Source organism: Falco peregrinus, chromosome 1 (assembly GCF_023634155.1).
Source record: "Falco peregrinus isolate bFalPer1 chromosome 1, bFalPer1.pri, whole genome shotgun sequence".
Lineage (NCBI taxonomy): Eukaryota > Metazoa > Chordata > Aves > Falconiformes > Falconidae > Falco > Falco peregrinus.
Genome location: NC_073721.1, coordinates 26,048,512 through 26,120,600, shown reverse-complemented (window position 1 = coordinate 26,120,600; position 72,089 = coordinate 26,048,512). Strand labels below are relative to the sequence as shown.

At 40.8% G+C, this 72,089-nt stretch overlaps 2 protein-coding genes across 2 annotated transcripts; one reads left to right on the top strand and one right to left on the bottom strand.

Annotated features, from left to right (window-relative positions):
* The first annotated feature begins 5,812 nt into the window (after positions 1-5,812).
* FGFBP3 (fibroblast growth factor binding protein 3) lies at positions 5,813-7,148 on the top strand. The gene is made up of 2 exons (XM_055790608.1): positions 5,813-6,143; positions 6,452-7,148. Exon 2 carries the CDS (start codon positions 6,540-6,542, stop codon positions 7,041-7,043), a length of 504 nt encoding a protein of 167 aa, XP_055646583.1. The 5' UTR covers positions 5,813-6,143; positions 6,452-6,539; the 3' UTR covers positions 7,044-7,148.
* Positions 7,149-25,017: 17,869 nt separating this feature from the next.
* On the bottom strand, positions 25,018-57,712 carry TNKS2 (tankyrase 2). Its single transcript, XM_055800198.1, has 27 exons — positions 57,359-57,712; positions 51,593-51,817; positions 50,542-50,637; positions 50,207-50,243; positions 49,813-49,888; positions 48,382-48,476; positions 47,161-47,227; positions 45,117-45,303; positions 44,055-44,176; positions 43,442-43,533; positions 43,271-43,349; positions 42,055-42,226; positions 41,268-41,347; positions 40,698-40,843; positions 40,123-40,288; positions 39,599-39,818; positions 39,088-39,197; positions 38,172-38,360; positions 37,183-37,435; positions 36,486-36,568; positions 35,766-35,886; positions 33,192-33,289; positions 32,463-32,537; positions 31,311-31,416; positions 29,268-29,454; positions 27,547-27,703; positions 25,018-27,263 (listed from the first exon to the last, which is right to left on the bottom strand). The coding sequence occupies exons 1-27, from the start codon at positions 57,558-57,560 to the stop codon at positions 27,201-27,203; spliced, it is 3,504 nt and encodes a 1,167-aa protein (XP_055656173.1). The 5' UTR covers positions 57,561-57,712; the 3' UTR covers positions 25,018-27,200.
* Positions 57,713-72,089: the final 14,377 nt, after the last annotated feature.

Sequence of the window (72,089 nt, the reverse complement as noted above, 5' to 3'; positions counted from 1 at the left end):
TCAATTGTACAGTGAAGGATGAAGGTACAAAACAGTAGTCATCTGGGTTCTCTGCAAAAGGAGACAACAACGTCTCTCTGACAAATATTGGAGAAATAGAAATGAAAAGGCTTTGTAAGTTTGCTTATAAAAGTAAAAAATAAGCATGGTAACCTTTAGACGACTGAAAAATAAGCATACTCATGGTGGAAGGCAGATTATAGAAGAAAGCATTTAACAGGTGGAATTTAAAATATGAAAAATTACATGCTTAGAAAAATTAGCATGTAGTTATGTATCTTGAATCAGAAATACAACAATGGGTTGAGACCATACAAGTCAAAGCAAGAAATAAATATACACACGGTGCAAGGAACAAAGGGGTTCCCATGGAGCAAGGGAACCACTACCAAAACCTCAAATCCCCAAGGCTTCCTGAACTCCGGTGTGAAAAACACAGCGTTGGAGGACACAAGGCAAATAACTCAGACCATCTTGTGAAAAAGCCTGCAGGGAATGCAAGACAGAAAAGATGGTGGAAACATATGTGGAACATTTTTTTGTTAAAGCGAATGAATTGAGGAGAAACCATATTCTGGGATGATTCTGAAGCACCCGGCAATGGCCTGGCTTCCAAGACAGCATTCAGCAGCAGCATGATCTGTGCACTGAAGGATGGGCATAGGGATGATTTCAAACAGATTCTGCAGTATAAGAAATTGACTGATAAATCTCCTGATCTCTGATCGGTACACTATGCAGTTCCTTTAACTTTTCTATCATTTTGCAAAAAGCTACGTTTTGACTTACAGTTTGGGTTTAACTTCACCAGAACTTTATTGGCAGGGCAGGAAAGAACCAACACACGGACATGCCAAAAACCCCGACAAAGGCATCAGTCTGACCCTTCAGAAGTGCTTAAATAAGATCTAGGAGACACTTAAAAAGAAAGGAAAATTTGAGCAAGGCAATTCTTGTTTTACTTTGTTCCTTCTGTACTATGGGAAACAGGATACAAACCCCAGAATTTCAGCTATCTGCAGATCAAAGGTGCTAATAACGTTACAAAGCTTTTCAGTTGTCGAGCTTGTTTGCCAGCTTGTGATGGAAGGAGTAAAGAATGAAAAATGCTTCACAACTTCGCCTTGCAATGCTCCACCTCAGAGTGAGGGACCTCACAGCTGCCTGTGCTCAGATCCTCCAGCATAACTGGACATGAAGCATCAGACACCTCTAGCAGTAAAGCCAGTAAATACATGATACCCTCTAGGGACTGAACTTCTGAGGTGCCCAGCAGAGATGAATGAGACTGTCAGGCACCTTCCCTGTGTAAGGTAATATTTTATTCTGCTTAATGACCAAACTGAGAAATCTGTCCCTGCATGGCTCCACAGCCACCAGCCTTTATCTTTGATACCATGCAGAGAGCTTGGCTTGCCCTGAGCAGAACTAGGTAGTTGAGAAGGTCAGTCTATCACCCTGCAGATGCCTATTACCACATTAAATATGTGGTAATAAATCAAGCCACTAACAAGAAATCAAAAAACTGATAGCACAGACAAGTAGGTTAAACACAGCTATGCTCATGTTGTATATTTAAAACAATTTAGGTTTATGAATCATCAACGTTCTTTATACTACCCACTTCTCTGAAAAGGAGCTGGAGACTGTGGCTACTTTCCACTTGTAAAGCAAAACTATTCTTGCAATCATTAAAAGTTGTTGCTCCAATCCCACGGGCTAGAATGAGAAAAATAAGTATTATTCTTCACGGTGACTGGACCTTTCCTAAAAACAAGGGTTAACACAGCTGAATTTTCAAAGCTCAAAACTCTGAAGTCAAAACCTTAACCTGGTTTCCTGTACAGCATCTTCAATACGAACCAAGTGCCCTATGAAACAGAATATAGATTTTTCTGTTCACAGTTAAATTTTAACAAGGTAATTTATTCATTGACCAATGAAGAGTGTGATTAAAGCTATTTTCGGAACTTCTGAAATGGAAAGATGCATGAGGAGGACACAGCTTTAAGCAGTGACTGAATTTTTACTATTGCCATATTTGCTGCTTTATTTCTTCTCATCTTCAGGTTAACGAGCCCATTGCTTGAACTGTTTCATCACAAATCAAGTTCTCTAGGTCTGTGGTATTCTTATTGCTCTTCTGCAGACTCAATCCTGTTGATCTTCATCTTTTCTTGAAGAGTAATGCTTAAACCTGGATACAATGCCCCAGTCAAAGCCTGCCTTTAGTCCATGCCTTACTTCTTGTGTCTTACAGGTGATAACCTTAGTTGTCTGCCTTTTTTGCAGTTGCATGACAAATGTCTCACATTCAGCTTGTGATTCCCTGTAGCCTTGCGTGCATTTCTGCAGACATGCTACTTAGCCATCATCCATCATCTTGGAATTGTGCAGGTGTTTCAGACCTGTATCTTACTCTTTTCGCCATTGAGCTGAATCCCATGGTTTAGACTGTTCTGTCAGTGTTCATGTAACTTTGAATTTGGGTTAGAATCTGGACTGGAGTCCAAACTGCAGCCTAAGATGGTACATCTGTAATTCCTTCCAGTTTAGCCTCCTTGCAGGAGTCGCACAGTAAGCACACTCCATTTCACTTATTAGATGGACAGGCCTATGAACTCCTCAGAGACTTGTTTCAGGTTTTCTGCAGATACAAGGCAAGAATCTCTGCCACAGCGCACATTGATCATGTTTTCAGAGATAACTCCATAACCAGCTGGCTTCTAGAACTATAAAGGTTATAGTCTAAGGCAAGGGGAACAGCAGGGAAAGGAAGTCAACACCCAGCGACAGCAGCAACAGAGACTAACTAGATTATTTGAATTGTAAACAGAACAAAATGACACAGAGATTTTTAGTAATGTAAGAATGATCTTCACACACATACATCCACATCAAAACCAAGAGATAAAATTGTAGCATGTGCAAGAAAATTAATATAGAAGCAACGAGTATCAAAGACTAATACCCGCTTTACTGCAAAAGATGAGTCACAACCATGGAAGAAAATGTGCACGTAAATGCAGGTACCAGGAGAACATGGCAAAGAAGATTAAGGAGGACAAAATTACTGGACAGGGAGGCTACTCAAGCTTTCATTCTGTTCCATTGTGTTTCCTTAGATCCTGAACAGTAATAACTTGTACGAGATTTAAAGTAAACTGTCCAAAAAGTGTAACAGCAAAACATTCATTAAAAGTCACAGTAATATTTCCCTCCAAACCTGATACACTTTGGATAACCTGCTATAAAAGTGATAGCAAACACATAAGACAACTCCATTTCACATCACAAATGATAGCAAGAATGTGGAAAACTGGCAGGGATCTCAGTGTAATAACATAGAGCAACTACAGGTGGTCAGAACTTAATCTGAAAGCAACTCCGAAGTTTGGTGGACTAATAAGCTAAGGCACATGACGTGCCTTATAATCACTGGAGCCACAGAGGGGTTTAAAAGTCACAATACAGTCCTTTATGATGCCTCATGGTACCCACAGCCCTGAGTTAGATGCCAAGATTCCTCCTACAAACCATGAAAAGTCCTCAGCACCCATGAAAGGGATTTACACAATCCAGCATGCCAAGCAAGGAGCACACACAGCTAACCGTCAGCTAAGCCTTGTCCTTCAGAGATAGTTATGTGTGTAACTCCAGGACAGAAGAAGATACCAGCTTCCACTTGAGGTTCTTGGCTGTAAACCCTCTCCTGTGGTTTGTTGCCTAAGCCATTTTGTTTCCTTCTCATGATCCTCTCTCCCAGCTGTTTCCCTACCCCAAACAACCAACTAGGGAGAGCTCCAAGTATGAAATGCAGCTAGGAAATGGGAGATGTATCTGAAAATGCTCCCTCCTCCCCCAAACTGGGGAAAGGACTTTGTTCTCCAGCAGTCATTCTCTCAGTCTCTGCAGAGGTGTTCCTTTTTAGGACTTATTGCACATAAAGATAAATGAGTCCATATCAGCCTCTCTCTCCTCCATTGACCCCCACTGAATACCACAGAATAGTTTGGGTTGGAAGGGACCTCATCATAAACAATTTCTTCCTTATACCTAGTTTAAAACTGTAAGAGGGGGGACTAAAACCATTAGCTCTTGTCCTATCCCAACAGGCCCTGCTAAAAAGTTTGTCCTCTTTCTTATAAGCCCCCTTGAAGTACTGAAAGGCTGCTGGGCTCCAGAGCTGAATGCAGGACTCCAGAGTAGAGGAGCAGAATCACTCTCCTCAACCTGCTGGCCACGCTTCTTGAGATGCGGTCCAGGATGTGGCTGGCTTTCTGGGCTGTGAATGCACATTGCTGGCTCACGTCCAGCTTTTTATCCCCAAGTCCTTCTGGGCAGGGCTGCTCTCAATCCCTTCATCCCCCAGCCTGTATTGATGCCAGGGGTTGCCCCAACCCAGTGTAGGAACCTGCACTTGGCCTTGCGGAACCTTGTGAGGTTCACAGGAGCCCACTTACTGAGCTTGTCCAGGTCCCTCCGGATGGCATCCAGCTCCCTCAGGCGTATCAACCGCACCACCCAGCTCGGCGTCGTCTTGAAACCTGCTGAGGGTGCACTCGATCCTACTATGTCATTAACGAAGATACTAAAGGGTGCTGGTCCCAGCACAGACCTCTGAGGGGCACCACTCACCACTGATCTCCATCTGGACGTTGAGCTGTTGACCGCTACCCTCTGGATGCATCCATCCAACCGATTCCTCATCCACCCAACAGTCCCCCATCAAACCTGTATCTCTCCAATTTGAAGAAAAGGATGTGTGGGGGGCCATGTCAAATATTATTTGTCCAAAGTAACCCCCTGAGGAAAGATTAGGGGGGTACTAGTACCCCCAAATATCCATGTGTAACCGAGGCACTCGGCTTTGCCAGCCTTTACCCTCCTATAAGCACGGGGGATCTTTAACGAAGTCACTGTGAAGGAGAGGTGGCACAAGTGGAAAGTCTAAAGCAGATGTCACATCCCAGTCAGGCTTCATTACAGCAACATGGATCTGGCTGCACAAGGAAGGCCACGTTCCAGCTCCATTCTGCCGAGTGCTGTGCTGCCAAGCACTGGCCCAGGGGGTGGCTGGCACCAGCTGTCCCCGCACACCGGGACAGGCACTGCCCTGCCAGCGTCCGGGGGCCAGAGCCGGAGCTAGCCTCAGCCCAGCCAGCCTTGGGATAGCGGCCGTTCAGCTGCTGCACTGCACCCACCGCACCATGGTCTGGGGAGCTACCTCCACATCAGTGTAAATATACGGTATAAATATACAGGGGGGGATATGAGTGCATCTCTATATACATCCCAGTAATATTTCCAAAAGCTTCTACCAGCTCAGGGGACAGCGTGGACCTGCGCTGCAAGTGCCCAGGGCGAGGAGCATCTCTGTGGCACGGCGCTGGGCTCGGCATGCTGAGCAGGGACACGCTCTCCAGCTGCTGCAGGGACAGCGGGGAGCTGCTGGCAACCCGAGGGCTTGTTGTCTCCGAGCTCAGTAAGAGGGTCAGAGCAACGCGTAGTTTGCAACAGGTCTGCAAAGTACATCACCCCCCATGAAACTGAAGCACATGCAGGGTTTGAGATCCTAATTGCGACGGAAGGTTTCTGAAGCTGGTCTCTGATCTCCCATCCCCAGACGTGCAGTAACATAAAAAGCACGTCTATGTTCTCTTGAAACTTCCGGCGTTTTACTTGATTTTTTTAAAAAAACGCATCTTCCCTATATAGAAGCCTGTCTCCACGTTAACAAAAAATAACCACCCTAGCACAACCCACACCGGTATTTTACTTCCGAAATGAGAATCTCTTCTTGTGATCCAGCTCCATCAGCTGCAAGGGAAAACATCCCGGTCCTCGCCCCCCAGAACGCCCCCGCCGGGGGCTGCCCGCCCGGCACCCGGACCCCGCTCCCCCGCGATGGGTTTGCGGTACCGGCGTGCGGTATCCTGGGAGAAAGCGAGGGCTGTCGGGGGACCTGCCGCAAGCCGGTGCCGCCGGGACACGGAGCTCCCCGCGCCGTCCCCCCGCGGGCCGGGGAGGGGCGTCGGCGGGGGCAGCCCCCGGCATTGATAACCCCCGCGCCCGCCGCCCGAGAGCGCAGGCGGTCGCGCAGCGCGCCGTGAGTGCCTCGGGACGCAGCGGGAAGCAGCAGGGTGCGTTGAGGGGAAATCGGGGCGGGGGGAACCGGCGGGGCTCTGGGGGAAGCGCTTTGCCCGGGGCCGGGTCTGGCCGCTGCTTCGGTGCGGCGGGCTCCCGCCTCCCGCTGCCCTGCCCGGGGATCCACACGGCTTCCCGGCCGGGGCGGCCCCGGGGAGCCAGGGTGGGGGAACAAGCTGAAAGCCCCCGGGGTTGTGACCCTGGAGGGACGAGCCCGCCCTGCGCCCCTCCGCCGAGACGAGCCCCGCCGGCCCAGCCCCGGGGCGGGCAGCGGGCGGCGGCAGCACTGTCCGTGTCTCCGCAGGGCGCGGAGGATGCGGCCGGCCGGCGGGCCCGGCGCCGGGACGCTCCGTCGCTGAGGCACCGGAGGAGGCTCCCGCGGCGCCGAGGAGATGAGGCTGCCCCTGGCGCTGCTGGCCCTGGCCGCACTGGGGGCCGCCGCCGCCGGCGGGACGGGTCGGGAGGCGGCGCAGGCGGGCCGGTTCTCCACGCCGGAGCGGCACCGGTGCCGCTGGGAGCTGCGCTGGGCGGCGGGGGCCAGCGAGCTGCGGCTGAGCTGCTGGCCGCCGGCGGGCGGCGGGGCGGCGCGGAGCTGCGCCTACCGCGGGGAGCCGCGGCGCTGCCCCGCCTACGGCGCCCGCAGCCGCCAGTACTGGCGGCAGGTGCTGGGCAGGCTGCGGCGGCGGCGGCACCCCTGCGCGCCGGGCGGCCCGCTCAGCGCCCGCCTCTGCGGCCCGGGCCGGGCGCCCCCCGAGGCGCAGCTCCGCCTGCTGCCCGGCCCCGGCGCCTCCCCGCCGCCCGCCACCGCGGGGCCCGGCCAGCACCCGGCGGAGACCTACTGCGCCGAGCGGTGGCACTCGCTGTGCAGCTTCTTCGTCGGCTTCTGGGAGGGCTGAGCCTCCGCCGGCCGCCGCGCCCCGGCCCCCCAGCCCTCCCCCGCCCGCCTCGGTCCGCGCCCCTCTGTCCCCCTCCAATAAAGCGGTGACTTTTGTGACTGACAAGGAGCGCACGTACGTCTCTTCTCGTCCAAGCCCCGCCACACCTGCGGCGCCGTCACGCTGCCGGGCGCGACACCCGCCAGCCAGGCGACAGCACCCGGGAATGGTGCACCGCGCACCCAAGGTTCTCCAAGGGTGTAAACACCGGGGTACAGCTACTCCCTCCCAGATCAGGTCCTGTGAGACTTAAGGTTAAAGTGGCACTGACACTGCCCAGCTAGAAAACCAGGTATTTGTACCAAAACAAGGAACAACCAAGACTTCACTAAGCAGTAAGTCCTGGGGAAAACATCTCTCTGGCTTGCAAAGATTTCACCGGCCCAACAAGCCAGCCCAGGCTGTCCCCACAGAGCAGAGGGTCACTGGCTGACCTCAGGCACATACACACAGAGCACTGGGCAAGAAACCAGCTGTGGCAAGATTCAGAGTCTCGGGAGCAGCTGGGTACGCAGCCGGGTTCAGGGGACTTGGTGCTCCACCTAGCTAATGAGCCAAGGCCACAGTCACGCTCAGAGGGACATAGCGTTGAAGCAGGCAAGCTGTTTTGCCAAGGGGGAAGGGGGCTTCGAGATGTTACCTACTTTATCCACTTACCGAAGCACAGTTCTGTGGTGCATTTTGGTACGGAAAGCTCAGGTTTTCCTCAGTCCAGATTTCTGTCCTTCAGACACAACCCACTCAGTTTCTAGGAAGAGGGGCTGCGATTCCTGCAGCCCACAGCTGGCTGCACGTCAGCTCCTCTGCCCCACTGCCTAGCACAGCTGTGCAGAAAGCAGGGGTGCACCAGAGGTGAGTGTGGTTAGGACCTAGCCCCCTTCATTAAAAAAGCTCCTGGAGTCTCACTTGTGCAGAAACTGGAACAACACCTGTCTACAGAGGCATGTTTGATTAAGGCTTACACTGATTTAATCATTCTGCAGAGAGACTTTGAAATTGCCCCTGCAGTCACTCAGAGGGCTGCTGCTCATACGTTGTTCCAGAACCAGAACGCTTCAGTGCATCAGCAGACCAAGCACAGAGGAGCGGCATCCCAGCAGCAGCAGAGCACCCATCGTCCTCATACCAGTGATTAAACATCATTGTTTACACACCTGACGGGTGCAGTAAAAGAACGACATAAGCCACGGATAAAGCAGACAGGGTAACGTCAGAAAGAAAACCCAGTCCCCCTCAAACAGGAGGGTTCAAAGGAGCAGTCACATCAGGAGGCATTAGATGCTTCAAGTTAAAAAGAAAATATATCATTTGGGAAAGCTCCTGGATTAGAAGAGGACACTGGTACTATTTTCACAAGGCTAGCACTCGCTGCCTAACCAGCTCTCTGCCTTGGGAAAACACACCCCTGTCAGAGCTCCAGCATTACAGATGAGTTTAGCCATATATATTCTTACAGCAGCATTATTTACCTTGCTAGATTAGAGCACTTTACAGACCCAATGCAACTGAGCTAAACCAGAGCTTTAACTATTTCAAATTGAACTTAACCCAGAGAAGAGAGAAGAAATAGTTTCTGGCTTACAGTCCTTACAACCTGGATGCTCAAAATCTGGCAAGATAACAAGTAGTGTTCACTTTCCTTTATGTAAGTTCATAACTTCATAATTGATTGGAGTTGTTTGAGACTGATGAAATACCGCCCAGGGACAAATTCAGTATTACTTTAAAAATTATTTTTTAAAAGCTGAACTAAAGAGTGTTCAGAAAGGTTATGCAACAAGCGTTGCTTATTGCTAGTCCTAAATGCGCCCAACCTAGAATGTAACAAGCTTGAAGAAAGGCACAAGAAAAGGGGAAAAGCCAACAAAAGCACCAAACCAGAACTGTGACCTGCCTAGCTCTGTAAGTGCATGTGTACCTTCACAACTTCTCCTTTAGCCCTTCTTTTGCACCATTAACCCCCATGTTTAACAGAGTATTTGACTTGACCCTCTACTTTGCAGTCCCTGGACCTGGTTCGTGTGTCGAGTACGGTCCCAGTGTAGGTGAGAGGGGTGGAGGTCAGCCGTGAGCGTGCCCCACTGTGCAGCCCTCCTCCACTGCCCGGGGCGCGTGTAAGCGCCTCTGGTCCTACACAGCCCCAGACACCTGCCCATGACTGGGGGCACTCACGCTCTAGATGTTTTTAAGGATGGCTATGAGGAGGCCACCAAGAGGCAATAAGGATCTGCCCAGCGTTCTCAAGAGGATCTGGGCTGTTACATGCAACTTTTAGTGCCAAGGTGTATTTTCCTTTACGGCAAGTGGCTTGGGTAATCCTCAGCAGCACTATGCAAAAGCTCGATCATCAATATGTGTGACTTACACACGTGGGAAAAGCTAGCTGTCATTTTAAAAATGAATTTGTGTGTGTCCTACAAACAGCAGTTTTGTGCAGTGCCCTTAGAGCTTGCATTTCACACCATCAGATGCAAAGGTGGAACACCATGGCAACTGATCTGATTACCCACATCATCCTGCATTTAAAAGCCCAACTAGGAACTCTAAACAAATTCATTGTTTCACTCAAAAGGAATAAGAAAGAGAGAATCCCTCGCTCAGTGTTTCACCACATTATTCCCCTGCCTCTTTAAAAAAGCTTAAAGTCTTTCTTATGAGCACCACCAAGTAATGAAACACAACAATCTAAGAACCTGTATTCGTTGCATTTACTGTGGTTAATAACACCAGTGCCTACAGCTGAATAGTAACAAATTTCAGTTTTCATACTTGGGGTACTGCAGACCCCAAAGGCTGGAAAACCACAGTCAGATCATTAGATTTGTCTTTAAGGGTGAAGACCATGGCTTTTTGCTTGCTAACTCAACATTTTTATCCTCTCCCATGGCTAGGTGAGAGCTAACACCACCAGCTAAGCCAACCATGCACAGAAAGGCTTTGTAGCCAAGATCTTCACCTCCAACAGAATCTGTTCCTTTCCAGCCCCTGTGACAGCTCCACCACAACGCATATTTAGTTCAGCCACTCAAACCTGCCCACACACCCACTCTGCAGCCAGCCTTACCTCTGCTCTCCCACTGCAGCCGTAGTGGTCCTTCACCACTTCTCTGCTGGCTTACCTGGCTCCTGCCATCTCATCCTTCCCGTCTCAGCTCCGTCCTGGCCACCCAATGTCCTTAGCAAGAAGAGCCAGCTTAGCCAGCTACCAGGAGCAAACCCTAGGTGCCTGCCCCACCAGCCTGATAAGCTTTCCCAGCGCAGGGGCAGGTGTTCCCAGGCATGATTAGTGAGGAAGCACCTTTGCCAGGTGCAGCTGCAGGCTGGGTTATCATCATGTGTGCTGCCAGCTAAATGTATCCTATACTAGACCTATACTGGGTCTGTCTTGCAAGGAAATGCATGAGCTACCTTAAAAAACAAAAGAATCAATTGACTTTTTAGCGTCTGGGTTTTGAATTCTGGGAGCCCTAACTCCTTGGAAGTTTTCAGGGTTAAAAAAAAAATAAAATCAGCTTTGTGCCATATTACACACACATCATTGTTTTCTTTCCTTTAGCTCAGGGGTCCTCAAACTTTTTTAACCAGGGAGCCGGCGTGCGGATAAAGTGGCAGGCGGTCATCTGCGGCTGCTTGGTTTCCCCCCCAACCCCGGGCAGGGGGGTTCTGTAAATACCGGGGGTCGGACTGAGGACCCTGGGGGGCCGTATCCAGCCCGCGGCCCGCAGTTTGAGGACCCCTGGTGTAGCTGCTCAGTAGAGATGGTAGCCAGTTTGAACTGACATTTCAGCATGTATTTGTGAGACCACACAAACATTATCTCAGTGTCTGGTGGTTCCAACAGAATCTCTAGAGCTGGCAATACCATTTTGTGATTTCCCTTTGGAGAGAGATCAGTGATGCTGAATCTGGATATTTTTTCAGTGCAGCTCACATTAATCACTTTTTTTTTTATACATAGAAAACCCTTGACGTTAATAAATAGCAAATTAATAATCTCTCTTTCACCACGTTCTGATTTTGAAGGGATGATTACAAGATGTCACTAATCTGCAAGGCTAAAGCAGGCAGTAAGCTGTCTTGCTGTTTGCAACAATTCCTTCCTATAAAGTGACATGACAAAATAAATTAAATATTTTTTCACTATCTGAGCAGAGCTGAACTAGGAACAGAAATCTCCAAAGGTGCACCCTAGGAGCGATACAGTGACAGCAGCTTTAGACAGGCATGGCTGTCTTTATTTGAAAACATTTCCATTTCTGTAAGTCAGCTTAATGCCTGTGAGTTATGCTGGACTGAGGTGAGACAAAAGTCCAGCGTCCACAAAAGGCTACTACACTCAGCCCTGTCCGGACAACAGGATTAGCTCTTGTCCTCTGAAGGACCATCCATCCATTTATCCTTGGTTTGTAAAGGGAAACTGGAACTAAAATAAGCCAATGTATGCCAATATACTGCTACATATAGTACACCTATTGCAATTTAAGGTGCCACAGTGTTATTATCATAAACATATTCCAAATACTTACATTTTTGGCTTAGTGGGCACTGGCTGTTGTACATCCTCGGTGGATTAATAATGCAGCAGTGCACACAAGTACTCTGGCACACACCTACGTTACTAATGCTGACCCCACAAATTACTTTCTCTGTCCTGTGTTCGTTTGTTACATGCTCAGGACCTGCAGGCAGAGTCCCCAGTGTTGCTTCTGCTTCTGCTCCTGCTCCCCTCTTCCCAGCCTATTTCAAGACATGCAGTTAGACACAGTGTCAAAAGGCAGCGAGGCTGTGCTGTCTCAGCGCTGACAAGTAAAGGATGATGCTCCTACAAGTGGTACTGGGTCGCTGCTAGCACGAGAATCGCAGTCTGTGGAGGTCTATTTAAAAAAAAACACACCCAAACCACCCTTGAAATGGCTGAGCCACAGAGAATGTCACCCAGAAATATTGGTGGACATGAAACTTAAAACAAAGTGGGGGACTGCCAGAGGAGGATGCCAGGAGAAGTGGCGTGGGGACCGGTGGCACACACATCCCTGGCACAGCTGCCAGCCCTGAGGTGGCTGCTCCTGGGAGGGCTCTGAGGTTGCAGACCCCAAACTTTGAGTGGGTCGGTCTTTTGTCCCAGCACACAACAAGAGTTACTCTTCCTGGGTTCTGCGCTAGGCACTTCCATGTGAGAATGCCCAATATTAGGGAAAAAAGCAGGAGGGTGGAGTAGGAGAGAGACACTTGAGCAAGATGTCATCGTTTAGATGTGCAGCAGTGCAAAAATACACTTAGTACTATATATTGTGACATGTTTGGTCCCAGCCAGACCGCAGACTGCCCCCAGCACCCCAATGCCCTGGCCAAGGGGTAGGTGCCGTGGGGTTCGGCACCGACGTGTCCCCCCATCTCTCTGTGGGAGCCCTTAGCGCTGCCCCCCCAGCACCGGCACTCGAGGCCCTGTGCAACTAGTGAGGATACGTGTGTAAATCTGGCTTATTCCAAAAGCTGGTTAAACTGAGACCTCAGCTAGGCTGGAAAAGTCCTTTATTACATATATTTGTGAGAAATTGTTTTTTGGAGAAGGGCATGTGGTTAGTGTTTCGGGCTACTGGGATTTACACTTATTAGCCTGCCACGCGCACACACACCCCCCCACACCCCCCCGTGAGGCTGAACATCACACAGGCTGTGAGAAAGTTCAGTTTCTTATGAGATAACAAGAGGTAAAGAGAGTCCAGCACAAACTGAGCTTACTTGTCAGGTGTTTGACACAAACTGGGATTTAACCTGCCTTCCTGCACTGCCGAGGGAAGAAGAGAGCTGGATTTCTGCCTCACTCATGCCTTCACATTCCTCGGAACACTTCACAGTTTCAGCAGGTGAGATCTGGCCAGGCAGTCTCAGTTCAGCCATCAGTTCCACTGGCTATACGTGCCTGTGTTGCCATATTTCATGTTTCCACATCTGATGGTTTGACATTGATGTTTTCCCCCTGAGTTTACGACCAGCCTGTTCCAGGGGAGCCTACAAAGGGATGCTATGTTTTTGGAGATTTGTGGTGCATCTTAAAAGCCATCAGGCTATTAACAATTAAGAATAAGGTGGAGGTACACACACAAAAAAAGAGGAAACTATTCAAGTGGGAACTGGTTGGATAACAGAACCTGAAATCTTTGGGAATTTCTCTTTAAGCACCTCTGAAACGTTCTGGGCTCTCTCTTGGGCTGCGAGCCTTGTCTGAGAAGCACTGTAAAGCCAAGCAATGCCAGAGGTAAGTGAATGGCAGGCTTTGTCATTTTGCCAAACACCAAACCCCTTCCTCTGACATAATTTGGATTTTTAAGAATTCCAAGCTCAGTTCATGAATGCAGTTACATGAAAGAGGCTTTTAACTGTACAGTATTACAGAGTTTAGATTAACTCTCCCAGCCCTCATACTCCTTCCTGATGTGGAAGGGTTCCATTAAGTACAAGCACGTATAAAATATCTACGGCTTTAGAAACAATTCAGTGTTTTAGGGCTTAACCTTGTTCAGTATGTGCCATGCTTTGTGCCGTGTGTACAGTCTGCACTGGCCTCTCGGAAGGCAAATATTTTGCCCAATTTATTTCAAGCACTCCAAAGGTTAATGATGCATATTTCTCTGAGGGGGGAGAGGGCGTGAGAGGGGCTGCAAGGTGCAGCCTGAGCTCAGCCCGCATTCCCGCAGGCTGAATAGCAGCATGGCCTGACCGCAGGGCTCTGATTTTACTGTTGGCTCCAGCCTTCCCATGGGAGAGACCCCCTCTGAGCCCTGAGCAGCCCTGGCCTCCCCTGGGCTCCCACGCAGCCCTGGCTGGCAGGGACAAACGCTGGTGGTCGGCCTGGGGGGTCTCAGTGCACCAGGGAAACACATGGATGCTTCACTGATGGGAAAAAAATAATAATCTATTTTAATATAAAAACTATACACATATGCATAATACATATTTATGTATAAAAATTATATATATGTATATATTGGAACTCTGTCCCTGCTGCTGGCCCCTGCACCCTGGATGAGTACGCGCCTTTAGTAACAGCTCACTGTTGGCATGTGCCCTGGGCAGAGGGCTCTGCTGCCTGCTCCGGCAGTGCCACAGACACCCAGCACCATCGCCACGCTGGCACCTGTGTCATGTCATTTACTCACCTGATTTACACCCACTGTAGAGCTGCTGGATCAGCTGGAGAAGTTTTATGTTTATCTGTCAGAGGAAATCTAGGAGTAATTGATCCTTGTAAAATAAGTCTTCTTAGGATTAACTTGTAATTTCAGACCCTAACATGACATTATTTTCTATTTAAACTGTCATAAAATGAGAAAATACTTGATGAAAGTGTCACCGTGAACACAGAATGAAATAATTTCTTATTACACATTCACAAAGTACTGAAGTTAAAGTATCTATTTAACGAAGGAAATACATAGAACAAAACCTGGTCCAATAAAAGAAATCTAAATCCTAAAATGTAAAATGGTATGTAATGTCTACTTTGGCACACATTGATAATTTAATAAGAAAGAACTTAAAGCATTTTATTCTGCAAATTATATCCCGAGCCCCTATTTAGTCCGTCTGCTGGATTCAGCAGACTTTCTTGCATGAGTAAGCAAAGGTCTTAGGTCCCAAAACGTCTATAGGGTTTGAATTCTTAGTTGAAAAAGAGCAAAAAAATCATGAGTAATTTCTTGGTTTTTTCAGACTATCCTTGTTAACTAGAAAATACATGTATCATCCTCAGAGTTAGTTTAGTGAAATGCAAGAGAAGAAAACCTAGTGGCTGACTTGTCAGAGCTGTGCTTCTTTTCAAATAAAAAAAGTACTGCGCACTTCCCGAAGTCGCTGCCCTTAGCAGCAGCATGATTTGTGCTAACAGGAATAAATATAACCTCGGCCCCATGCATTTGCTGCTGCTTTTTTGATTTTAAGAGCAAACTCTTTCAAAATTATGAATAAATTTATCACTAGTATCCTTTTGACAGGAAAAGTGTAACAAGACAGCCACACAAGAGAGTATTATTTCATGTTAGTCGAGACAAGATGTTGGGGATTTAGAACTGATCCTTTGTCTCTGCTCAAAGACAAATGGTATAAAATTTATATGCATGCTTCTGTCCTGACAGCAAAGGGCTTCGGCAGGACTCTTGCTGGGAACTAATGGCTCTTGGGGATGCTGCGCTCTGAAGTCCCTCGGCATGAAATGGTCTCTTGCGATTCATCTCCTGTTAATAGTAGCTCCAAGACTACAGTCTCCCTCTTTTTGTTTTTGTGGGTTTTTTTTTTTTTTTTTTAAGTTCTTTTATCCCGAGCTGAAGCTGCCTCTGTTCTCATTGGAGCAGCGAGGGTGTAGTGTGAAGGTTTTCTCCCCTCAGCTCTATTCTCTCGCAGCCCTCAGCAGACGTCGGGGCAAGCTGGGGGCCCTATGGAGAGCAGGGCCTGATGTCATCCCACCCAGCACGGGGCCAATGAACGTCCCCCGGCCCCACCACACATGTACACATCAACGGCATCTGAATAGCTTCTGGGGGCTTGTAAAGCTTTACTAGTCCACGGTAAATAGCAGTGGTAACATGATGGTTTGTTTCAATGGATGCCTCTGAGCCAGGAACTTTACAGTGCCATAGTCATGTAGGAAAACAGCACTGGGAAGCAAAAAGTAGGTTGAAGAATTTGTTATAGTTCTAAGGGAGAAAAAGGCTCCCATTTTCATCATTAGGAGATGAGACGGCCCTGGGGCAGGGGTCAGCCATGTGCAGGGGGCACCCATGGGGACAAAACATTGCTGGGCCACCAAGAGGCTCTGTTGACCCTTTCTGCCCATGCCGGGATGGTCAGGGGAGCCCACATCACCTGGCGCCGGCTGCCTTCTCCCTTTCAATGTGCCCACGTGGCACATGTGTCTTAGGGATGAAATAACATCACAAAATCAGGACTACGCACCCATGCCACCAGAATATAATCTGTCACAGCTTGCTCTGCCTTTTACGCGGTCCTCACCTGCCATGGTGGCAGAGCTGTTTCATTGCCGCTTTTGCACTCTTTGCTGCCCAAGGAAATTAGACTCAGATGATGGTGTACATCTCTGCCTCTGTAGCTCCTCTGTCCACAAGCTGATGGCATGGTGGGTCTCTCACAGATGCTAAATCCTTTCAAGTTATTTAAACTGATTGCAGAGCAGCGCAGGCTTCTTGTTGGAAATTTTCAGCTAACTCCTAAATGAGGTTAATGAAAATATTTCCATCAGCAGCACTCGCAGCAAAAGTAATGGGCTCTAGAGAGAAGGCACCGCCAACTTTAAATCCGAGTGGAAGTGAATGTAAAAAACTGGAGTAGAGAAAGCAGAAGCTAAGCTGGAAAAGTCATCGTTTCCTGAGGAAGAAAAGCTTATTTATTTTTTAGTATTTCCTAGTCTAGGTAAAGGACAAAGTATATATGTACTCTGTAAATTTTAAAGAGCGATTTGCTGGACATCCTTTCTTTTCTCTGCACCTTGGAAACGCCACTCACCACATGCTTGTGCAGTTAACGCGGTTATCTCATGCTGGCACCCCAAGGCTGGGGAGCATTGCTTACGCCATCAGCTTCAGTCAGCAGGAGCTGGCCTTGCAGCTGGAAGAGGCAGCCTTGTCCTTCTACTTTTTTTTGGTATTGCCCATGTTTTTATGTCAGTGCAAGTGTTTATGCAGCCACACTGCAAATGAAATCAGGGAAGCAGTCTGGGTTGAAGCATTCTGGGGCAGGAGAGGATTCAGCTGGATCAGACTCCCCAGATGGTCATATAGGCATCAGAGAAGGGATGACACAGGAGCTGAAGGGAGTGTCCGAAGCCAGGCAAGCCCAGCTCTTTCGAGGACGGGATGGCCAAAATCTCATTTGAAATGTCTGTAAGTCTGCAGCGTAAGCTGTTTGTTTCTTGCAACTGAATGCAAGTCCACAAAGATTCATTTATTTACGTTTTCCTGTATCTGGTCTGCAGAAATGGTGATTTCAAACTAGCTACCAGCTAGCTAACGTTGTGCACTGTGAATTACACAGCAGAGTTAAGGTGACAGTGCAACTGCCAAACTCCCCCCGCTTATTGGCCAGGGCATTTAGAGCGTGCCAGGCTGTGCCAGCAGCAGCATAGAGAAGCCACGATCTCCGGCTCTAAGGATCACCAAGACCATAAAATCCATGTGGTTACACAGAACTAACTGCAGTTCTGTTTGCCTTCTATCTGTAAATCCTCCAAGTTGTATTTTCTGGGCTTGGGCCAGCCACTTGCAAACTGGAACAACCTCCAGCCCAGTGACAAGTACAGGCTGTAATTTAGCAGCACTGGATGACCAGCACTGAAAACAAAACCAAACCAAACCACCAAAACCCACAGCGTCCAAGTCTTGTGTGGGGAGGGGGTGAAGGGAAAGAAACAGGCATTTAATGCTAACAGGGGTTTTAGTTAAGTTTTTGTTGATGAAATTAAGCTTTCTAAGACCTTCAATAATTGCTTGAGGCTGTAGAAAGGTAGCTTGGGTCAGATCTTATCTTTAACTCCTACAGACAACTTCTGTGCACTCTCACAGAAGTGCATTAATCATTCAACTTTGTGTGTGTGTGAGCTCATCCCTCGTGAAAAGCATCCTTCCCTGAGTGAAAGAGCTTACTACAACCACTGCTGCTCTAGATTTGCATTAAGACTGTAACTGGATCAAGCGCAAGAAGTACGATTTCTGCTAGTAAACCAACACAGCTGTATCACTGCCAAGAGTGACTGAACAATGGCAGGATGTAAAGGCAGAAAGCCCTCCCCTGCCCGCCAAATCTATTAAAATGAGCCACGAACACAATACTAATGTGGTAAGTCAGGGCAATATGCAAATGGCTGCATGTCCCAGAAACCCTAATCCTATCAAGAATGCAGAAGATGTTAATTTGACCATCTTTCACAGCTCATAAATCTATCCGTAGCAAAGCCAGGCTGCCAGATGTCATCAAGCAGCACTTCTTTGAGGCTGCAGTCTCAGCACAGACGCCCGATCATGCCTCAGTAAAGACCAATAAAGAGCATTGTTTGTGTGGCCTGAGAGCAGCTTCTCACATTTTGCTACAATAGAGGAAAACAGTGGGAAATGTGAATGACTGATTGGCAGAACTGGTGGTCTCGCTGGCCCCACTTTCCACATACGCAGATATAGATTTCACATGCATTTTACATCATTAGTACGCAGATTAATCTATCTTGCTCTTAACAATTAGTGGTATATGTTCCTTAACTTAATTTCTTGAATCCTGAACTATAAATACAAGCTGGACATAGTTCCACTTCTCTCAGGCAGATACTCCTTATTTACTTGAAACTACTTAAAAACAGCACAGCTTTTATTATGATGTGATCTTACTGTTACGATTTAACTCTCAGAATAGAAATATCCTACTTCAAAGCAAGCAGAGTTCTCTAAATCAAAGACCTCTAGAAATATATACTCATGTTTTCCTTCTCACATTCAAGGTTTAAAAATACCAGTTGCAATTTAGGTTCTTTAGTACTGACCAGAATGAATCTTAATTTTTACAGTGAGGGCGGTGAAACACTGGAACAGGTTGCCCAGAGGAGCTGTAGATGCCCCATCCCTGCAAACATTCAAGGTCAGGTCAGATGGGACTCTGAGCAACCTGATCTAGTTGAAGATGTCCCTGCTCACTGCAGGGGGGTTGGACTAGGTGACCTTTAAAAGTCCCTTCCCACCCAAACCATTCTATGATAGTTTGCTTTTACCAGGTGTACTTTAAAGCACCACAGCAGATGGTATTTTTGTATGAAGTTACCTGGAGCAAGCTGGATAAACCTCACTTTTATCTAAACTGAAGTGCCTTTCAGCTTCTCAGTGGCCACTGTGACTACCACAGAACTCTGGGTCAAATTCCCTTGTTCAGAGTTGAGCTGAAAAAAGAAACCAGGCAAAATTATAGAAAATGCTTAGAGAAACATCTGTAGAAAAATGGGAACTTTCAGCAATAAAAATTATGTGGGGCTGTCTGCTATCTATCGCTACAGAGATCCCCATGGAAACTGCTGTTCATTTAGGATGTGTGTATTCCTGTCACATGCCATCCACATCGCTCAAACATTTTAGAACATAAAGCTCCAGCCACCCAGAACAGACGTCTAGTGCTTCTCTGACCAGGCCCAGAGCCTCTAGCAGGGCAGACTCCGAATCCGGGAGCTGAGGTCTTTAACGCCAGCAAGTCCCATGCTCTGTAACCAGGGAGAAGGTGCAAAAGGCCACTGATAACAGCCCCAGCCTTTCAGGTGACCGCAGGCTGCCACGCTACTTGTTTAGCGACACCTCTGACAGCAGGGTCTCTGGAGCCACCGGTAGCAGTGGTGATGGAGAACGCAATGGGGACCCCTCAGTGTTGCTCAGGGAAGAGAGGCAGATGGTCTGGCTGCCAGAACCTTCCTGAACGACCTGCAAGCCCCTCCTGATGTAAACAAGCAAAAGCTTAGTTCAGGGAGTTAATTTCAGAGATTTGTATCCACCCTTTTCCCTACAGCATTGCCTGCCAAAAACCATTCTGATCTCAGTATAAGGGAGAACCAGTGCTAATGAAGCGAGGCTTTATTTTAGGTAGCCACAAGTAAATAAGTCAAGTAATTCCACTGGGTCAAAAGAGGCAAAATGCTAAGAAAAAGAAGGAACCAGAATAATGTAAGTTTTAAAACTAAAGGGCATACTTCGTGAATTTGCTTGGGAAATCCTGGTTACGTTTTACCTCCAGAATTAGATTCAACAGGGGAGAATTAATGGTGTCTGAGTTTGAGAAGCCAACTGTTCTGGTTAATAACCTTAAAATACTTGTATTGCTAAATCAGGGTATGTATAAATCTAGTTCTGATTAATTTTTCAGAGAATAACAGAATTCTGAAGCAAATATATGCAATTTCATTGTGTTTACAAATACAAAAAAATTCATTATGCTACAGCTAGTAGGTCAGTGACTCCAAACCCACTATTTCATTTCAAGTAGGTTAAAGATGCTGAACCACAAACTCCCCAAAACGTCTACTGTAAAATCAGTCCAGTGAAAGAGACATATTAAACATTATTTTTTAAAGCTTTTCTTTTTTTTTTAAAAGGAAAATATGTTATTTATTGATATAGCAATAAAACATCTGTAATACATAACAATGCACCTATTACACAATAATATTTACGCTATTAATTGTACATTGCATTATTACTCTATCTTCTTTAAAAAAAAAAACCCCAAAACCAAACCCCCCCCCCCCAACCAAAATTTGATATATGAAATATTTAACTCACACATTTTGTTAAACTCCTTTACTGAAAAGCTGGCATCTTCTGGGAATGGGGAGGGAAGTCTCAGAAGACAGAAAGCAGGTATACCTAAATCCATAACTATTTGTTTACAGACCATTTTGTACAAGTCCTTGGCTATTAAAAGTTGCCATACGTACAAGGTTCTCATCTCTCTTGCCAATTATTGTAATGATTTCAATATTTCTGCTGGACTATTTCCTTACAGCAGACAAACATTACTTATATATGTAAAACAATCCAAACCTGGCTTTAAAGCATGTCCCTGAATAAATAATACCATTTACAGTAAGTGTGAAATATTCCTTTTAATAGGCCCAGGCCTGAAATTACTATTATTTCTTTCTTGCATTTTACAAACATCTGTTCTTTTTATTAGGTTTTCCTGAAATTATAATTGATTAAGTGCACTCTTAATAGCAGGTGATAATTCACAAGAAGTGCCTTGGAATCTAGTCTAATACATAATTACAAAAAAAAGAGCAGGTTTCCATATTATTTTGTCTAACCCTATCCATAACTGGTTATTCCCATTAAAATTCCACCCTGGGACGAGTCTGCCCTGTTGAGGACTGCTTGAAACGTGCTAGCACCATCTCATCATTCTGCCACTCTGCCTCATTTCCAGTATGATTATACAAACGCTCAGAAGCTTTTAAAGATATTTAAACTGTTTAGGTGGCACAGATAAATAGGACATTGGATAGAAGGTTCATTTTAAAAGCTTTTTATTTCAGGAATTCAGCAATCTGACTCCACCACAGGTATGACCAGCGCTTTTCTCTGGTTTTGTCTCCTTATCAAGACACTTGGTGCCTTTCATTCCAATTTTGCGTAGGCGATTTCAGATCTTCTGGTATACCACTGACCAGATTTTCTCTGTTAACGTGTCTGCTACATCTCTGAGATACCCAATCAATCCCTCCCATCCCCTTTTTTTAAGTCCATTTTTTTCTTCAAGTGCTGTCCCTTTAGAAATCCATCTCACTAGCAACATGCTAACCCATTCACCATTTGTAGAGCTCTAGTCCAAACAGCAGAACATTTTCTTCTCTTAAAACCCATGTTTTTGCAGCTTCTAGTGAATTTTCATATTCCTAATCTTTTCAAATAAACTTAGCATTAGTCCCTTTATTTTGAAGTCAAATTTCTTTGTCTGATCACTGGTTTTAGAATCTTTGCATTAAATAGCATTTTCTATACTACCTGCTTCAGGGGCCTCCTTACTACCGGACTATGCTATCTGCAAAACTGCCCTTATTTATATCGTTCTTCAATTATTTATATATCTTTTAGTAACTTACTCTTATGTATGTTCTTTCCCTAAAGTAGTTCTTTCCACAGATCTTGAATTAGACTTTGTTTTATGAAAAGTGGCATTCTAATGATTATTTATTGTTCAAGGTGAAGCCCTTTAATACCAACCCAAAACTAATTTATTTTATTGCATATTTGCAATGCTTCAAAAAAATACTTCCAAATAGAGAACCACTATCTATCAGGCACTGGTCATCATATACAGATTTATTTATTTAAAGATGACATTTTTGGACTGTTTGGTAGTTCAGTCTATTGTTAATTATAACAATACTTAACGTAACGGCTGTCAGCTTCCAATTTGACTACTTCAATAATTAAAAACTATTAGAGACAATATCCCACTCAATTAGGTCACAAATACTATATATGGCTGATTGATTTACTGCTACTCATCTTCACAACAAAATTAACTTTTCTTTTGTTTCTATTTGTTTTACTTACATGGCAATCCTATTTACTCACTTCATTTATTTACCTGCTTGCTTTATTTACCCGCTTATTTATCAGACCAATAAGATCTTCTAGACATGTCTGTTGAGCTGTGACGCCCATTGCCTCAAAAAACTGAATAATTTTCTTGTTGTGAAATAAGCCTCCAAATATATTGCTGGACAATGTCACCTTTTTGAAGAGCACCTAGACAACACAAAACCACACACCAGCAGCCCAGAATCAAGTCCGTTTCTCTGGCTGTTCCTATTAGCTTAACGAATCAGTATTAATCCTTTCACACAGGTACCAACCTAGATCTGTAAAGTGTAGTATCAGCTGACATGAAGCTACTGTTCCAGCTATAAAAAGTGTCAATCCTATGTTCTGAGGCACTAGGGCATTTTCCTCTGCTCCTTAAACAATTTAAATCTATTTTGAATATTAAGTTTTCTAAATACTACTACTATGATCCTTTGAAAACTCTTCATGGTCCTAACTTCAAAACTTGGCACGCAAGCGCTCTCGCAGCCGTGTCACTGCACGCACATTGTGCAATGGCATCGTGCACACTGCGACTGTATCCTGTGAGAAACCACCCCGATTCCCTTCACCATCACCCATTAAGATCCCAGCTGAAACATACTTGAGTTGCAGCTGAATAAACTGTAATCTTGGTAAAACTGCTAAGTTTGAGAGATGGATCTGACCTCTACTTCCTTACTTGAATTTTCTGGCTGCAACAAAACCCCCACAACCACCTCCCCATATACATCCTACCACTAGACGGAATCCAGGTAGATGATTTGATGTGACATACTTTAATTTACCGGTATGCTGTCTACTGTGGTTTTTCAGCTTGTTTCTGCTTCAAAACCAATGCTTTTACGAGCTATTGTACAGGACGTTTGCCTTCAGTTTTTAAATCCCATTTCTTTTTCTTGCACACATCATTTGCCCGGGCTAACATTAATGTTTTGAATTGGCTGCAACTTCCACCTTCCCAACATGTCTGATGTTCTCAAGAGGAGCTATTCTGAAATCCCTGTAACTGGCTACACATCATGCTGTTTTAACTCAAACAGAAGTTGGGAAGTTGATGTATCATGATTATATTGGCCATCCCTAATAATTATATTAGGTATTTGTACCGTAACTTCTCAGTGCTTGTGGAACCTGCCTGCCTTTCTTTACAGGTTGTTATTAGCTCTCTTACCATCTCTCCCCTCCCATGTGTCTTCTCTCAGTTACCAACCTTGCCCATTTTTAGGGCAGAACATGTTAACTTCAAACCAGTCATCTACATGCTTTTTTCTTTTTTTTTTTTTTTTTAAACTTGCATTCTGTTCTGGCTGCCTGCAGCTTTTTCTGATCTAGTGAGCCACAGGCAAAGGGAAGAAACCCTTCTGATACTCTCAGCCATACCACTGCTTATGCTTGCTGGAAAGGGGCAAAAAGAGGCACACGCCTCCCTCTACCTGCTCAGCTGTAGCGCTTCCCTTGCTGACACTACCTCTACCTCCTCCTGCAACTTCAGCGGGCGCAGGAAAAGCACAGCTCCAAGAACCACAGAGGGGCAGACCTCAGACTGATTTGCCAGTTCACTGAAGGTGAGAAAGCAGTCTTTGCTGTGTTGTTGCATTCGACGAGTACAAATCAAGCCTTTATATTTTTTTTACTGGAAGGCAGAACGCAAGCCACCCATGGGATTCTGTTGTTGTTTCTGCCAAAAGAGAAAAACCTGTTTCATTACATTAAGTTCAGGCGGTAGGCAGGAGAAGGGGAAATGGCTCCTAGGCTGCAGCACCCTAACTGACAATGGTGCTCTGCTGGAAAAGTCACTTTAACTTTTCCTCAGCTTCTTGGTAAATGAAGTGAGAGTGAGCAAGTGTGTGTGTAGTCATGTACACACACAGCGGGGTGTTTAACAAGCAAGTTCATGGTAGAAAAGGCAACAACTCCTTTTATACACAAGTTACTTCCATTAAAAATTAGTGCCCAGATACCTCTTGAACATACACTGTACAGATAATCTTAAGTTTTTAAGTTATATATGACAGAAGAGTCTGGTTAAATTACTAATTTCTAAGAACTAAGGTCTAAGTTCTGACTAAAGTTTTTAAGAAGAAACCCTAACATTTTCAATTTGCTTAGTTGCAGCACGCACTTTTATACTAATTGCTTAGTTTAAAAAAAAATAATGCAAATTGAAAGTTAATTTTGATTTTTTACAACCCCAGATAGGTGGAATTTTCAGAAGCAACTTTATGGGAAATTGTAGTCCCAAGATACTTTAATGATTTTCATTATCCTTGATCTTACTAAACATTTGCTTTCCTGCCCTCTAGTGCTCATTTCTATTTAAATCTTGTATACTATACAAGTCTGGTTTTGGAAACCTCCTACCATACACGTGGGTCCTACCGAAATAAAATTATTTCCTTACTGCAATACTACAACTGATCTAAGCAGCACTTCTGTTGTTTCTCATGTATGTATCAAACCTATGCAGTTACCTGAAAGGTAAGACTTTTCAGGTTACTCTTCATTTTACAAAACCAACGTAAGGCAGTTTTCTTTTTCAGTTTTGGACCATATAGTGGAGTTTTAAATACATAAATCAAAGCTTACTTCTGGATTTATTATTAAAATATTTTCAGTGATAGCTAGAGCTGTTTGTTAGCCCTGTACCAAACTACAAGTTTCCACAGTATTTACAGTTTTTAATCCACATTAAAAGCTTTTCTATTTAAAGCAATTAATGTTTCCTCTAATGATGTAGTTTGTTATATTATTGTGCATGCGTGCATTTAAAACAATGGGTTGATGTACTACATCTGCAATTACTCCCATGCTACTAGAAAACCAGTGAATTAAATTTATTTAGTGTTAAATGGATATGGAATGTCATACAGTACATGTAAAGACACTTCAAGATGAGTAAAGCAGAACTAATTGCACAAAAGATTAAAGGTTCATCTCAATAGTCAGTATTATCAAATCATTACAGCTTCCATCTTCAGAGTGCAAGGTATGTCATGCAAAAAAACAGCTCAAAAATCCCCAAACAGACAAAACCAGCGTTGTGGTACCACTTAAAATGCTATCATACCACAATATTTTACAAGACATTAAGTGATCATTCATAGAGAATGAAGCATTTTAGCAATAACAAAAAAGTTTTAAACATACTTAACAGATTTTGCATGAACACCAATTCCAGCATTACTATACCTAAGGAACAGGCAACATGCTGGGAGAAATAGCTAAAAATCAAAGCCTTGTTTATTCGTAGCCAGTATTACTTTCTGCAAGAGTTATGCAATCCTACTCTTCAGATTCCCCACATAACTGGGTAAGGTTCAATACATTTTTACATAGAGCATAATCACATAACCACCACATCAGCAAGACAATTTCATTATCTTGACCAGTTACTACATTTAAAACCATGGTATGATAACATGCCCTGCAAATAAATTGTCTTCTGGGACAGTTTCCTGTATGTAGAAATAGAAAACAACTAAAATATACTCCTAACCACTTTAACCCCAAATGAACTATAATTTGTATTTACATATTTTTAAAATATGTAGGTAAAAACCGCAGATGGAAGAGAAACAAAATACACAAGAGAGGTATGATAGGGCTGACTGAACTGACCGGTGCATTCAGGAACCCTGAATGAGACTCGAATGGAGGGTTGTACCTTTTGTACTCTTCCCCCATCCAAGCAGACTTACCAGGGCTACCAAAGGCAGCTGCTGTTACGGAAGAGCTGCTCATCCCACTTCAACACTCCTTGCCCAGCTGGCTGAGCACAGGGAGCAGAACCTTGCACCCCAACCAGTTCCACTCAGCCAAAAGCACTGCAGATAAGCACACTTCTAGGCACCTGCTTCAACTACTGCTTGAACGTTAACATGGAAGAAACACAGGAGATGATAGGATGATTTTTAACATTTCCACCTTGCAATACTCATATCCTGAGGGCACCAACAGGTAGATTAATTTACCAAAATAAGCATATAAAAAAGGCCAGTTGTTTGCCCCCATATTAGGAATAAACTATTTAACTTCCTGGCTTAAATGTAAGCAAGAGGAACTCAAGAAAGACCTCCTTGAGGTTAATTTTCCAACTACATTCAAAGAAAATAATTTACTAAAACTGTAACTTACAAGGTCTACTAGCCTTGAAGTGAGGATACAGGTTAACTATACCTATAGTTAAATAAAAATTTCAGAAGACATTTTACAGAAATAAAATATGGAACTCTAGAAAGTAGGTGGAAAAACACTTTAGTATTCAGCTGGAATGTTCTATTTTCATAGCCCATCATTCTCAGGAATGTATATTTCATAAATAAAAACACAGAACAAAAATTTGCGTATTCAGTCTGAAGTTGGCTATCTCTAAACCTCTTCAGATAAAATTTGCTTTCTCCCTCACAAAAGAGTGATAAACCCTGAAAGAAATTGGCTTTTCAAATCTGTCGTGCATGAGAAAACACAAATGAACAAACCAACATCTGGAAAAAACATTTTGTACAAGGTTGCAGTTCTAAAACACTTATATTACAAAGCAATGTAAATAAATACCAGGCTAGTACAAAAGCTCTTATTTACAGTTTTACAAATGAAAATGTTTTCAGTGTAAATGCAGTGTTTTAAAGAACACAATATTAGTAAAACGAGTTCCTGTATAGAGATTACAATTTCTGCTAAATTTCAACGCAGTATTGTATAAAACCATAGTTTCAAGTTAATTTTTGTTTATAATTTAGTACAGCCAAACCCCAGTTTATGCCTGGAATGGTATCTGTTAAAGTGCTGAAAAAGAGAACATTTCTGAAATTTTAGAAAAACATACTGTACATTATTAAAGCTTTAATCAAGTCAAATATGGTGTATTTTGTTCACATTTGCTACCACATCACCTGTAGATGAAATTTTTTTATCAACTCATTGTAATTAACAGGATGGCAGCCACTGGTATCTTCCTATCCAAAGTCTGATGGTTTCCCACAAGTAATTTGTCTTAAGCTTCAGTGGTAGCTTCAGGTTTCATGATCTGGTAAGTAATCAAGTATTCTGGATAAGCCTGAAAGAGCAACACACACTTTCTTTATTATGATTTCATTTTCTGGATAGATTCAGAGTGTTTGCTAGAGAGAGGAAAAAAAGCATTTATGCCAAAGAAGAAAAGGCAAAAAAAAGGTAAATGCCTGGAGCATTCAGGAAACATGGATCCTTTCACCTGCAACCACAGCTGGAGTTTGTTTTAAGACAAAAGCAAGTCCTAGCACCTTGAATGTAAAAAAAAACCCCAACACATTACATGCCTTCAAAACAAGTCTGAAAAACTAAACCAAAAAGCTATTTACCTGCTCCCCTCTGTAAATGACATATTCTGCCAATGCCAATCCATTTACACTGGGTCGCCCAGTAACTGAATGATGTCCGGGGGGAGAATGAGCCATTTTCATAGCACTGAACTGCAGGAAAGACTTGCCCAGCGTTACACGACAAAACAGCAATTGCCTGTGTTAAAAGGGAAAAAGGACCATGATTACACAATGCTTGTGAAGTTCCAGAAAGATTATCTTCATAATTTTAAACTTTTACTTGAGGAGAACAGAGAACTTTAAAGCCACTTCAGTCTCTCTTTTGTAGTTCACAAAATTCTAAAGTTCTGTTTTGACCAACAAAAGTTATGCTCCCTTCGGACAAGCTCTTTAGCCTGAGGAAGGGGTTGGAAGTAACATCAAAAAATATTTATTTTAATTACTAAAAACAGCATGCCTAACATACTTAAAGATTGTCACTACCTTTTCATGGTCTATTTATTTATTTATTTTTCTGAGGGTGTCGCCCCCATCACTCATACTAACAATGTAATTCACTGGTGTTCTAACACTAGATTCATATCCAACAGCCAAATCAGCATCAAGGCCAAGTGCAAACTCTAGGTCAACACAAAATACCTCATACTAGCATTTGTCAGTATGTTATGTTGTTTTCATTATAAAAAGACAGAACAAGGATACTTAATTCTTTACATATGTACTACTGCAATAGCAATGGAATCTCAGCATTTTTGTAGACTGATGTTATGTACCATTTTGCTCAGCCAAAACTTTTTCTTTCCTAATTCTTCATACAAGACAAATTTTTCAAAACCTCAGAAAGCATGAAAAGACTGACATCCTCTATAACTCTGGATGATTATTCTCTTTAAGAGTGTCAGAAAAGAGTAAACAATATGAAAAAGGGCAGAGGGTCAAGGAAGGATACTAGAAGAATGACCTTATCTATGTCATAGCAATGCAAAAAAAAAAAAGCACAGAAACACACAAATCATTGTCATATTTGAAATGATGGCCACTACCACAATTAACTCTGTGAAGCAAGAATAACTCTATTCTGAACTGATGGTGTCAGTAAGATAAAAAAGGTGTTCTGCAGGAAAGTGGATTTAAGAACTCAATTAGTGGTGGAGTCTCCACAAATCCACATCTATATTTCAGAGTGTGAAGCAGAAGGGACATGGGGGCTGACTGTTATAAAGTACGTTCTCCTCAAAGAAGTACAGCATCTGAATATCACTGAATTTCTCCTTTCTCTGTAATAGGCAATGGACTAAACCCTCACATTTCACAGAAGCATCTAGTGCCGGGGTCCTCAAACTTTTTAACCAGGCGCTTCGATGAAGTGGCAGGCAGCCATCTGCGGCTGCTTGGTTTCCCCCCGCTGGGGGTGGGGGGGTTCTGTAAATACCGGGGGCCGGATTGAGGACCCCGGGGGGCCGTATCCGGCCCACAGGCCTAGTTTGAGGACCCCTGATCTAGTGGAACCTCTTCACTCTCTGGCTACCCAAGTGACTTCTACAGTAAGTTAAGGGCAAAGGTTTGGTTGAGCACACTGAAGATGGTTAAAGGTTAAGACTTAAATATCAAAGTTTTCTGAAAGTCTCTTAAGCCCAGCATATAGAGTGCTGAGAAGGTTTGGTTACCAAGCAAATATTTCTTTAGAGAGAGGTTCTGCTTACTTGATGGTCTGTAACACAATGTACAAATGTAAAATCAGATTCTTTTGCAGAACTTACCTGTGGCAAACATAACAAGATCTATCTTTGTGAACTGGACATCCAGTGCCACCTCCAATTCCATACACATATTGATTGCTTTTGGAAGAATTTTCAGCAAAATAAATCCCAGCTCCAAACATGCCGCCTATATAGGCATGTCGCTCATCAAAGCCTTTGTGAATGATTGCATTCACAAATGGGGAGCCTAAGAGAAAGGAAGTAAAACAGAAAATACAGTATACAGAAATTTTTGTGTGTGTCACAATTCAATCATCCATTCCCAAATTTTTTTTATACATTTTTCTACACATACAAGGAAATCAATCTCCAGAAATTCTAACCTCAGAATTACACAGCTGATTTGTTAGAGGTATTAAGAAAGAACAGTAGCTGGAAAGTGTACAATTTTAGCAAAGATTTATAAAGGACAGTATCTGAGACAAGTCTTGCTGCAAGAGAAGGCTCTGTGAATCTGCACTCCCTTTGGCAGGGCTTCATTCTAACCAAGATTCACTGAATGCATCACTACGCAAATTCTGTCTTACTCCTAGCACTGAGTAGATTGCATTAAAAAAAGCAATAAATGTAAACCTTTATTTATTTGCACTGGTCATAAAATTTGGCCTTAAAGAATAATCTGTTCACAGGAGTTGCATTCTGCATCTCAAGACACTTGATACCCATTAAATTTCAAAAAAAGCATGGGGTTTTTTAGGAAGGATTTTTATAATAGAACAAGTCCTATGAGGAATGGCTGAGGGAACCGGGGTTGTTTAATTTGGAGAAAAGGAGGCTGGAGGGAGACCTTATCACTCTCTAGAACTACCTGAAAGGCGGCTATAACGAGATGGGTGTTGGTTTCTTTTCCCCAGGTAAAAAGTGATAGGACAAGAGGAAACAGCTTCAAGTTGCACCAGGGGAGGTGTAGATTGGATATGAGGAAAAATTTCTTCACTGAAGGGGTTGTCCAGCATTGTGACAGGCTGCCCAGGGAAGTGGCTGAGACCCCATCCTTTGAGGTATTTAAGAGACATGGTGCTTAGGGACATGGTTTAGTGGTGGACTTGGCAGTGTTAGGTTTACAAGTTGGACTTAATGATCTTAAAGGTCTTTTTCAACCTAAATGATTCTATGAAGCAGAAGATTCCAGATGAGGACAAAAAGATTGCTCTTCACCTTCTGCAAGTGGCGTATGTGGTTAAAGACATATGTTAATTCTTAAAAAAAGCTAGAAAAACTAAAGGTTTAAAAAAATAAATAGAAACGCATAAAGCATTAATTGTTTTGTTGCAGGAATAATTCTGTTATTATCTAACTAATTTAAGATTTTCCTTTAAAGACAGGTTATTCCATTAAGAGCCTGTTTCCTCTTACAGAGGTACAGACCACAGTCAAAACCCCAGGATTTAGGTATCTACAAGTTTGGGCAAGCAGTTAATTACAGTGTTAGGGCTGCTTCCAACAGTAGTGTACTACATTGGGAACTATGTAGCATTCATTGTAAGGATGTACTGTGAATTTGCTTCATTTGCTCATCAGGAAAAAACAAGTACCTGTGCACAGGAGAGCTTTCAATTGGCTATAATTTGCTAGTTATAAGCTATCTTTTCTGGAATGATTAACAAGAACTAACTTACCAAATTATAAAAACAAGAAAACAAAAAAATCCCACCCCAAAACAACCCATAGTAGAATAAAGTTTGACCCTTAATTATTTTGGTCATACAGCTGATAAAACAGAATTAGTAACTTAACAGAACTAGTAACTTAACCAAGGAGGAGGCCCACTCCTTAATCTCCATTCATAATTGCTAAAATGTCTTCACTTAGACCTCCAAAGTCTTCTTTGGGCAGAGACAAGGACATGCAAATTTCAGAAGAAAGATGCAGTGCAATATATATGCCATCGTGACATATACAAACACCTGCTCGTATAAAACTTACACAAAACCTAGAACCTATTTCTGCTGAGAAAATTTACTTTGAGCCAGTAGAAGCCCTCCAGTAAAGGTGAAGTTATGATGGTGAAATGAATTCATAAGGTGTATTTCAGTATCTCACCATGAAACAGCATCCTTTCATTAGCATGGTTATGATTCTCTTCAGAGACCTCTTTCCTCCTGTGAGTGTACCTTTCCCATAGTTTCTTGTTGCACACTTTCTGAATCTGAAACAGTCAATACGTAAGTTCCACCCTGAAACTGAAACCTTCCATTTGCTTTACTTGACAGATGTTTAACCTTAGCAGTTACACCGCAGTACATTTAAACTGCTACTTAAACATGAATATTTTCCTTAGAACTCAATGGAACACAAATTCTCTAATTTATCCTGCAGAAGCTGACTCTTGTAGCATAACTTAAGTAAATCATGATTACATGCTTAATTAAGAATCAATTAATTTTAAACATCTGTTGAGCAATACTCCTTAATTTAAATTTAGCAGGTTTAGTCACAATCCTACTTGAGTATCACTCCAAACATAGCTTGATGCCAAACCACTAGTAAAAAGATCATCTAGTAAATTAAGAAGTGTCTTCCATGAAGACTTTTAGAACACTTCTACAAGAAAGTAAATTACGTACTCTCTTCAGAGGTATGCTGGACATTGACAAAACCTTATGTGTGTAGATATATCAGTTCTACTGGGGAAACCAAAACGTCAATTCACAATAAAACTTCATAGTACTTACTTGCAAATCAAAATCTTTATCATTTTAATGAAAATGACCCATTTCTTCTGGGTGAAAAAAAAAAATGAATACAAACCAAAATTCCACTAAATTATTTAAAGCAAGGTTGTCTACTGCCTGGTGTTTTAAGCTTCTTTAGCATTATATCAAGCCAAAATAGGTACCCTTACTTCCATGCTTCAAGAGCTTTGCTTTTACTTCTTGATGTTTTTTCCTCTGCCATTCCCTCAACAGAAACCTTCTTTTGTTTCCTATAAAACTTTCTGCAGTTTTCTGTGAGGTCCTTCTATGTCAATTTCTCATGAAATTTCTTAACAACTATGAACCCATAAGCAGTTTTTCCATATAATCTTACTCTTTGAATTTCCCTGGAAGATAATCTTTTTCCTCTATGTCACAGAACAGCACATTTTATCACATCATGGAACTCAACAAACAAACGCAGAACATTTTGTGGACATTTTTAGTTTCAACCAAACTCTAAAGCTGTAACCATCGACCATAAAAATGCAACAGTTACCTTTAAGATGTTGTATCTATTGAACACTCCACCAGCATGCCCTCCGTCTCTGTGCTCTCGGACAGTACTCTGCATCTGAAGATTGAGAATTTTAAGAAGGATCACTTTGTTTCAGAACACATTCAAAACACATATCCTTCATTCAGTCAAATAATCAAAAGAACAACTCTTGTCTTAGAAATATAAAAAAAATAATACAAAAATAAACTAAAAAAATCACACAAGAAGTTTTTAGGCAGTGACAGTATATTAAGTAAAGCCAAATTTTGTGGATGCACATGGACAGGTTTAATGATTTTTTTTTTTTTTAAATATCTTGAGTAGTCTATGGTGAAGTTTTCAAATTGAGCAAGATTGTCACTAACCTATTTAGAATATTGTTTCTTCAGAATTTTGTCCTGTGTGATTATGACACTTCGGAAGAAGTGACTTAAAACTGTGTATAACAGACAAGCAACAGGTAGCATAGAATACACATTTTGTTACATTATGTGAAAGAGCTTTTCTATAGAGCAGAGGTTTTAAAAATACTACAAACAGTAATAACCTAAGTGAAAAGTTACGGACATCACCAGCACAGATTGTAAATGGTGCAATTAAAGTTGAAATCCGAAGTACCCTTAATGCAAGTTTTTATTAGGCTTAGTGACGTTTATTGCACTATTAAATTGCCTAGCAATACTACTTCATCTTCTTCAGTAAAAATTACAAAAATACTGAGAGGCATACCTCTTCTTCTACCGATTGAAATTCCTTATCTTCAGTGGAAAGATCTATGAGAATAGTTCCACTACCAGAAGTATTTAGAGTCAGGTATGGGTTAAGTCCTGTGAATATAAAAACACAACAGCTTCAGAAACTGCTTTAAGACTGCAGATTTAGAATGTTAACCAGCAAGAGATTTTTCTTTTTAAAAGGACCATTTTCTGAAAACCTAGTTTACAAGACGAAGAGGTTAGCAGCTAAAGAAGGCAGAGATTACCAATTACTTTATTTGCCTCCCATCAGACACATTTTTGTAGATGTCAAAGTACGTTCCTTCAAATCATTTCATTAGTTTCAAGAATACTTTTTCAGCATCTCTGTTTATAACTCCTACCCATACATTACCATGCATACATGTAATATACATGTAATATAAATGAAAAGCACAGCAGTGGGGTCTGGATATTGATCAATCATTCTCTCAACAAGAATAAACATTCCAGACATAGTAACCTATTTGTCTGTGCTTAGCTCGGTATTTTAATGTACATCAGGGAAAGTTTAAGTAAGCAACTGCTTATCTATGAGTTCATTTCAAGTCTAGACAGTGAAACAGTGAGCAACCTGTCCAGTACAGGGTCCATGACTACTGATGGCAATGGCATCATGAACAAGAGAACTGACTTGGAAGTGCTAATTCAGTAGGAATGTTTTTTCCAATGGTCGTGCAGAAAGAGCTGACAAAAGAACTAAGATCATCCGGCAACCTCAAAGGCCTAGCCTGACACGGATAGAGAAGTTTCCTTTAAGTATTCATTCCAAATATGCAAAAAAAACCCCTTGGAATTTTATCAGAATCCATTGTCAATTTACACAAAGACTTCAATCACAACTGGCAAGAAATGGTAATGTAATTACTGGACATAAGAATACAAAGACTGTCTATCAGGTGTCTTTCTGTCCATGGCCTTCCCAGACAACTAGCAGGTGACCAGTTAGATGCTGGGTCTGTCTTAATTATTCTCTAGAAAGGAATAATGCGGGGAAAAGGGGAACTACATATTCATGCACAGTGAGGAGCCTCATATTAGCAGTGTGCAACTGTAACAGTGTCCAGGAACAGCAAACTCTGGCAAGAACGAACCACAATAAAGCTCCTTCACAAAAGCCTGACTAACCTTGAAATAAATGGCTATACTGTGTTCGGGAAAAGATGTCAAAATACCAACAAAACCATATTTGAGTGTATGAGCCCAAAAGGACATGATATAGAAAGTTGACCTAACAACCAAATGACAACAATCCTCCCCACCCCAAAACCACACCCTCGAAAAAAAAAAAAAAATCAGCTGTTGAAACATTCAGTTTAAGTATTTATGCTTGTGGTTAATGTAACAAATGAAAGTGCCAGACTCTTGCTATCTTGCCATAAAAGGCCTAGAAAGAATGGGGGTGGGAATGGTGAAGGATTTAGATGTTTGACATCCTGTCTATATACAGACTAACTAAAATATGTACAAATATACATATGTTCAAAAATACCTCAGGCCTACTTGGAAGGCAAAACCAGCATATGACTACTGGTTGTGTAAATTCAAGAGCTCAAACAAGACATGAGGCTGAAATGACACCTTGAAGTAACTTTTATTCAAAATACTTAATGAATCTGTCAAAAAAACATCTGACAATTAAGAGAAAACGATAAAGATTTACTTAAACACTTCATTACTAGAAAAAGGATTATCTTAAGGGTTGGTTAATACTGTTTTAAGAAGCAAAAAATAATCTAAATCTTGGGATAGTGATCATCTCATCACTGTGGAGTGCAGATTTGAGTATGAGAATTTGCAGATGGTGTCTCCAAATGGAAAAAAATCCTACCAATTCTAATGAATTTATTACCTTCCTATGAAAAACATCAAAACAATAATAAGTGATGTTTTAACGAGACAAGGAGGAAAAAAAAGTTTGATTTTTTTTTTTTTTTCTCTTATGCAGTCATAGTTAAATGAAGCATACTGTTCCCAGAATTGTGGTGGTATCAACAGTGCTGCACAACTAGAGAGGCTTTAGCTTAAACTTTAAATACAAGTTGAAGCTGTTAAACAAAGCAATTATGTTAATTTGGCTTCACTGGAAGCACACCAACTGTATTTTTAAAGAAAAGCATAAAAAAAGATTTTCAGCTAGCTTCCCGAGAGAGCAAACATAGTATTCTTCTGCAGAACCCAATGGAAGAGGACATCACAGCCCCTAACCCATCAATAGAGAATGTGCCCTGCTCTCCAGAGTACTCCAAAGTAGATAAATCTTCCCTATCACAAAAAGCTTACTATCATTTTGCACTGTACCTAAGTAAACACGGAACAGTGAGCACAAAGAAAAAATTAGAGAACTGAAAGGCAAGATTCACAGTAATTCACAGCACAAATAAAAGCGCTCATGTTTCAAGTCAGAAGACATTCTTACAATTTGAAGTGCCATTTTCTAGGACAAGTTTAATTATCAGTTCTTTCTAATGAGACACCATTTTGAATAATCCAACATTCACAAAAATGGATTCTATAAAGACAGTGTTACGTAATCTCAAATATATACCTTGTTGTCCAGAAATGAGTCTTTCAACTCCTTTAATGATTTTATGCCTATGGCCATAAGCATTAATTCCAATTTCCTTCAATTCTTTATGTCCCATTTCAACCAATACATCCAGCGTTATCTATAATGAAAGCAACACCTTCTTTTTGTACAACACAGTAAACAAACCAGAACAGCTGTCAATGACAGTGAAAATATATCTCACAGTAGCCGAGATAAAAAGTCTGAAAAGAACATGAACACTGGAGACTTTAGCATTATTATTTGTGTACTTTGCTTCTACCCAGTTGTTTTCTTCAACCTTTTGTCTTCAAATGAATACACTACGAACTACAACTGTGTAACTTGTATTGCTTGCAAGGGTCATGTTTCTGATTGAGAAATACAATTTTCTAGATGTATTCAAGCCAACAGAAACAAAACCAGAAATTACCAATCAACAGTGACTACTTATTTACTCCACCCTTTTATACCACTGAAAGAAAACATACCTACACTCTCAAAGCAATATAGACATTATTGCCCCCAGTTTTTTATATATACTTGTATTTGAGCATGTATTTATATTATATATCAATTTTAAAAATCCAGTTACCTTCCTTTCCTTCATTCCACTCACTTTGAATTTGCTCATTTTAAGTCTCATTACATTACTCTAAACATTCAGTATTTATTCCCTTGCTTTCTAGCAGAGTATGTGGAAATAAATGTAGTGCTTACCTGTTCTCTCTCAAATATGTCAATCAGATGTTCAAGGCCAAGGTTCCGTACAAACTGATTTATGCTAAAATCTACACCTGAAACTGTAAGAAAAACTCAAAATGAACATTCATACCTGTATTATAAAGTAAAGCACACACACCTCACACTGTCCGCGGCAACAAGAAGTGACAGAAATTCCTGGCCTTCTGAAGATGGGGAATTACTAACCAGTGGCAACTATTACTTAATGTACCCTAGTATTGTAAGATTTCCACATCCCCAAAAGCAGTCTTTGTGCTTCCACAAAATAACCAACTAGCTACCAGAAATGCATGTTCAAACAGAAGGTATTTTGACAATTAAAACATCATATAGAAGTAACCTTTTCAAGATCTGATCTAAGAATAGCCTCTTAGAAAAAAGTTTGTAGTAAAATACTGTTTGGTATGGAGCTGAATTTCATTTGACTTCTCTTTTAAAAAAAAAATTACCATCTTGGTTCTGTACACCAAAAAAGCAGTATTTTAAAGAATCTGTAAAGGGAAAGTACTAAGATCTTATACAAGACTTCTGTTTCTTGTTACTGCCAGCATAAGGAACAGGGATACTGCATATGTCATAGTAATTGTGTGCATGTGTGGGAAACTTTACATTTATGTATTCTTTTTACCATATGGTAGAAAATATTAGTCGTTCCTAACTGAGAACGTCTCACCTTCTTTTTTCTCCAGAACAGCAGCTCCCTCTGCACTGTTTGTACCAACAACAGAAGGAAGTTCAGAAAAACTACCAGACAAGTTGTCAAGACTACTTGCAGCAGACAGACTGGATGGACTGGATGGAACAGAAGACAGGGAATCAGCTGTAGAACCTGTAGTCTGGGACACACTTATAACCTGAGGTTTGTAGCAAGTTGGTAATGCAGAGGGAGGCATTGCTGCTGTCAATAATGCGCTGACGTCATCTGCCTAAAGAGCAGAAAACAACTTATTAAAACAGAGGAACACTTTTACATGTTCTTTCCTAGAATGCATCATCATTCTTCCAGACTTCTTAAGTATAATGCAAAATAGAATAAATGCATATTGGGAACATATGCATTTTACAATGCAGTTTACAAATGGCCTTTTGTGCCAACAGCATACATGAAACTAAAAAAAGTTTATAAATAAAAACTGTAATAAAAACAAAACCTAAAACCTCTGGGGACAGTTAAACAGAATCCACTTCCTAGAAAAACAAACAAAAGCTTCTACTGGCAACAAGAATTTAGGAAACAGAACAGTTACTCTGAGTGTAGCTTTGAATTTTATTATGATACTTAGAAAAAAAAAAAAACCACCCCAAAACTTTATGCTGCTATGAAGGCTGCTTACATTTTATTGCCACAGTTTTTGTCTTAGTCAAACTCTAAGTACTGAATTAAAAGCATCAAATTACAAGTCTGAATTCCTTTTGTTGGTGTGCGTTTTTTTCCACTCCATCTTGAAACAGGAAGTCTTGAGCAAGAAAATATTTCAAGAAGGTTTATAAAGGTTCTACTGACTTTCTTTACCAGACACATATAAACACCAGAGAAACCACAGTATTTTAATTTTTGCAGAAGTTGCTGTATTACTTTTTGTTTTTAAAGGATAGTTTTTAGATGAGCTGCCACAAATGGTAGGTAAACACACATTTCCCAAGAAGAACCCCAACACTTACAGTGACCAGGTCCAATGGCGTTTGTCCTTCTTGGTTTTTCAGAGTAGGATCAGCCCCATGTGCCAGTAACAAGGCACAAAGCTGTGTCCTTCCTTTCTGGGCTGCTTCATGCAGAGGTGTGAAAGCCCATTTGTCTGTAGCATTCACACACGCATTATACTTTATAAGTAAAGCTGCTACATCAACGTGCTGGAAAATAAAAACACCCATTAAATTCCAAGGCACCACAATGTATTAAACTGAGAACTATTACTGATACTTGTCTGTAATCCCCATTCTGAATTTTCTTAAAACAATTTACTTCTTAATTATGATAAAAAAGTATTAAAACAAGGTGTTTTCTTCCTCACCTATAACATACCAGTAAAAAGTTAAGATTTCTTGTCTTGTGAAAAAAGGACAGACAACAACAGAATCCCAAATCCAGAGGAATCTGAAGGAAAAAAAGCCTGAATTTGAACTTCCAGTTTGGAAAGTACTCCAACTGTTTTGATTAAAGACTTGATCCAAGCACAAAGATCCAGAAAAGTTCACAAAAAAAGTTAGTGTCTCAACACTAGCCAAATCAGTGAAAATGAGATCTCACTGGTTAAATTTGACTGGCACAGGGCTGCTGACTTTTTATGCATTTGTGTTCAGAAAGCTCAATATGTTAAACTCCAACCATGATTTTATAAATTCAAGAGTCTTCGCGTGTATCATGAGCTAACTATGATATCGTGGGGGTTTTTGTTTTGGTTGGTTTTTTTTGTTTGTTTGTTTTGTTTTTTTACATTTTACAAATAACATTACAACTCAATGGCAAAGGCTTTCTAGAGGGTACTGGCTCACAATGCTGTCAATGAAATGTATCACATTTACTTACTTATTTTTTAAATTAATAAACAAAGCCTCAGAGAGTTTGGAAGAGATTTACCCCATAAGATGCCGCATTATGCAAAGGAATCAGCCCTCCTTTATCCTGTGCATTCACATCTGCTCCGTGCTGTAACAGGTACTCTGCAACCTCCAAATTGTTGTAACCAGCTGGAAGGTTGCAAAAGGACAGAATAAATAGAACACATTAAAAAAAAGTCTGTAGAGAAGTAATTCCCTTAAATTACTTGAAAGTTAAGGTGTCAATCCCAGTGAAGACAGTGCATTACCTATTAGTGAGGACAGCTTCAACCTATTTAAGAGTCTTTGGTTTTAAAACCTCTGTCAATAAACAATAAAAGATCATCTTTGGCTAGAGACAGTAGGAAGTTAAATTCAGAGTTAACAGTTTAGAAGATAAGTATGTATAAAATACTGACTATTACTCTTTTTATTAAAAGAGAAAATATGGAATCCTCTAGTTGGGGCTATACTTTAAACTTGCTTAGACATAGAAAGTTCAGCCACAGTGTCTAGAGATTTTGAGCAAACCCGTTAGTTAAAACACCGACCTGCTAAATGCAATGGTGTTGAATGCCGTCCTTGTGTGTCCCGACAGTTGACATTGTCAGGCGAACACAGCTTTTTCACTCGGGCCAAACAGCCTTTCTTTGCAGCATCTAGTAGAGCTGCATCTCCTCTGAGAAGGTCTTGAATATCAGTATCACCATCTTTAACAAGGTCTAGAGGAGTATTTCCATCTCTGTTTTTCTTTGTAGGGTCAGCTCCATGCTGTGCACATAAAAAACAGGTGGTAGAGTATGTAAGTAGAATAAACACACTGCATCTCATGCATCTTATGCCTTATTGAGCAAATATTCTGACACTTATTAGAATCCTTCAGGGAGTGCCTTCCATTTACTGTGTGAGAAAGGACAATACAGTTGCTAGTAGCATCTCTTTTACTGAAAACATACATTTAACCACAATAATTTAAAACCCACAAAACACAAATCAATTTCTCAAAGAAGTCCAATCACATTTCAAACTGAATAAGAAAGAAAAGAAAGTAACCTCTCTCCAGCATATGTAATACCTGTAACAGGAGTTTGCAAATCTCGTATTTTCCTTTTGCTGCAGCTTCATGCAAGGGAGTGAATTTCCACAAGTCAGCAACATTAACAACTGCACCATGTTTAACCAGCAGTTCTGCAACTTCATAGTGACCGTATGAACAAGCATTATGTAAAGGGACCAGTCCTCTGGAAACAATCAAAAAAAAAAAGAAAAATTCTCTTTTAAAAGTTGGGTCTTTTTTTCAAAGTGATATAAACTTAAAACCCAACCACCTTCAATAATCAAACCGTAACAAAGACTTTATATAGTAGGAATATCTACTGCCAAAGTGGTAAAAATGCCATCAGCAGTGGCACTGAAGAGAATTAAAAACACAGGGCCAGAGAAATTCTTGATGCTCTAGTTTCAAATGCTGCAGAATGCTTTTGTGGATATTCTGAACATTTTCGTTCTAACAGAACGTTCCACAAAAATAAAAAAAAAATAAAATTGAATGTCTGAAGAAAGCTGGGATGCTTATCAGCTAGCAATATTCAAGAGCTGACAGATATCAGCAATTGCAATTGCCAAGAAAATACACATTTGAGTATTTACCCCTTATCTTTTGCATGCACATCAGCTCCATGCTGAAGAAGATACTCGACAACAGATACCCTATTATATCCCGCTGCAAAATGAAGAGGTGTAGACTGACGTCCTTCAATATCTCTGCAGTTCACACTTTGAACTGTACATAGTTTCTGTAAAATCACCACAACAAAACATACATCACTATACACAGTGTTGGCACACTTAATTTAGTCATAGAATGTTGTTATACACATCTGATTTTGAAAAACTGCTTTCATTGAAGTTTTATTTCTTTAGTTATTTTCACATAAAATCTTTACTTTTCCCAGATTGTGTCCCAAGAAAAAAAATAATTAAATACACCCCCCCTCCCAAATCCACACCTCTGACTCATTTACACTTTTTGTGTAAGACAAACTTCTGGAGGTGGTGAACATTACATTTTGTCATCTGTAACATCTGTGCAATACAAAGGTTTTACGACAGGGATCACAATTCCAAAGCAGCCAGTGAAGGGCTGTTTGATTGCTTGTTTTGAGAAATTATAATTTGCGATAGAATTCTCTCTTATTTTTAGGACAAGTTTAAGCTTACTTTTACAGTATCCACATCTCCAGCCTTTGCAGCCTCCAGCAACTGTCTATCTGCATCAGAATTACCTAATGGGATACCTTCTGGAAAATAAATGAGGTTACATGACAGGTAAGTGCGTGCAGTTGAAAGAATTTGTCAAGACAGGAAATCATTTGAGTATTTCAAGGATGTCCCTTAAAAAAAGGGTAACCAATTACAGACAAGTTTTGTCTTTTCTTACTGTCTACAACTGTAGCTATTAGCTCCAACAGTGTTTGCAAAGTTGCCTTCAGCAACACGCTTCCTATCTATTTTGAAGTACTGTGGGACCAACTAAACATTCTTATTTCAGTTTCAGAATACATCAAGAAGCTTACCAATCTGTATGATGTCCAAGCCATACTTTTGAAAATCCACATACCGTGTTGTCTCTGCTCACAAATGCAAAGCAGCTATCTTTGCTTTTAAAACTAATTTTCTACTTAAAAGATTCCCCGCCCCTCCACATCAGGATTTTTCCAGAATTAGTCCAGATGGCTAACAGCATGAACGTTCCGAGCATCTCTGACAACCTGTGTAGCTGAACACTAGAAAGTAAATGATACTGTTAACTACACCTAGAGCAGGCACTCTCCTTGTGCATGTGGTTGAAGAGTAAGAATTGCACAACCCAGTACGGCCTTTTGTAGAAAGTACCTTTTTTTTTTTTTTGGACTTGTGTTCACTATTATTTCTTGACACCACTTGAAATAGCAAGTACAATAAAGCACATCACTTAAGAAGTGGATCTTGAATAAATCCGTTTTACCTTGCAGTAGCTGCTGCACACTTTCTGTCCCCATTTGTAAGGCTGTAAAGCCCTGCAGAGACACAATGGAAGGATCACATCCAGAACTCAACAGCAACCGGCAAGTCTGAAGATGACCACAATGTGCTGCTCTATGAAGAGAGGTCTGGCCAAGATTATCCAGCGCGTTAACCTAAAAATAATAACAACACAGACAAGAAACGCTACCATCAAAACTTAATATTAAAGCTGTTTTCATTGCTGACTGGGAGTATTTCACAAGTATTCTTACTTTCATTAAAACAAGATATTCAGCATGTTTCCCAAGGTCATGCCATTTCAAAAGACCAAATTTTAACAAAAGCAGTTCATAAAGTTGTAACTCCATTTACTGAGGAAGAATTGCCCCCTTTTAGAGGCATGTGAATAATCCAGCATAACAAACAAGTTACAGCAATTTTGCCACGTACAGAAGCAGGCCATTACTTTGCTCATGGCAGCACAAACAGTGCCAACACATAGTACAGCTTCTACCTGCATTGACTTTTTGTGGTTTTTTGGATTGAGGAGTTCCTATGCGTTTCAGTCAAGGTGTATTTAATTTGTAACTCTGCACCCAAAGGTTATTTGTATTCCCTACTGCTCCGCTGGTTCTGATCACTGATTTGAAAACTTTACGGCAGTCAGGCTGTAAACAAATTTCCGCAAGAGAGAGAGATATGAAACTTTGAGTTTTGGAGGATTCAAGCATTACAGAGAGTATATCCTTTCCACTTTTTGTTTGGTGGAAATTCGAACTAAACACTGTGTAACGATTTAACATTTTGCCTTCATTGTAATTTTTACTGCATGGAAGATCACACAAAGTCTACCTGTTATATAGTTCATTCTAGCTTCCTGCTTTTTGTATATAACCCCTACTTTTTTTCCTTAAGCATTTCATTACTACTGCTGGACAATGAAGCGCCAAATAAGACACGCTACAAGCTTTCAGTTAACCGCAAGAGGAGCTACGTCAACATTTCTTATAAAATAGGGCCAAAACAACAATGATGCCTCAATGTATAGGGCTGTACTGATGAATTGATGGCCTATGTCTTAAGTATATAAACCTACAACCTTCCAAAATGAATTAATATAGAAAAGTCTGTCTACTCAGCTGTTCATTCTCACAGCATGAAAACCTATATAGCAGGCAAAGCTCAACACACACAAAAGTATAAATAGTAACTCATACCTTAGCTTCATGTTTTACAACTACTTCAACAACATCATTATGAGCCTTTTCTGATGCCACATGCAGAGGAGTCAAGAAGCTTTAAAAAAAAAAAAAACAAAAAACAAACTCACAATGTATTTTGCAAAATCTTCTAAACACTTAAAAGAGTATTCCTTTGTAACCACTTACTCTTTTGTTTTTTCATTGATGTTGGCTCCTTTCCTCAGCAGCAATTCACATACTTGTTTTCTCTTAGGATATGGAGATGCAGCAGCACAGTGCTGAGAATATTAAACATCGTAGCGTTAACAACTAGCTAGCAATATATACAGGTTTTGGTGCTTGCTAATCAGCTGGCAGTTAAGAGCTGATTGTGTGCAAAGCCCACAGGAAAAAGAAAAAAAACCACCTCACAAGTAGAAGATTATTAATTTGGGAGATTCCACATGGGCTTTTGGATTGGGCTCTGGTATCTTCCAGAGCTCCCTCTCCACTAATTGCTGGAAACCTTCAAGCTTTACAAACAAAGCTAACATATGTAGCTCGCTGTTGCTTAAAACTAGGCTATCCTACAGAAAAACAGTCATATAGACAACCTAAATTAAACAAGCGATTTAGACTAGTCTTAACATAAACCTTAAGAACAAAATATTAGTGTTATTTGTTTAGCTAAAAACTGGATATTCCAGGCTGGTCTTAATTACACTGTTTGACACTGAAATTTTTAGTTCTAAAGTATTAGCTAGTAAGTTTAGGTCAGCCACAATATATGCAAAATAATGACAAAATCCTGAGATATTACCAATGCTGTCTCATGTGTTTGAGGATGTTTGAAGTTCACTGTCTCCAAAGAAAGGTGTTTCTTTATACGAGCCACATCTGATTCTCTTGCAGCCTGCAGCAGTGAGTGACCTTTGAATTCATCTTTAAAAATAAATAAATACATACCAGAAAGTTACACTCCTTAAGTTGAGAAGACGCAAGAGGATTGTTTCTTTCAGTTAGATAAAAATACTCATTTTATTCAGTAGACCACGGTGCAGACATTTCCAACTCTGACTTAAGCTTTTACATCACTTGACAGAACTTTTTACCTAAGCCAAAACACTAAAGAAATACACTTTTGTTTCAAAACCAAAGCCAGAGACATCCAAACTGGTTGAAGACCTGTTTCACTCACCACTGTTCTAGGTTCCACTCCTCACGTATGAACCAATTCAAGTATATACACGTCTCTATTTCTGACCTCTTTAGTAAAACCATTTCTAGATGCTAGCATGAAGCCTAATGTAGTATTTACTGATAATTTTTGTACATATCCCAGAAAGTTATTGTTGGACCACTCAAGGTCAGAATTTGATGGCATTCTTTTCAACTACTTGAGTTTTCTGGACAAAAAAAAAATCAAAGCCTTTCATTAATTTCTTTGAACTTTCAGCGACTATGGCATACTCAAACATACTCAGCATTCTAAACAGTTATGTTTTTTCTTTTCTTCAAACAAAATACAGCGGAATAAAAATGAGTATTTCAACAGTCTTGATGCAGTGACAGGAGCAAGTATGGAAAATGAAAGTGTACTGGCAAGGTTGTGAGGGAAAGCATGTCTATTTAGCAAAGAAAAGCTACAAAACCCATCACAACCACATGACTATAAAACTGACAATAAAATTATTTTAAATGCCTATATTCAGAAAAATTAGCAATCTCAAATTATAAACAGTGAAATGTACTGTCCAACATTGCACAATTGCTTGGAAAGTGTAAGCAATTTCCAAATCTGGCTTCTGGCAGGTCACTGTCTAGGGAACCTAAGCACACATTACAATCTATAACTGTAGAACTGATCTCACTTTATACTCACATGCTAATCGCTCTTTTAACTGGGGTGTTGGAGCCAAATCAATGGTGCTTTTGTTGTGACAGTTCAACAGTGTTGGGTCAGCACCATAACTTAACAAAAGTGAACATACTTCCACCCTGTTCTTAGAAGCTGCTTCATGCAGAGGGGTGAACTGCCACAGGTCCATCGCATTCACACATGCTCCATGCTTGAAAGGGAAAGCGGTAAAAAAAGTGCAATATCAAAACCAGATCATTAGAAAAAGACTTCTGTCATTAGTTTCAATGCAGTAGACTTAAAATAATTAAAAAAAAATAAATCAATGCGTGTATGCAATCTGTATCCAAGACATTCTCTAGATGTTCATTTTCAATATAACACAACATTTCAGCACGCTGCAGTTTTTAATCCTCTAGCATCTCACAGGTACATTCAAAGAACCCAAAGGCCGGCTAGTCTCTTCAGGCTTTCCCCAGCATCTCTAAAAGGAGAGTAGCTCTGCTACAGGTCAGATCAGAGAAAGAGCCTAATTCATACACTCTGAATCACCGTTGATCAAGCTCCTGTTTCTTGTCACTCTAGAGAAAGTCTAGAGTTAACAGTTGCACTAAGATAAACACACGTTCTATCAACACTCTCCAAGATACGAATGCTAGAAAGAGACAGGCACGCAAAAGTTGACTTCAATTCAGAATATGTAATTACAAGGTTCTGCAAGTAATATTCTTGGATGATTAATATCTGCGTAATTATTCTCCAGTAACATTCTGTATGCATCTTGAGTTCTGTCTGTAAGCAAGTCTGATAAGACATGCTCCTTCCCATTGCTCCTGTTAAATCCATAGTGCTTTGCAAAAAATAAGTCAAGGTTCACAGAAATATAACAGTTAAGATACACAGTAGTGTCTAGTCAAAAGGCAGAATTTCTTTTAACTAGTACCACAACTGTAAAGATTCACTTTACAATTGGCCTCTCAAGTAACAGAAAAAAAAATATTAACCCCCTGACTATTTATACTTACTATATATGCTTCTTCCAATGATTTTTAAATTTTTGCTAAACAAATAGACACATGGGATCAGTAGGGAGTGAGACATACAGGACAGAACAACAACAGCTATTCTCTGAACATCCAAACATCTAGAGCAGGGGTCCTCAAACTTTTTAAACAGGGGGCTGGCGCGTGGACGAAGTCATCTGCGGCTGCTTGGTTTCCCCCACGAACCCCCAGCGGGGTGTGTGTGTGTGTGTTCTGTAAATACTGGGGGCCAGACTGAGGACCCTGGGGGGCTGTATCTGGCCCGCGGGCCCTAAGTTTGAGGACCCCTGATCTAGAGTTACCTAACAGAACACCCTCAGCTGTTATAATGACCATGTTCTGCTGTAACAGCGGAGAATAGGCATAGTTCAAAAGTCCCCTGCTGCACAACACTCACAGATATATGCAGGCTACACCTTTGAGCCACTACCGTAATATGCATCATATTCTATCTTAAAGATTAACATAACCCAGGTAAGCCACTTCAGTTCTGTGAGTTCGCTTATGTTAGAAAAACTGACACATTTTTCTTTCTTTGGAGTTAAGGCTACAATTCAGGGCCAGAATTGATGTTGTAAAGTTCACTCCCTCAAAAGACTGATTACTCTTTCATTTTATAACATTTACAATCTTTACCAGCATTCTTTTCAAAAACCTTTTAATACGCTGTCTTCTGAAATGCTTTTCTATTGTCAAACTCACAATATTGCTGGTTTTGGTGGATTTTGGGTGAGGGGGGAAGGCTGAGATAAGAAGTACTTACTTGGCAATATAAAAACATTCAACTTTGGAGCAGAAAGAGTTAAAACCAGAAAGCACATTTATAAAGAAAAAGCTTCCTTGCAAGCAGAAGATTCTGTAGCTCCATCTTAATAATCATTAACCAAGATGTACAGCAAAAGCAATCTATCATTCTTTAAGTTTTGTAATTTCAGTACAATATAAAAAAAATATGCCACTTGCATTACTCTATTATAAACTGTTCTTATTTAGTAATATGCAATTTAATCTCTTCAAAGACCAACCTTTACTAGAAGCTCTGTTACTTCATAATGACCATAGGAACAGGCATTGTGAAGTGGCACCAAATCTCTACATAGGAGAGAAAGGGGAAGAATGATTGTCTTAGTATGTGTATTTCAGTTCCAAATGCTTCTGCAACATTGCAAATGGTACTGTGCTGCACCTTGAACATTTTACACAAATAGTGTCAGAGATGTTCAAATTAAGTTGAGGGGAAACACTAAGCTGGAGAAGAACCCAGAAAATCCTGTCATCATTTTTCAGAACAGTGAATGTTTAAAATAATCGGAAGATGAGAAATTAACTGCACTTACTGCAACAAAATGGTTCCGCTCAGACTTGAAACCCTAAGCAGGAAGAACTATCTGCAGGGGATTTTCAGGACTGACAGTAATTATTTCCTTTTTCACAAGAACACTGCCATAAGATTATCTCCTCCCTTGGAAACTAAACAAGTCTTACTGGCTAATGGTTAAGTAACTGTAAGATATCCTACAGTAACAGCAGAGCTGCAGAGGTTTTAAAGCCAGCTTCATACTCTCTCAAACTTGGAACTTGGGAGCAAGCGAGAAATTGCCCCAAGTGAATTCTTTCACTGGGCTAGTAAGGGAGAAAAGACAAAAGTGAATTCCAACCCCAAGGGGACAATTAAAACTGTCTGATCAGGCAGCTATTTATGTAGCTGTGAAGTGATCCTAGGAAAAAGGAGGAGTAAGATTTTGCTTTCCATAATCTTTCATGTGCCTAAATACATATTTTAAAAATAGGGTTTTCATTATATTTTATGTAACTAAACAAACTTAGTGCATCTGTATTTCACTACACTTCCTGACATAATAACCAAATAAAACCTCTGGGAAACAGATCTTCATTTTTTATCACATTCTTTGCAACAGAAACTTAAAAGTAGAAAGAAAATTAAGACTGCTTCAATCATCAAAATAATGCTGACTTCACAGTGGTGTATGAACATACCTTATTAAACAAGAGATAATAATTTGGCTAGTGATACCTAAAAGGCACATGTTCTATGTTCAGCTCAATTTGGACTCACAAGTCTTAAGCCTTTACACTTTACATTTTTGTCCCAACGGAAAGGTTAAAGATGACGTAATTGTCTCAGGTTAGAAATTCTTCAGCGTTAAAATAGTATTACTATCCTTTACTTCATCTCAATTTTAAACAAATTATGTTTATTCCAAACAAAGGAAAAATGAACCTACCCTTTATCCTTTGCATGTACATCAGCCCCATGTTGCAGCAAGAGCTGTACTATTTTTACACGGTTATACCCAGCTGCTAAATGTAAAGGAGTAGACTGAAATGACAGAATGTAGAAGTAATCAGTAACACAAAATCAAGGGTTGATTTTATTTTTTTTTTCAAAACTTGTTAATGGTACTAATTACTGAAATCCTTAAAACACTTGCAACATTAAAAGAGAGTGCTTGAACCAAACATTTGATAACTATGTTCATTGTTTACTGACTACTCTCACAATCATCATAAACACAAATCCTGAATTTACACCATCACCAATACATTCTGGCAGCAAAGACCCTCTTAAAGGATTTTTGATGCCTGCAGTCCATTTTTGTCTTTTAGCTTACCATACCTATACTAGCATACTAGCATATTTTGCTAGGACAAACCATGTCCTTCGTGAAAGGGGAAATAAGATGGCTATTAGAAACAATGACTGCTAAATTATAAAGAGGTCTCCCTACCAATAAGTTAGGAAATTATCAAGAGAGATTGTTACGCACATCTGTGAGTGTAGTAAGTTAGTGGGGCATGGGGGAAACAATCTTCTAAATTCTCACACTCTACAGAGCAGTCAGATAACTGCTTTATGATCTTTTCTAGAAAACCCACTCCAGCATTCCCATCAGCAGCATCAAGAGCAGAGCTACAAATTAGTGAAGAGAAATCTTATCCTCTTCATTTAAAAACCCGTCAACTGAACCGGGTCTGTACAGTTCCTAGAGGATGAGTCTCAGAGCTAGAAGATAAGAAAACAGAAATGCATAGGTGTTTTGGAGATCCCAATATCTTACCACAAAATCCTGGACAGGGAAAGTAATTTGAAAAAGAAACTTAAGTGACTGAGTAAATATACTTAATGAGAACAACAAGGACACCACAAACTGATATTCAGTAATATGAACCTTTGGTAGGCTAGGGGCTGAACCCAGGAGACAATCATGATTTTTTAGAATAGAGATTTTGAATATTTTTCACATAGTTTTTTACCAACACTTATAGGAATGAATAGCTCATTCTTGAAACAGCTACGATAACTTGCCTAAGGTATATGGCAAATAAGGGGCCTGTGTGCACCTCTTTGCATTTGCAACAATAATCTATGAAAAGGCCTCCTTCTTCATCACTGCAGATATGAAGGTCAAGCATTAGATCCAACTGAAAAGGTGTCTGTTTATTGCTCCTAGATGGAAATACCTAATTAGTCCTTTTATGATTAAAAACAAACAAAAACCATCAGCCAGCTGCTAGAAAGCTACAATCTTATTTTCTCACATATATTAAAGAAAATAGATAGATTCTATGTTTAACATTCTTAAAAACTGGTCAAACAGTGACGGTAAAACATGTAAGAATGAACTCATTTTAAATGAGGTTTCAAACAAAAATACCTTTCTGCCATCACTTGCATGACAGTTAACATTTAATGGTGTAAGAAGAGACATCATCTTTTCTTCATTTCCACTCCTGAAAAACAAGATATGAAATAAGCAGAAATATTTTTATTCCAGTTTTTAGTAGCTTGTTTTTATATTTTTCCTTGCTATAATGTTCAGCAGATCTGAAGTAACACATTCACTTCCGTATTGCCAGCATTAAAGGGAAAGCAAAAATGCATTTATGTAACTGGTTTTGTAACTTTATTCACAGATAACAGCCAAAGCTTAGCATCTAGATGGAATGCCAGCTCAGAAGCCTATATATATATATACACACACATATACACACATTACATACCATTCTGAAAATATAACTAAATTCCAGATATTTTCCAAACATGCATACCTGGCACTTTCTAAGAGTTCATCTTTCTTGTATTCACCTGGAAGACAAAAGGGAGTTGTTAAATGAGTACCTACATATGTAGTCTGCTACTTATGCTCCTCTTCTAAAATTTTAGAGAACATAAGTGTTAAAAATCTCACAGTCCATTACTGAACTAGCACAATAAACTATTTAATCAGAACACATCCCACAGCTGAGATGATGAAGGCCATATGGGAATTTCTATTTAGAATTACAAAAGACAGAAGCAATATCAGAAAGACAAAAACTAAAATAAAGTGTTACATTAATTTGACTGTTATTAGTCATAATGTAATCTAAAGATTATCGCTTACCAGTCAGCACTGCTTTTGCAGACGGGTCTGCTAAATCCAAAGCTGTTCTTCCATCTGTGTTCCGGATGGTTGGTTCAGCACCATGCTGCAGCAGTACTATAAAATGCCAAAGTTTTCCATGAGACAACAATTCTACAAGACAAGGCTTATGAAATGTATCATTACTGTAAATTGCAAGCAACAAAAGAAACATCCAGTTACTGATCCTAACTTCCCCTCTCAAATTTTTACTGTCAGAATTCCTTAATGTCACCTGCGAACAGTTTAACTAGTGAAACATGCCCAGACACATTTTACAAGAAAAAAGCAGAGCAGAAATCACAGACTGGCAGGAGGCAATCTCAATATCAGTTGAAAGACTGACAGACACTACAAAAACCAGTAGCTACTTCACATCAGCTTCAGAGCATGCTGCCTCAAACCCACGAGTGACTAAGCCCTGAACTGCACACAGCAGTAACAGGCCCTGCATTTTGCACTCATTTTGGGGCCAATCAGACAGTGCTACATATACAACTTTCCAGATCTGCTCCTTAAGAAAGGAGAGCAAACCACGCAATCAAAAAATTATTCTTGACATATCTAACTTTCTGCCTTTTCCTAACTCTTAAGAACTGTGTAGACAAAACAGGTGGTCAATATAATTAAGTTTAGCTCCTATCCTTAACTAATTTAACATGGCTCCTACACATAGAGACAGAATGAATCCATTACTGAAACCAGTTTTGTTCTTTCCACTACACTGTGAGCAGCGGCAGAAGGCAGCAGAAGAATCTAGGCTGAAGTAGAAGAGCATCTAGTTCCATCACATCACTCTAAAGCTCCTTCCTCATTATGTCAATATGAATCTTTATACTTGGGCAATTATCAAAAACAGATCTAAAACCTTGTTTCTTCTAAATCTGGCATATGAATTCAAGTTTATGAAAGATGTGTACATTTAATCCTTATACCAGCCATAGCTTCATAGAGTATAAATGGTCTTTAAAAAGTTTTTGATTTTTCACAGTGAGAAGAGATGTTGGTCACAGGATGAGTGGTAGAAAATTACCAATGCAGACATCTGTCTTGCCCTTAATGGCAGCTTCATGAAGGGGAGTGTAATTCCAGTTATCCCGAGCATTAGGATCTGCACCGTGCCGCAAGAGAAGATTGACAACTTCAGCATGACCAAAAGAGCAAGCATTGTGAAGGGGAATAAGGCCTCCATCATCTCGTGCGTGGACATTGGCACCACTTTGAAGTAAATATTCAACTACATCTTTCCGACCAAAACCTGGAAGAGATAAAGGAAGGAAAGGTGTCAGAGTGGGGTAAGAGAATTCCCTGTCCCACATACAGAGATTAAAACAACAAACTTCTCTTTTTTAGTAATTTTATATGGCTATTAATCTGAACAATATTTTGTATGATACTCTGCCAACTCACAGCCAGTTTGTGGATGGACCAATAGATGATCCCTGGGAGGAGTAAGGATGAGACTGGCTACAAACCAATGCATATGCAATTTATGTCCTAAGCTTTTTAAAAAAGATTCACGGAACACAAATTGCATTTTACAGAAACAAGTTGCTTGTTTTTTTACAAAAAAATCAAGTAAGCAGCACTGCTCTCAAGTTAAAACTAGAAGCATGGCTATTTGTTTTCTAAGGAATAATTAATGTAATACGCACACAGTTTCCACCTTTGAAATGTTCACTTAAGAAAACACTTAGGGACATAAGAAGTTTATCTGAAACCATTCTCTACTAAAGAAATTTATTATATGAGTATGCACAACCATAACTTAAAAGATATTCATAAAGCCTATTTTCAGTGATGCCTAAAATGATTATAAATATTTGATCACAACTGAAGCACAAAAATGCTCTTACATATTCTGTGGCACTTTTTTTAACAAACCTATCATTCAAGTTAGCAGACAGTTAAAAAATATGCCCACTTGTACATCTGGGGCTAGACATACCGTTAATAAGGCAACTGCTCTTATAAAACAATTATATAGCTACTATTATTTAATTTCAGCTGTATCTTGCACATTTCTACAACAGCAAATGAACCAGGACAACAAACTGTATCTGTGTTTTCTCCAATACCTTCACAAGGCCAGAATGACTTCAGACTTCTGCTTGTAGCCATGACGCCCTTATGTTCCAAAGGCCACTGCCCACAGAAATCCCTCAAGGGTTTCACGTAGGTCTCTTTGGGTCTCAGGGATTAGTAGGGCAGGTAAGACCCATGTGTTGGTATTTATCAGACTTGGGCCAAGTACCTTCTGGGAAATAACATGTGTGTGCAGGACTTGGCCTTCCTGGCTTGAAACATCTGAGTTGCAAACCACTTTGCTGAAGAGATCAAGAACTGGGCGGGGATGAAGTCTTGAACTTTTCCCTCAGACTGAATCATCCCACAGTAGTCAGCATCAGCCATACTCAGATGGTAGGAAATTTAAACTTAGTTACAAATCATCCATGGAACACCCCCAGGTAGGTATAAGTCCCTGCAACTGTAACCTAGAAATTATGTTTATTCCTGATAACTACCCAGCATCTGAGTGACCACAGCAGAAGTGTCAGCATTTTAGTTACAACTTTGTAGTTTTAGCTTAGTTGCAACTGAACTTTTTCACAGCATGTTCTGCACTAAACCCGACTGTTCAGTAAATCCCCCCAGCCTGACACCAACCGAAATCCTGAAGCAAGCACTTTCACCTTCGCTATTTTTCAAAATTCAAAATTGAAAACTGCCATTATTAAGTAATTTCTGGATGCTACTTGCTGAGAAATCTCATATACAAGCTGTACATGCCAAAGATGAAGAGGCCACGAAACTTACTCAGAAAAGCCTTTTTTCAAATTCTATCTTCCCTCAGAAGTCTGGTAAGGAACCACATTCCCCACAGATTTCTGATTATTATAAAAATAATTTTCTGTGAAACTTTTTAGTCCCAGAATGAACTTCAAGGTATTTGCAAGTAACAGCCACAAGACTATACTGGTGATGTATTTCAATTCTTCAAAATACATTACTAATAACAAATCTTGCTCGCTAACACCTTGACTATGATAGAACCACATGCTGTACAGCAAATTCACTTTTGAGTCTCAGCATTAGTTACCCACCTTACAACTAAATAGAAGGCACTTTGCCTGTCCTGACAGAGAACACGAACATCTCACACTTGAGATGAGAACTGGATCATATGTATTTATGTGTACAGACACAGTAAGCCATATTCACTGTGCATGCATATTTCTGCTGCCAAAAAAAAAAAACCAAACCAGTACCCACCTACACAACATATACCCATGCAGCCATATTGTCTATATAGTAAATTACATGCAGCATATTTCTCATTCTTAAATAAATTTAGCTTTCATAACTATATATTATTAATAGTTATTTTTCTTCAATGTGGCCTCCTGATTTTTTCTTTCTTCTTCAAACTTTCAAAAATTTCTGCTTCTAGTTTGAATGTATACTCAAAATTTGCTAAATTCTTTGAGGATCTACTCAGATGACTCTTTTCACAAGTGCCACAGTCCTGCAAATGCATCAACAAAGCTGTTACTTGATGACAGGCTGTTTGGTATCTTCCAGTACCAAAAAATGTTTTCAAGAACTGCATTAGTTATGTTAGAAAGCCTCTGACCAAATTCTCTGTCCAGAGGTTACAGGTCTGGTAGGTAAACCACTCATTCTTGTACATAATGCATTCCTGTCCCGCAAAGCTTTGATGTACAGCCCTGATTTTGAACGTAAACCACCAGCCTTAGCAGGAATCAATAGTGTAATTGGAAATCAGCTGTAGTAAACCTCATTATAGGTGTTAGAGGGCATCCAGGTGAATTCTGTTTATTACATAGGTTCAATCAGATAAAGTTCATGAACAACCCGTAGCTTCTCTCTGTTTGGAAAAGACCCTAAGTACAGCAACACCACTAAACTGTCTGTACTTATTTTAATGTTGAGCTCATTTGCATCACACCAGTTTTTGTAATTTCTCTTCACGCTGACTGCACAGCGGGGATTCCTTACTTCCTTGTGGAACCATGTGTAAAAGAGGGCACCATATATGAAAAGAAGTATTGTCTCATCATTTTTTTAAGGATGTATGTGTACCTAGAGTAACAGTTCCTCTTTGCTGTCAGTTCACTGCTGCAAAAACTATTCCAGCACCTTTAAAAAACCCACACATACCTGTCATTTTTAAGGGGTGGTGGGTTATTCTGGCTCTTGAGTTTCCACCAAAAGACCAACTAGCTGGTATCACAGCTTGCAACTGTGCAAGGTAAAATGTCTCAACATCGTGAACATTTACTTCTTACAGCAAAGTAGAAGGGCTACTCGTGGCCTCCAGACTCTTCTATCATCTATGACAGATGAGCAGCTCACTATACTTGTTCCCCAAAAAGTCACAATCTTTCAGCTGACAAATCTTGAATATTAATCATAATAGAAACTTGTAACTGTGTATCTTTATTAAAAATATTTATTTCTTTACAGTCACTGTTGTATCATCATTGACCTTAACCTAATTTTGATGGGATAAAAAGCTAACAGAAACAACTGAGCTCCAATTCTTCCCCCCTACTCCGGGTGTTTGTATTTTCAAACAATTTTAGTTTGCAGGAAGGGCATTTTGGTTCCTGCCAAGTCCCTAAACCTTTGTGATATTTTCAAGTTTGACATACACTGTGATGAAAGGGATTGACTTGAGGAAGTCTATGCAGCTTATGGTGAGAGAGGACTTAAGCTTCAGAACAACTTATACACACAAACATAACTGTGTACTACAAAATCCAAAGAACAACCTTTACCAAGATCCCAATATGTACTACTTCTGATAATGACACATGCCCAAGGAGAACATTCAGTTCTTTGGGGTTTTTTTTTTAATATATTAAAATATATTTTAAAATCCACCTTTACAAAATGACACATGGAAAGACGGGAATTTTTTTATTTCTTTAAATTGCTAGGTAAGATCTGGGAAAAGACTTAAAAAATAGAACCCAAGTTCAGAACCCAGAATGCCACTAGAAAAAGAAGGGCAATATGAAACCTATCTTCATGTTTCGGCTCCACCTCTTCCATAAACAAGTCTTAAAACTGAATGAAACTAGTCAGAGAAGTTTTGTAATGTAATTTTCGAAGAGCACCTAGCCACCTAGGCTAAACAAAGCAAGAATACAACAGACTTTTGCTTTTACTTCCTGGAATGTAATACCTTTAGAGACAGAAGACAAAAGATGTTAGTATTACTCCAGTTGTGAATAATGGGGAAAAAGCAAAGCAAAACAAAACAAAAACCCCCAAATCCAGGAGTTAACTTATGTCCATCTTTCACACCACACCTATTGCAGGTAGGCTGACAGCAGCAGTTCTACCTGGAGCAGTGGAAGAATGTTAAATCAAGAAATTACACAAGTATTTTATGTCACATGTTAACCAGAAACTTGTGGCATCTCCTACAGTCTTGTGACAGGAACCATTAATTTCTCTGTATCAAGCCTGAAGTAGATGTAAGCATGGCAATGGCCTCTCCCATTTACACACCAACCTGTTTAACATTAAAAGTCTAACAACTACATGAAGTTATTACTATGCATTTTTTTAAGAATAAGCTTTCTACAGATCAGGAGTCCTTTAAAGTCAAGATGGATCACTCCTGTCCACAGAGATAAACTAGATCACTACATCACACAAGGAGCTCAAGCACACACACAAAAAAACTAAAAAAAAAAAAAAAAAAAAAGGAAAAAGAAGAAACCCCCTCACTCCTCCAACATGCTGTAAAATGTACTCATTTATTTAGAAGTTCAGAGTTTATTAGTGAACAGGCAGGACTGCTGCATGTAAAAAGACAGCTGCTATACTGTATTCCTCTGACAGGGTATTTTAAGTTGTCTCCAGGGCTCTCTTGTTAATGAAGTTTCTTAAATCTGTGAAATGCATCTGTCCTGAAGAGGCTTTCAAAAACTCAGACCTGTTAAGTCTACTGAATGCAAGGAAAGGACACCTTAAGTAGAAACCTCTTCCAAAACAAGTGAAGAAACAAAACATCTTTACTGATATCCATATTGTTTATCTGAAAAGAGGCTGCTGTCTTTTGCAGCTTGCCAGCCTTGGGGTCCTACATCTAACGTGGTAATGAAATCAAAACACACAACATGAAAACAACTGCCACAGTCAGGTCTTTGTCTGAAAAGGTGGGATACAATCCTCTGGCCTGCTGCCAGTGAGAGCAGTTGTTCTGCGATGTCAGTTGTTTGCGTATCTCGGTCCCGAATTAACAAAGTCTATTTGTCAAGTAAGGCAAAGAGCTTTGAGACGGTGTTATCTGACAGGCACCCTTCACGGGTGAAATTCTAAAAACAAGCAGGCCTGCCGACATCAACGGCAGCAAAACCTGGGCCCTCTGTCACCTGCCAGAGCTCACAGGCCACAACAGGGACAGCCCAAACCCCAGTCCCGAATGTCCTCCACACCAGCTGAGGTTTACTGAAACAAAACCCACAGCAACAAGACACCACCTGCACCGCTCGGCAGCAGCCACCGCCGCGTGGGTGACACCCACGCAGCCACGCCAGAGCGGGCGTCGCGCCCACAGGCGGCCCCAGCCGCGGGACGGGCGGCGGCGAAGCGCCCCGGGCCCCCCGCTGCGGCGGCCCCACACCCGGTGCTGCTCCGCGGCCCGGCCCTGCCCGCGCCCCGCGGGAGGCGGACGTACGCGGCCCGGCAGCGGGCGCGGCGCGGCTGCCCCCCGGCCTCCCCCTTCCCCACGGGCGCGGTAATGGCGGCCTCAGGCCCGTACCTGCGGCGAAGTGCAGCGGGCTGGACTTCCTGCCCGCCGTGTCCCGGCTGTTCACGTTCTCGGGCCGCACCAGCCGCTTGACCCGCTCCACGTCCCCGTTCCTGCAGGCCTCGAAGAGCTCCCGAGCCGGCTCCGCCGCCCCGCCGCAGCCCGGCGCCTCGGCCAAGGCGGCCGCCCCACCGGCACACCGCCGCCCCGCCATGCCGGCCGAGCAGCCCCCGCCGCCCCGCTCACAGGCCGCGGCCCGGCGCGGCGGCAGCCCTCACCACGCTCCGCTGGGCGGAGCGCTGGGCCCGGCGCATCGCGGCGGAGGGATCCGGGCGGAGCGCCCGCGGCGGCACCGCTGCCGGACTCGCTGCGCAGGCGCCCCCTCACAGGCTGGGCAGGCGCGGAGCGCGCAGGCGCGGCGGGCGCTCCCGGGCTGGTGGCGGCGGCGTGGCGCGGCCTCCGCCGCGGGCTGAGTGCGGGGGCCGAGGGGGCGGCGGGCCGTACGGCACTACCCGGCCGGCGCTGCTGGGCCCCGGGGCCCTTGAACCAGGGAGCTCCCGCTCTGGCGGCCATTTCCAGTGCACGAAACTTGTCTCGCAGTGCTGCCTTTCTTCTCCGCCCCCAAGGCGCTTGCTACTGAGGAAACGGCCTGAAACTGGATTTTTCTTAAAGCGAAACAGTTTCTCAGTACACTTTTCAGTGTGTTTGTTTCAAAGCTGGGGAGGAAGGACGACGAGATACTACATTGTAACCTGCAGCCAACTTATTTTTAAGGGAAGATGTGTAACACAAAAACTCAAATGCAGTGATAGTGATTTGTCCCGGAAGAATAGAACTGTTCCTTTAGTGCTTACAGTAATCAAATGTAGATTAGGAGGTGGCAACTACTGAGGGATTTGCCCCCACCCCCCACCCCATGTAAGAAGACTGCATCTTGGTGCTAACGACTTCATGATCTTTACATAGCAAAATATGTCACTTAAAAGGAAGTGCTTGCATAATACCTATAAAATGAAACTTAAGCAATATAATTTACATAGTTTGCTTTCTCAATCTCACAAAACTGATATTAGAAAATACTATTAGTTGACCTAGCCGGTTCAGGGGTTTGGAGGAGAAGGCATCTCTTTTCCCCTTGTGAGCCCAACAAGTGCGATGGGGAAGCTTGAGCTTAGATGGGACTAACTAGAAATAATTTTGAAAAGGGGTTTCCCACTCATGCCATAATAAAACACTTAAATTTGGAAAAGGTAGTTGAATAGGGTCAGTGGCTTCCTGTTCCAAAGGCAGGAAGTGCCTCCAAACTCAATTGAACTCGCAGACTACTGTTACACCAGTAAATTAAATGGCCTAAGAACCAGGAAAGAGATCTGGCTGCTAATTTGTACAGTTTAGTTCCTCTTGCCTCTGAAACAAGGCAGTTACATCCAAGTTGCCTGTCCCCAGTCCATGCTAATGCCTAAACTGTACCTAGGTGTTTTTTGGTTTTTTTTTTTCGGGGGAGACTACTAGCTGTAGTAGGCTAAAACCATGCTACAGTAAGGGGTCAAGGTCCAATGCCTTTGCCTATGTCCTCACACTGTTTCATTTACTAATTTACACTAATCCACAGTAGAAGTTTAACAGAAGAATGCAGCCAGCACAGGGAAACCACATGCTTTGACACCCACGCAATGCCTTGGTCACATCCATTTTCTGTAATCCCACTGGCTTTTCTCCCCATCACCACTTAAATTACAAGCTGTGGTTGGCAGGCAGGCAAAAGCCAGGCTACAACCAGAGTCCCTCTATCCATCAGCTTTGTCACACATAACTAGTTCATCCACTGCTTTGCATTTGGCTGTAACGTTCTGGCATAAACTTGTCATGGGATGTGGCTCATAGGCCTGCAGCCATCTCAGACCTTCCCACTTCTCCCAAGTACACACGATGAAAACCACCCTTTCTACGTGCGGGCTCCTCAGACTGAAAACAAGACCTGCAGTGCTGCCATCTGTATCTTTTATTAGCCCCATTAGCATAGCTGGCAAAAGTATACAAGCTTTCCAGTTTGTAAACCTTTCTTCAGGCCTACAGCAGAAGTAGCAAATGCATTAACATGGCTGCTTCCATTTTAAAACTCAGTAAAAGAATGTGTATCTAAAAGTCTGTGGAAGTGTAAATATCTGTGTATGTAAAACACATCTTGCTCCTCAGGCCGTCTAAAGAAGTTTAAACTAGAAAAATTCTTCACTAGTTTACTATAAACTCTGTATTTCTTTCCTTGGCAAAAGCAATTATCAAATGCCAATAAAAAAAAAATAACCGAGTGAGAAAAAGAGCAGGGTGACAAACTCCCAGTTCTTTCCATGTAATTATATCAAAAAGATACTATTATTCTAAATTACCTATGGCCTGACTTCCTTTTCCAGTATGGCTTCCTGATAGCTTGAATGTGAAATAGTGGCACATTCACAGATCTCTTTGAAGGAAAACAACTTTTTAAAAATATTATACTGTATGGGCAGGATTCAATTAACCTTGAATTCAATGAGTCACAAACTCAGCATATTTTAGCATTGATGTATTAATAGCCTTCACACTGACTTTTGAGATTCATGCCACATAAAATGAATCTACTTTTTTTTTTTTAATATGTTTAATTATTTTATGAGAAAATAATCTGTAAAAGCTAGTGCTTTCATTCAGTCTTCTGTACCATAGTATGGTTAGAAAACCATAGCTGAAATATATGCCAAATCCCAACTAAGATATGTGTAAGGGATTTTTCAAGAGGAAGCAGAGGGGCTATAACCTACCTGTTACTAGCACCACTTGAGAGACTCAGCTATTAACAGCTTGGAAACATTTGACTGCTACTTTTTTTTTAAGTGTAAATTGTGATATATCAATAACCTCTACCTTTGCAGCATATTTATGTTAGTGGCATGACCTGCCCTAAGAGATACTTAGAAGTATTTTTGGAGTGCTTGAACACTCTATTTAGAAACATGCTTAGTTGGTCGCTAGAGGGCAGAAAGGAAAAGAAAAAAGAAAAAAAGGAATAAGAGGGACTGTTGGGTATGGACACACTGAGGCAGCCTTAAAACTAAACCCTTTTCCTTTCTGCTTCGGAGATTAAAGTTTGTTTATGGGCAGAGACATCATCCATGCCAATCTACAAGGCAGCCCATCAGATTTAGGATATTCAGCTGCCAGTCCTTCATTTCGTGAGGATTTCTTAACTCTTTCTAATTTGTCCTTGCAGTGGTTTGCCTTGCTCTTGGAAGTAAAATGCCAGAATTAATAGGACATTGCAAGTGTTCAGAAATTTAGGTTATTCCAAAAGGATAATTATTTAAAATTTATTCCATTTGAGGTATTTCCAGATGAGACTTGAGGGGGGGGGGGGGGAACCCCAACCAACAATAATTAATGCTGTACATCAGGAAATAATAAAGCATGCCTATAAAGAAAAAAAATAATTTTGGAGAGCAACAGCAGCAGTCTATTGTTTAGTTACTAAATTTTTAAAACTATAAACAGAAACTCGCAGTGCAAGCTATTCTTCTAAATGAAAAGAGAGGCTGATCAATTTAAGAAATAAGAGCTCACTGCAAAATTGAAGCAGCACAAGTTGTACAACAGTGAATGTGTGTACAACTGGATCTTTAAAAGAACTTAATTTCTACCTTCCCTTTCCCCTTCTTATTCCATCTACCAAGTACTTTGGCCACTCATCTTGAACAAGCAGGAGCTAGTTCCTTTTCTCTGCCAGTCGCTCACCGATAATTAGTGGCGTATCACATGTGCCAGCTTTGTTTTACCAGCAGATGGGGGTAAAGTGAAATAAATATAAAATGTTGTTCTGGAATAATAAAGGGATTTTTAAAAAATTGACAAAAATGAAAGGGAACTTGGAGACAGTGAAACACTGAGAGACTGAGCATTGCAGAGAGAAGCAAACACAGAGCCAAGTGGTCCCTCTAGAAGATGGGGATACACTCTGAATTGTTGACAAGCTGTAATGGTAAGCGACTGAGTTATCAAAATACTGTATCTGTGTATGCAGCAACCAAGATAACTGTTCAGCAGCTTGGTGACTGGCTGTGGAGATGGCAGTTCACATGATACATTTCGAGAAGATTCTTTTTAGTGGTAGGGAGAAGCTTGTGATCCTGACAGCAGAAGCACAGATAAGTGTACAAGAGTTCATGGAAACTAGATTACACAGAAAAAAGCCTTTAGTCCAGGACCCTTGTGATTTCTTTAAAATTATTCCAGTTTCCATGTCAAAGACTGCTAGACAGAAACATGTCTAGAGGGCTTAAAGAGAGCCTCTGTTTGTTTTCCTGTAGTGCCTGGAGCATGTCTGGGAGGACAGAGAGTTTTTTTTAAAAGCATAGACTCCACAAATGCAAAGCAGAATTATGTGGGCTACCATTATGGGAACATGACAGATGCCTGGGAAATTGTTATTTCTTATTAGGAAGAAATAGCAGAGGAGCAGTAGGGCCAAAGGTCAGCATTGACTAGGGATGCCAGCAAAACAGATTAATTGTATCTTAAACAGGTACAATAATATGAAAAAGCTGAAAGCAAATAAATGCAAACTGGAATGTCTGTACAGCCATGACATATTCAGCTTTTCTGAAGCTGACTGATTAAAAAAAAAAAAAAGTGGGCTACTTAGGTTATAATCTGTCTAGAACTGACTGAGATGGGAAACAATAATTATCTTGGGAAAATCATCTTAGAGGGAGAAAATTTCAGAAGAGCAATAACTAGTGAGAGACTCACCATAGACTCACCGTGCATTTAAATTGCAGTTCAAGTGACATTACTTAAACAAATTTCAGTATTAGTGTCCTGTCCCAGTTGGGGTGGGGGTGGGGTTCGGGGTGGGGGGGAGCTTTGGGGAGGTCCAGGCATCTTCACAATCTATCCTGGGTATTTAACAGAAGCATCCAGGTCCTCTGAGTAATTAACAAAGCAGGCAGGTTTCTCATCGATGCACTCTTAATTGCCCTCTGAAGCACTTCACCTCTTTTCCATTGATGGTGTAAGAAGCCTGTGCTTCTAATTTGGATAAATTGGTTGTCTATAGTATGGAATGTAAATACCATACAGAGTACACAGTGTAAAGGAAAGCAAAAAAGCAAGTAAATGTAATGTGTTTTTTTTTTTAAAAAGTGGTAGTGTACTACCCCAACTACTTGCACAGATTGGCAAGATGTTATTTCAGGACAGACCTTTGAGAGGCAATTTCTCAACAATTCAAATGATGGCCTCCTGGAACAGCTAGTTCCACAGTCTAGGGGAGAGGGAGCCAGGAAAGAACAGGCTATTCTTGACTTAAGCCTAAGAAACAGTTACTTGGTTTCAGAAGTAATTATAGTTTCCCCATGAAGTAACGATGATCAAATTAAATGAATTTTGATATTTCTAATGGAAGGCTCCTACTGAAAAATAGTCCATGGCACTGATTCAGAAGAGGAATTCTGATGAAAAGAAGGAATGTCATTACAGTGATATTAAAATCAGACATGAAAACATTAAAATTCTAAGACTTACTGTGAAGAATATATTTAAGCAGATTTTTAGCTGAGTGACAGAAAGTAGAAAACAGGTTCAAAAAGTTATTGAAGTCACAATGTAAAGTCACAAATTCTCAATAAAAGCAATACAAATAAAAAGCATTTTTTTTTAAAAAAAAGGAGGATTATGAGAAGTGAACACAGTTACATTTATGTCCTGCTAAGCATAAGGAATCACGGAGCTAAACCAACACATGACAACCAGAAACTTCTCCTTTGGGATGGTTTTCCCAGTGTCTTGCAATACACTGTGACCAGTAATAATATCTCAAGAAAGGTAGAGTATATTTTGTGAGGGATATTCTTTGAGAAAAAAACTTTTGCGATCCATTAAAACAATTTTTGTGTTCCTGCAAGCAAGGTTTAAAATCTCCATCCAAAGATACTGCTCAGTGTCACAGATAAATCTCCAAAGTCTCAGACATTTGGCAGGGTAAACATATTTGCATTCTTACTGAATGGAGAGTAGGCAGCCACACTGCATTTGAGGGACTAATCCTCACTTAAAGGACATCTTCTGTTTCATTTATTTGTTCCATGAGCAAATTGACGAAGAGCTGTATTTATCAGACCTGTCAGATCAAAGCAAAGCAACACGGCAGCTGGTTATACCTTAAATGTAATGTAGAATTGAGCCTAAGAAAACTTGGAGAACTTTGGGTGGTCAAAAACTTCTAAAATAATTGTATGTTTGAACTGTATTAAGAGCAAACTAAATTGCAAAACTGAATTAAAAGTCATTAATTTGGCTTCATTTCTGCCATATAGGTCTCTACTTTTGTATGTATTACCCTGGCTAAATGTGTGCAAGAAAAAAACCCTTCCGTTAGCTTCACTGATTCTGTACAAAGGATTTATTGGATTTTACACCAGAGTATATCACTAAAAAGATTCAGTGACTATTTGGCATAAGGATAGCAACTGAAAGACAATAGCAGACTAACTCCTTATCTATAGCAGGGATTTTTGTATTGTGTCTACACAGACTATAACAAAAGAATCATCCTTATTTTCCATTCATTCATTGACAGATTATTAATGTTATGTTCAAAGAGGTCTTCCCTGCTACAAATGCTAATAACATTACCAAAGTTCAAACTGTTTCACTGTTGTGATCTTTATATTTTCTCTTGGGTTACCTTTTACATGCTGGTTCATAGAATTATCAAATAGACAAGTGAATTACTTCCCTTTCAACTGCTTACTAAAAATAGCTATTAAAACATTTTAAAAGTAAAATGTCTTGGGTGTCAGTGTGACACACACAAAAACCATGTGTAAAGCAATTTATAAATTGATTTCTTAATTGAAAGAAGAGTTAGTATATTGGTAGGCTTTGTTTATTGCCAATACTATACATTTAAAGGATGGGAAACTATTAACAAATTAAATATTGTTGCTTTCTACCATAGTTGAGTGATATAAACAAATAGCAATGTGCCATTCCATTTATGTACGTACAAAACCTTTTTCTGGATTTTGTATTTTCTAGCAAGAGAGGGAAAATTTTAAGCACTTTATTCAAACAGTTTGTTTTAGGATGATTTCTGTGATGCACTTGTTTCTGTAATTCTTTATAAGCAACTGAAACAGTAATTTATGTCTTTATTGATCCATGGAAAAGAATTTTTCCATTCTTTCAAGAAAATTACTGGTTTTCTTCTTGTATCAAACATACCTTGATTGTTGAAATTTTGCCTTATGGTCACTGTCAAGATCATGATTACACAGTGATATAATCCAGCTGCCTAAAAATAGTAAATAGTAGTGCTTGTATTTCACCTGGGACTGATTATTTTGCATAGCATGTACCCGCTGTGTACTTGGCCAGGACAGCCAGTGCCTAACACCTGATAAATTCCTCTTTAGATGGCAACATTTTTGAGTGTATAGGGTAATCCTGTGTTGTGGGGTTTTTTTTAGTTATCCAGAAAATATATTTAAAAGTTATCCTTCTTGTATTTTAGCAGTGACCATATCCATTTCTATGAAATTAAAAAATAGGCTCTTTTTACTTTATAGAGTTACATAAATGCTAACTATGGCTGTTAAGATGAAGTTACACAGGATGTCATTTCAAGAACAAGGTTACTTGGGGTTAAAACTAAATATATCTCAAGTTCTATCATTCTGGAGTCCCTCCAGGAGAGTGAATGGTTGTCCTTCTCGCTTTCCTTTTCACTTCTTTGCCTCATCTGGCCAGGCCTTCTGGTCTTCAAGATGGGGTCTCGAAGTACTTAGCTGAAGGAGTCTCCTACCTCACACTTCACCAGTACGTGCCCACTGGGAGCCTATTTTCTTTCCAGATCTATCTTGTAACTCGAACAATTCCCAAACTGGAAACAGAACAGCTGAATGGAAGATTAGATTGGTGTGGAGGTAGTGGACATGATTAGGATCTTAAAACCTTAAAGACATCTGAAATACTATCACTGCACACAGTATACACGCACACAAAATAAATGCCCCATAGGCACGTAACAGTGAAATAGCTTTCTCCTGGTAGGTTAGTAACTGTTGGGTTTTTTTTTCAGAAATAATTTCACTGATGATCCTTTCTTTGTTGTCTGGACAGCTCATGCAGCAGAGCTACTGCTGTCTTTCTTGGTAACTGTTGTGTACAGAAACTCTTCAGTGTGGACCAGAATAGCTCTTGCAGTGTAGATGAGGACATAGCACCCAGCCATTTTTGTGTCCCTCAGCTTGTAAACAAAAGTCCTATGGAACAGATAAGTACTGTACAGAAGTTGGCCTCATTTGTATTTATTTCAAGATATGTGATATTTGAGAAAAATATATGGAATGCATGCTAGTTACTAGGGGTCTTTAATTGTAGGCAAACAAATTCTTTTTATCATTTGAATTAATTTGACACAACCAGAAAAGCCCCTAACGTCAGCTACATATTCAAAGGGATGCAGAGCACTGTAGAATTTATGACAGTATATTCAGGAGAGTACATGAATGACTCGGGGACTTTCTTCTCTATTCAGGCACTTTAGACTGGAACCGTATCTAATAATTTTATTAGGAATACTGATTTCCCATTTTACAGCTAGATCGAGTGATCTGAAAGCAGTCTGCTTGCTCTACCCGAGATCTGAATGACCAAAGTGTGGACTTTCCTTACCAGAACATCTGATACATGCCTGCCCTCAATGCTACTGGCATTTTGTCAGAAACAGAGCAATCACAGTAAGGAAACATCAGGAGGTCTTAGGAATCCTGCAACTTAGCCAAAAAAGCTTTTAGCAAAACAAACTTGGAACTAAATAAAATCATACTTTTTTTGAGCTAGGCTCATTTGGCATCTGCTCAGCAGAGAGGGCAGCTCTGGAAAGCTGAATTCATCTTACAGAGTATGAAGTAGAAACTGTCCCTTGCATCCAACAGCACAGCAACACCAACTTCTGGGGGAGAATTGCTTTGCTTTTAGTAGAGACCTCATGGAGTCCTGTAGGTGTAGCCCACCTTGGCTAAAATCTAGATCAGTTGTTTTTTTCCCCAGGTGGCCTTGCTCTGGTTAGCAAAGTATTGTAATATTTGAGTAGTCATGTTGACTTACATAGAGAGACCTGGGTATGGGAAGTTCAGTAACATACCAGAATGCTTTGTTAAATAAGCAAGCCAGCTGCCAGTCCCTTTAGGATAGGAAAGGAAACTGCAGGCTTTGCTTCTGGGCCAGGCAGTTTTTCTGGGGGAGGCCTGAAGTTCTGCACTGGCAGAAGGGATGGAGAAATAAATAAATCTTACTATAGATTCCCTTAGCTACCATTCCTCAATACTGTTTTATTTATCTATGGACAGATTTGTAATGTTCTTTGATGCTAAGCTCATAACATTCTTAAAAGGAATATTCCCTGAAGCCCCTGAAGAGAAGAACCAGTTCTTATATGAAATTGGAGACATTATGCTTCCATAGAATAAGAAATCAAGCAAGTATTCATGCTACGTACATTGCTGGAAAAAGCTATGGGAAACCATATTGTCTAAACCTAAATCATGCATCAATGGCTGCCCCGAGACCACTCTCTAAAGCACCAGTCTTGTCAGTCAGATGCCAACTTGGAAGCACAGGCTAAGAGGTGGCATAAGCTGGCCCCTCACAGTGCTGAGACTGCAGCACCTCAGGCCACCAAGGCTGCAAGCAACTTGTGAGGCAGCAGGATAGATGGAAGGTGGACGGAGAGTATGGCACTGCTGTGTGGACTCTTTCAAAGCAGCATATTTACAGCTGTTTGGGCTTTTTTTATGGAGGTGGTTCACCAGCAGAGGTGGTAGAAGAGTTCTCTGTAGATATGGTAAAAGAGTTAACTCAAGAATGAAAGAGGGGTTAAGTAAAAGCAGGTGTGCTGCAAAGCGATACTAGAACCACCCAAACAGTTACGCTGGCAGAATGGAGTAGTCACAACCTTGCTGTTATTATTGGTCTGAGCATCAGGAATGCATGAACTCCAAGCTATGCTCTCACGCAGGCCAAGCTCATAGTGTTAGTCAGGCTGGAGATCTGTATGTATGGACAGAGTCAGCTGGGGACAACACTGAAAGTCATAATTTAGGAGAGAGAAGCCCAAGTAACCAGATGTGACCTTTAGTTACTGAACTACTTCAGAAGCATATATCATCTTTACAAAGAAACAAGGAATCCGAGATTGTCTATGTTTGTATTTTGAAATTGCCCGGTTACTGATTTTTTTAATTTTTAAGTTACACTTTGTCCAAATACTTTAGACAGAGGATTTATTGGCAGTTATTTTTTCTTAGGCAAACTGCCATTGTCCTCTTTTAACCTGCTGCTTCTGCTGCAGCTGATCCCAGCACAAATGTGAAGGCTTAGGTGACTTCATACTCCCCAGACAGAGCTTCCAAACTTACATTGTGTAAAAGCCTGATATAGCACCTCTGTATCTATATTGAGAGGAGTTGTGTAAAGCAGTTAGATAGGTGGTTATTGTGAGTACTGGCAAATTCTACTCTTTTTTTACTTCTGATGCCAAGCATTCTGATATATCTTGGAACACAGTTGGTGCCATTTGGAAACCCTGCCTTCTGCCCACTGTTCAGGGAAAACAAAGCTGTGTAAAGAGAAACCACCATGAACATGATATGCATTATGTGTCAAAAAAATCTCAAACCAGAAATTTAAAAGCCGTGAAAGACCTTCAGCTTTCAAGGCCAAAATGGTGCTTTCATTTTGATAACAGCTACCTTAGAAACATGGCTAACAAATTACCTTATAATTCTACACACAGGCTATTTTGTACCTTGATCTTTTGCAAAACACTGGGACACGTAAAATTAATGGATGGAAACATTAGCATAAATGTTAACCAAGAATCACAAACAATAAAAAACAGTGAATATATAAAGTCTCAGAATTATGGTTTTTTTTGGGGGTAGGGGGGTAATATTTTCACCATCGTGTGAAAATTACCTGCACTTTGTGGCTGATTAATAGAAAAATTTACATTGCTTCTCTTACAAGAAAAAAGGATGTTCATAAAATGACAATAAAACCTTTTCCAGGGACTAATCACAGAAAAGAGAAAGACCTTCCATAATTTCTTGGTATCTTGACTGGTATTCATTTCAAGTTCTGCCTTTCAATTCAGGGATCTCTAAACAGCTTATTAACAAGCAATTTTTCCATTGGCTATCAGAAGGCTTTAAATCATCAAGTGATTTACAAAGAAAAATAGGACAGAACAGGGGAACTGGCTTTTGCAGCTTAGTTTGGGCAGGTTGTGTTGCGCTGCATTCAAACAGTGACTTGACTTAGCATTGACATTCCAGGCTAAACCCAGAAGGAATTCAAAGCAAGGCCACAGTGACCTGCAGGGACTTGATTGTATGTCCTTTTCCTTTGCTATGTACCTTTTACCACCTTATATCACTTTCCCATGTTTATCTATGTGAAACTAACACCCTCCTATTTTAAAATTGCTTCTGAATGTAATCTAGACCCTTCCCTTTAAAAGACATGCTCATGACTGTGCATTTGAGCTGCTGAATTGGAGCTTGGTCACAGCAGACCCACTGACATGCAAACCTTGTTTTTGCATTTGTCATGTTAGCATATTTTAAGTCTAATAGCACAGTTACAGTGAGGCACCACTTTCGAGCTGACAGGCTGATAACTTTAAGCTGCCTTTCAGCTGTAACTGAGAACATAACAGCTCTTAGTCATTTTTCAGGGCAAAGAAATTCATCTGCAGTCCTGCTGTGGCTTCATCAAACCTCTTTGACGTGACCCAAAATGAATTGGAAAGAATCATTGAATCAATTCTTGGCTGCTTTCTGTTATCTATGAGTGAGAGGAGGCAAAGATGGATCTGATCCCATCACATCCTCAGGGCAAGAATGGCAGGTTGAGTCCCCTGTTATATTCCCTCCAGCAACCCGCTTTGCCTCAATGCAGCAATGAGTTTCCCACTGTGGAATGTTTGTTGTGGGAATGTGTGAGCCCAGCCCTGGGGCTAGCACCCACAGCAGCCAGACACACTGGGAACTGGCACAGTTCCTCTAACTGCAAGCACAAAAAAAGAGCAGCAGGAGGAGGAGGAATGGGATGGCAGGAAAATGTGCCTCTTAAAACATCACACACTATTTTAGCTGTCACCTTTTCCTAACATTTGTGTTGCACCATTTGAGGCCCAGGGTAAAGGGAACAAAGCAAAGGAAAGGCAGTGGCCAACACCATCTCTAATTTAGGGCCCTTATGCTTAGTGCTGCTCAAGGGCACTTTTTAAAAAATAAAACCCAAGAGGGAATTTCTGCCAGCATAGTGATGTTTGGATAAAATCAGATATGCCTACAAAATACTTACCTACAGTGAAAATACAGAATTTATGGAGACATAACATTTCCCTTCATATTTAGGCACTGTATCTAAGTAAAAAAATTTTTACTTCTTTCTTTGCACGTTACATTAAATTATGACATATGTGATGGGAGAAAAATGACCAACGTCAACGAGCAGTGCTCTCTTCCTGCTCCCCTTTGAGGAAAGTGTAGGACACCATAGCAAAGTGCCACATCAGTACCCATTCTGGGACACTGCTCAGAAACAGAACAAAGCCTCTGAGATATGGAGCCTCTAACTCATTTCCTTGTCTGGCATCCATTTTTTCCATCACCATTTCCTCCTGCTCTTTGTATCCTGCTCCCTGTTAGACCCAATTTAATAAATAATTCAAGACACTTCTCTTCAAAAGTGTCCCCTAGCAGGAAGTCATCACCCCATTTTTCAGGTGGGGGTGTGGGGGGAAGCAAACTAAGCATTTTCTCAGAATGTGTGCTCATATCTCTCTTATCCACTCTGAATCCATGCATACAATTTTTGCATCAGCCATCCTAACACCTGCCTTCTGAGCCAGGCTACCACAGACAAATTTAAGATGGATGAGTAGTCAACTTTTCTGCAAGAATGAATTCTCAGTGAATAATTGAACTCATCTACTCATAAGACTTAAAAAGGAAGAAAACTGGTTTTAGGTATGATGTTATGTATCAGCAATGGAGTCTAACACATTTCTTACCCTGTAGTCTTACCCTGCTAAAAGTATGCTGACTCAACAGTTAAAATATTGTAGGATGTAACAGTGGCTCAAAGAATACTGCAATAGTTTGGCTATAGGTTGTTGGAGTGTATATAGTATGGTATATCTGTCAGTCTCCGTTCCATCCTGTTAGAAAGTCTTGCTCTGGTTCCTTGTTTCAGATCTTTGACTTTATGACTCTTTTGCTAATGCATGAAAACATCATCATTCAGCTGTGAAACTTATACCAATATTAATCTGCAGGGAAAGTAGGGTATTTGCTCAGCTAGTCTGCTGAACCACTTCTTCCATAAACAATACAGACAGATGAAATAGATATTAGGCAACACTTCTTGAAACTATCACAGCTTTTTTTACAGTGTTTCTTTTCAGCATTGCAACAGATTGGTGTTGGTTATCACCATTCAAGCGGATTGAATTATACTGGCGCTGAAGTACAGAAACCCATGTATTCAAAGGAACCTCATACTCCGTTAAATTTGTGCAAACTATTGTGGCCGTGGGGATGATACGTCGTGAAAGTAGAATTCTGCCAAAACTCAGAGCACACCCCATTGCATGGCTTTCTAAGCATCTCCTTGCCCCACCAAGAAAAGACTGGCAGTAGGAGTTTCAAGGGAGTTTCCACCCTCGTTGTTACTTGCACTGTAAGAGTTACCCACTGAGTGTGGTAATACTGTTCAGGGAAAGATCTTCAGGAGTGTAATTACTCTTTCCAATTCATATGGATAAAGAAAGGAAATGATCCTAAGAACAGAGGACCTCAAAGACCCACAAAAGCAAGAGGAGTATCTTTGTTGACTTAGCTGAGAAAAATCAGCTGGAGAATCATGCCAGAGACCACCTGCATTTAAGTGGTAACAAGTTATTCGTCACTTCACACTAGTTTGATGTGCTTACACTGGAGTAGGTCTCACATTTCTCAGAAAATCTGCAGTTTCATAAGGCACAGTTGTTTCTAATTAACAATGCACCTGAGACTAATAGGTTTAAACAAAACAGAGATTAATGCCTAATTTTGATAAAAATGCTAGAAAGAAGGTTTTACTTATTTCAACAAACTATATATATATTAAAAAAAAAAATAAAAAAAAAGAAGTCTGAGTCCAGGAAGCTCCCTGCCTTGGACAGAACAACCTTTACCTTCAAGAGGGATTGATTTGCCTTCATTTTTATATATGGTTATTATAAAACACCAGGGCACAAGCATGAGCCTGGAATGCAATTTACAAAAGCTGTAGTGTGCTGTAGACTATATTACGTATTTTTAAAGTTCTGCATGCTACTTGAAACCACAGAGGACAAAACTGATGCTGTATTACCTGTAAAGCTTATAACGAGGGATGCTAGAAGTAGGACATACTAAAAGAGACATTACATACCAGTGAGTCTAAGGCTGATCTAGACCTTTTGATTTAGGAACAAGATTAATGACAGGAAGCATGGGCACGCTCCTGTGCACAGCATCTTTTTATAGAGATTTGACAATAGTCAAGAATACGTTTAGACTTGTGAAGCTTTAGGATGTAGCATATGAATCAGCAATCTTGGTTTTTGGATGAACAGATAATGAATCATCATTTCTCTTCCTCTATCTGTACTTACATT

Bases quoted from the DNA above. Each gene is read 5' to 3' on its own strand.
- FGFBP3 (XM_055790608.1), top strand. From the start codon at position 6,540: ATGAGGCTGCCCCTGGCGCTGCTGGCCCTGGCCGCACTGGGGGCCGCC.
- TNKS2 (XM_055800198.1), bottom strand. From the start codon at position 57,560: ATGGCGGGGCGGCGGTGTGCCGGTGGGGCGGCCGCCTTGGCCGAGGCG. The intron at 50,244-50,541 runs GTAAGCGATAAT...TTTGTCTTCCAG, and splicing joins TGCAAAAGCAGTGCTGACTG to GTGAATACAAGAAAGATGAA. The intron at 27,264-27,546 runs GTAAATAGCTTT...TTGCTCTTTCAG, and splicing joins TCATTTACAGAGGGGAGCAG to GCTTATCCAGAATACTTGAT.